This window comes from Strix uralensis, chromosome 23 (genome assembly GCF_047716275.1).
Source record: "Strix uralensis isolate ZFMK-TIS-50842 chromosome 23, bStrUra1, whole genome shotgun sequence".
NCBI classification, from domain to species: Eukaryota; Metazoa; Chordata; class Aves; order Strigiformes; family Strigidae; genus Strix; species Strix uralensis.
The window spans coordinates 9,296,394-9,357,341 of NC_133994.1; the positions used below are offsets into that span (position 1 = coordinate 9,296,394).

Below are 60,948 nucleotides of genomic sequence, written 5' to 3' on the forward strand. Positions count from 1 at the left end.
TGTTTGTTCATCTTCGGCTGACCCTTGAACTAAAGAAGGGCTTTTCACTGACCCCTCACACCCCACAGGGAGTTAAATCTCAGTGAAATAAAGTGGAAAGGTGGATGTTTGAAGAAATTAGGCTGCAATTGTACAAGGTTACCCAAGGAAACCAAGCTATTTATAACTTTGTATAATAGCCGGGGCTGGGTGGGTAGCTCTAGTTCTTCCTAAATAGTCCTACATCCAGCAACCCACACGAAGGAACACAGCTCCTGGGCAGGAGGCAGGCTCCAAACTGCGTACACAGAGACCTATGCTGGGTAATAAGTAGTCCCAGCTGGTGGCATGGTCCCTCATACAGCTGGACATCATCATCAGAAAGAGTAAATATTAAACTGAAACTGCAGCTGGGGATTGTGGGATGTGTAACCGAAAGTGGAAGGGAGAAGATCTTGGCTTGGGACCATCCTTTGCATTGCCAGCTCCACCTTTGCACACTGGTGGCCTGTTCCCAAATTTCCTAAGGTGATAATACTGGCAGAGCCCAGCTCTGAGAAAGGAGAGCCCAGGGAAGTGGGACCCAGGTACTGCTGGCAGGGAGCCAATATGCTGGCATGTCGTGCCCAACCAGTGCCCCTCTCTGTAAAGGGGGAACCCTGGCTGAGCTCTGAAGTGGCTGCGGGTGTTCCCATTTGTTTCACTATTGTTCCCCAATCACTCTCCCCATTTTAAATGGAGCTTTGTTTGGTTATTTTTGGAGTGTCAAAATTAATTGTGGAGACCGTCTCATTGTAAGCTTTCAAAAGGATTAGGCCTGTGTCTGCCCAGCTCTATAATTAAGTCTCTTTGAGATTTCCACTTCCAGCAGAAACAAAGCTCTTGAAATAAAGCAGGCAGTTTAGGCAGCTATCAGTGCATTTTGTAAGCAGTGCAAAGGATGCCTGAGATGGGGCTGGAGGTCTTTTCTGCCCGTTTTGTGGCTGTGCCCACAGCACTGGGGTTTGGGTCCAAGCAGAGATCTTTTTCTTGGGATGGAAGAGGCTGGGGATGCTGGAGGATGCTAAGATTTGCTGTAATGTGCTTCCAAGGGAGGCTGCAGGACCTGGAGGTGACTGGTATGGGTTGTTCTTTGCTTTCCATCTCATTGACAGTGTCAAGAGACAGGTGTGACTTTTGCTCCGGGAACCCCAAGAAGAAACACCCATGGAAGTACCTTCTTTGATCCTATGGAGGATTTGTATCCCATAGCACAACTAAAGCGGTTTTTGGGTGCCTTGGATAGCACTCGGCTCATTGCTACTAGAGAAGCCTGGTAGTGCAGGCAGGGTAAAGACAAAGCTGGTATCAGGGAGAAAAGTGGTAACCGGGCTGTGCAAACAGAGGAGGCGGAGGTGGGTGGCAGGCGATGGGGACTGAGGTGGCACTGCCATCTGGCAGACACAGAGCAGTTCATCTGTCCATGTGGGATAAAGCCCCAGCAACAGGAGAGAACAAGCCATTCACAAGAGGAGGAAAGATCAAGGACAGAGGGGAGTGAAGAAAAAGGTGTGGAATAAATTGGGAGGAAAGAAGCACAATCTGGGTCCAAGAAATGCAAGGGATGCCTCAGAGCAGGATGGTGCCGGGGTCCTGTGTGGTGGAGGGGTAGTGAACTGGGTTGCAGGCTCAGCTGCCCTGCAGGGACCCTGTGTTTTCCTGAAGTCTAAAGCATTTCAAACCACCTGCTTAGCCCACAAAGCCATTCCCTCTGGCAATATCAGAGCTGCTGTGCTCTGGAGACTGGGATTAAATACACGCAGCGTTGCCTGGTCTAGTGGCAGCCCCTGTTTTATTAGCTCCAGCTAATTTCTGTCTGTTTGTACCAGCCTTTCCCGGGAGAGCACCAGGGCTGTCCCTATGTCCCTTTCTTTTCCAAATGCATGTACACTGGATGGGGAGAGGGGACTTCAGCTGGCCAGCTGACTGCCTTCCTCCACTGTTGCTGACTCTTATAATACCACGGGCAGCCTTGTGTTGTTTCCAGATGCTTTCAAGCCCCAGCTCCTGGAGGCGTTTGGCCTCTGTGACCATGCAGACTGGAGCCACATGCATGCCAAGGTTAGAAACTGGAAGGCAAAGGAGAGATATTAAGAGCAGCGAGGTATATTTGTGGCTCTCATGATATTTTAGCACCTGATTTATGGGTTTTGTTTACTGATGTGTCTTTGAAGTGCTTGGACTTGACTGTGTTACATCTCTGCTTCTTCAACTAGCAAAGCATCATTGCTTGGGCTGTCTACAGAGGAATCTAGAGTCTGTCACAGTCTTGTCTGAGTGTCAGAGTTGTGAGTGTAGGCTGGAACTCCTGCAAGCATTCAGCTGGCCACACCAGGCTTGAGACCCTCTGCAGAGCACCCCAAAGCTTCTGCTGTGGACTCTGTGGCCCCAGCTCTGCTGTGTGCTCATGCTGTGGCACTACGTGCTACGATGGCTTTCCTCCAACGCTCCCCATAGCTATGTCCCCATTTGGGAAGCTGAGGTATGGTCCCTGAGGTCATTACAGCACTGGATGCAGAGCGGGGCAGAGACGTTCCCCACACCTCCCTTCAGACAGGACACAGAAGCATTCTTCTCCATGACTGGAGAAGCCTGGGGATCGCCAGGACTTACTGCCATATCCATTTCAAAGGGGCAGCCCAGCCCTCCCCATCCCTTGGGATAAGGGCTGCGCTGTTGCCAGATTTGCAGGTGATGTTTCCAGCCTGGGCCTGGGGATATTGTGGTGATTTCACTTGGGCTAAACTTCTTCTAACTGCTCATCCCCTCTTCTCAGGACCAGACTGCCCAATCAAGGCATGAGCTTATATCTCTTTTTGGGCAGCATGGACATGGTGGGGTTTAGAGATGCTGGTACCAAAAAAATTGTCCCTGGGAGTCTATTGCTTTGCATCTCTATACAACCCTGGTCCCTAACAGCTTCACAGCAACTGTGCGCCCACCTTAGGGAGCAGAGACTTAGTTCCACTTCAGCAAGACAGAAAATAGGCAAGAAGGCAAGCACAACCCCGGCGCTCTTGGATAAAAGAACATTAATGCTGTTAATATCCAGCAATCAGAAATTCTTAGAGAGAGAACAGTGCTGCATCCCCTTCCCTCCTGCTCATCCCCTGCTTGTTTAATGAAAATCAGAGACAGCCATTAAAGAGCTGCTTAGCATTTCAATACGTTTAATATCCTCACTGATAAGGGAACGATGGATATTACCAAAAGGCCTTTCTTAAACTCTCCCCTTCTGCAGCCAGTGCTCCTGGCTTGTGTTTGTCTCAATTCCAATTCCAAACCATCTTCTTCAATGAGGAAAATTATGATAAGATTATTTTTTTAATATAAAGGATATTAATACACAGCATTTCTGATAATGACAAGGAAGAAAAGCATGCCAGGCCTCCCCAGCCTTGACCTGAATTAATTGGATGCTGATTGCTCAGCTGGCCAAGGGCCTCCCACAGTCATACCTCATCACAACTGATGCCAAGGGCTGACCCTCTCCGCTGATGTTAATAGAAGGAACCAGGCACCTGCCTGTGGTAACGAGGAGGGAAGCAGCATCCTCCACCTGGCCATGGTGAAGGGCTAGGCAAGATGTTTGGCCATGGCATCTCGTGAAAGATGCTGGCTCAAAGGCTGCTCTGTGGGGGAAGAGGTCAGGTGATGATGGCGATACTGATGAACCCCTTGGGGTAAGCAAGGAAGGCACCAATCCACCTGCTTCTCAGGTCAGGCACCTTGCTGAAAAGGGGGCCCAACACATTAGGAAAAGAAAAACCCCAGTGCAGTGGAGAGGGAAAAGAACCCTGTGCAGGCTGACCAGAAGGCAAGGAGGAGGGAGATGTGGTCCCTGTGGTGCCTGGTCTTGCTGCTGAGCAATCTGTCCCAGCCCCAATACAGCACAAGGAATTACAGTGATACTGATGTAGCATGGGTATTGCTCCAGATGAATTGTTATATCAATGTAGATAACTTGTTGGCATGTTTATATATTAGATGCCAGTTTAAAGGGCTGTCCACATGCATCATTACATGGGTTACACTGAAGTGCACTCGGAATTACTGCTAACAGCTTAGCTTGGGCACCAAATGCAAGTTTTTTTTCTGGTGGATGCCACAGCCATGTGAAAGTGCAGAGGGGGATGTACCATCTGCATGGGTCCAGCACACCCCTCTTATCCTGCAACCCCTGGGGCTTTGCTGGGGAGGCCAAGTTGGAGGGCTCAGGGCTGGAGTGGGGAAGGCAGTAGGAACCTGACTTGTTTAATCCCAGTTTTAAAAGGTCCTTGGATTCAGGGCTGTTGCCTGTGCAAGAGATGGAGGGGGCATTGTGCACAGCCATTTGTGTGGGGAAAGCCCCCCTCAGTGCTCCTGTCCCCCCACCCGCAGGGGAACACTGCATTGCCAGGAGGATCTTGAACCTCTGTGCCGTGTAACCTGTGCTTGGGGACCCACTCAGTTCATCCTCCTCCTCCTCACAGATACCTTGTGAGTGGGACAGGGATGCACATTGGGCTTGGGAGAGGGCACCCACGCCCCATCATCTCTCGGCACTTCTCCTCCTGGGAAAGGGATGTACAGCAGGGGAGAGATGGATGGATAGGCACCGGGGTTATGGAGACTTGCAACATGGCTCTGCTCCCTGCCCTGACCATCCCCTTCTCTGCAGGGGTTGGAGCGGGGGTCCTGGGTCTGCTGATGGCCTGACACGGAGTGGCATGGGTCCTGGAGATGGTGCCATTCCCTTAATGTCTGCCACCCACGCTGCCTGCACCAGTCCTGGCCCAGGGGTGCCTGGCCCTGCAAATGCTACAGGAGAACAGAAGTGCCTGGATGTTGCTTTCCTGACCCAGGAGGAGCAGGGACACTGGAGGCAGGCAGGGCTGACCTCCCCACTAGCCCAGGCATGGGTTCACTCTTGCAGGGCTGCAGTGGGCAATCCCTTGGTGCAAAGCGGAGTGAAAAGGGCAACAGCCACTCAGGTCTGAGCTGCTGAATTAGCGAGGAGGCTGTGGCCTCCCTGGTAAATGCACAATGGCTTGGGTAGTGCTGAAAGGATGGATAGCCAGGCTTGGCTCCCCTCCTTTGCTGATCCTCCCTGTCTGAGCTGCACTTTACTCTCTCCGCAGCATCTATAAATATCCTTCCCATCTCTGTGACAGTCAGGTGTGGGACCATGTCTGAGGGACGTGGTGACGGCAAGAGACTTGCCGGGGAGTGGAAGCAGCAGCAGCATGCAGTGAGATGGGGGGGGGGCAGCTGGTGGTTGCGTGTCATGCCCCATCCAGCTCAGGCTGGGGAGTGGTGACTGGGAGCCCGGGGAGGGATGCTGGTGGGGAGGATCCTGGAATGATGCCTTCCATGTGTCTGGTTCCTGCGCTGTTTGGGGTTCTTGGGATGCCTTGTGACCGTGTCTGTGGCTGCAGGTGGATCCTGGTATGTAAAGGGTCTGCAGTTCCAGACAGGAGCATCCCAGGCTCTTTCTCAAGTGTTTGCATCCTGTACCAGCTCACGAACTCCTGACAGTGCCCAGCCTCCTCCAGGCACATGCACTAATTATGCACACGAGGCACATCCTGACCGCAAAAATCAAGTGTCCAGTGAAACCGAGATGCCTGCCCCTACCCCCACACCCCTTTGGTGCTCTGCCTGCATGCACTGCATTATGGTATGCAGTTCACACTGAGCCAGCATAGTCCTCCAATAAAGCTCAGCACCCTGATACACCCACCACTGCATGCAGGCACCCCAATACACATGATCCTCTCTTCCCAAAGCTGACAGTGTATCTGAGAGGCCTCCCATTCCCTGGGAGGGATTTGGGGGACACTCTTCTGGAGCCACTGTGTCCTGGTTCCTGCAAAGCCACTTTACACTCTGTAACAGTGCCCATGTAACTGCAGCTTCTCTGGCATCCTGGGTTGTGACAAAGCCCAAAGCTGTGGGGAGGTGCAATATCTGGTAGCTCTGGGCACCTCTGTGAGACTTGGAGGCCTCACGTTCCTGGGACACATGGGGCTGGGTTGGCACCAGGGGAAAGGAGAGCCTGCATGGGTGCCTGGGTTGTGTTGGAGGTCTGCAGGGTTAACCCCCTGCAGTAGAGCATCACACTGGAAGTGGGCATCACGCAGTACTGCAAGGCCAAAGCTGGCTTCTGCTTCCCCACAGGTTCAGTTCCAGAGCTTGTGACTGAGATGGTGGCAGTGTGGATGGTGTCCCTCTGGCATATCTGGCTCTGCTTGGGCACTGGGTGACAAAGAGTTGGATCCAGTACGGAGCCGTGACAAGCCCTTTCAGCACAAGGAGATTGCTGGGTTGGATTAGCAATGTGATAGCAGCTCTCCCACCAGCTGCAGGGGTGCAACCATCATGGCCTGCTGCCCTGGGGCTTCACTGTGGCTTGGTGCTATCCAGGAAACCATCAATCCTGACCCCTTTGCCCCAAGGCCTGCTGCAAAGACCACCACTTAGCTGCACCCTTGGCTTGACAGCACTGCTCAGCCTCTGCCAGCTGCCTTGGGAACTGCTGGAGTCCTCCCTGAGCCGCAGCTGTGTCTCTGCCTGAGCTGCTCTTCGAGCCCATCCCGTGATACCGCTGATGACAGGATCTCTCCAGTGCTGTCTCCAGGTGGATGGCTTCCCAGGCAGGCAGAGCAAAAAACTTGGAGTGACCTGACTCTCTGGGCTGTTCCCAGGTCCTGGTGATGAGTGGTGCAGAAATGTCCCTGCAAGCACAATCCTCGACTGTTCTGAATGGGGAATTGTTGCCACCATGTGCTGTGAGATGGGCAGGGAACCCCTCTCACCCCAGCATGTAGGAAGCTGCTGGCAGTGCCATGAGGTGTGCCAGCATGGGGTCCAGCATCTCCAGGGAACATGCTGGGATCCAGGGTGGAATGGAGAGTGTGACACTCTCCGCCCTGTCCCGAGCCCACTGAGCAAGTCTGGGGTAAGTTTTATCCAACGGATGGCCTGACAGTCAAGAGAGATGCCCGTCCTCCCTCATGTGCCTTTTTCTGCAGGGAGTTGCTGGGGGTGGGGGAGGGCTGCAATCATACATCAGTCTCCTGGACATGAGCACATGGAAGAGAGAAAAACCCCACCACACGTGGCATAGGTGGGAGTCAGCATCTGTGGTTACCATGGGCAGGTATTAGTGATGGTTCAGCATTTAGATGGGGAAACAGTCATGGCCACTGCAGGGGGTCTGTTAGAAGCTGAGTGTTTAATGCTGAGCAAGGTACTCACTCAGCTTGGCAATTCTGGCATCTCCAAGCAAGAGAGATGCAGAGGCTTCCTCAACAGGGCTGTGGGGAGGATGCTCTGTGCTCCCAAGGCAGCCCAGACCCCTGTCACAAGGCACCCTTGCCCAGTGCCTGGCCTTTCCCACCCTGGGACAACTGCTGCATCCTCCCAAACTCTGCTTTTGAAGGGGTTGGCCCTCTCTCAGGTGGCTGGAAACATGGCTGTGAACAGGCTGGATGTTGTCAGCCCTGGCCACATTGTCCCCTGCTCCCGCTGTCCCAGCTCAAGGGTTAGTGGAGAGTGTCTATCCCAGGACAATGTGTCATGAAAAGCATCAAGGGACGGGGGGGTTCTCCCTGTCTTCCCCAGCCCCAGACAAGGAGCATGTGCAAGGGGTTTTCATCTCTGTACACACCAGAACTAAATGGCAAGCCCGGCTCCTTCATGCCTGACCCCAACCAAGTGCAGAACTCCCCCCTGGGCCGCGGCTCAGGCTGCAAGTTTGGCTCTCACAGCAACCGGATGAGAACAGCGAAGAGGGATGGAGAACGCGAGAAGCAGTGGGGGCTGCTTGAGCATCACGAGGGAGGGAGGATGGATGGCAGTGGGGAGCGGGAGTCCGCCGTCCGGATGCTCAGGCTGGGTACAGCGTGCGCGTGTAGCACGGAAAGGGGGGCTTGCTGCAGAGCCCACCCACCCCATTGGCTTGCGAGCGGTGACAGGCAGGCTGCTCCCTCCCTGCCGAGCCGCTCGCCTGTGTGGATGCGAGCAATGTGCGCAAAGTGCCTTTGCATTAGCCGGCGTGTGCCGTAGCTCTGGGCGCTCACTCGCAGAGGTGCTGGGACAACTGAGGTGGCCCTGTCCCACTCCTGGTGGCCCCGCTGGACCATGGCATGGGCACAAGGGGTTCTGACATCCTCGCTCTCCATCGTCATCGCTTTGGCTGCCTGCCTCTCTGCCACCACCAGCGAAGGTAGGAACTGGGGTGGCCCTGGCATGACGGGGCAGTGTTGGGGGGACCTGCAGGATCACTGCGGCTGTTTGGATGCCTCCGCATGGGCTTCCTCGCTCTGCTGTGCTTAGCTTCCTCCTCCCAGGGGAGCGCGGCTTCGGGTTCCTGCCTGCCTGAGTTTGCTGATCCTGGAGCTTTTGCACCAGAGGCTAAACTTCTGAGCTGGGCAGGAGGACTTGATTTCTGCAGCAATGCCTGCTACCTCTGCCTGGCCTCCCCTGCAAGGGCTCTGCTGCAGTGTGCAGAGGTGGCTGCAGAGGGGACAGGGACACAGGCACCAGCTCAGCCATGGCGATCCCCATCACCAGAGCTGGTGGCAGCCGTGCGTTCTGGCCAGGCGGCGTGCGCTGTGATGGAGCGAGCATGTGGACACGGGAAGGTGTGCAGAGGATGCGGGGAGCTGGAAGGGCACTAAGGTGGGAAACTTGTTGTGGGGGAAAGGGCTGGAAACTTCTGAAGTGGAAAGCAGGGATGCAGCCAGGGACCCCTCTCCTGACATCAGGCCTGCTCCCTCTGCCCAGCCACTCTACCCTGCTGCCAGCTGCACTCATTCCTGGCCCTTGTCAGCAGTGCAACCCTGCTCCAGCATCTCAGGCCCCCCTCAGCTTCGGCAGCGCTGCTCCCACTGCCTGCCACCCACCCGCTCTCCTGCCTCCGTCTGCACTGGCAGCAGTGGCACGGCTGCTTCCCAGGTCTGCTTATCTTCATCACCCGGAGATCTGCCATTCCCGCTCCCGAGCATGTCCTTGGCACCGGCAGCAGCATCCTTCCTCCCTTCTGCTATGCCTGAGAGCCGCGGCCAGCACGGCACAGCCCTCTGCAGTGAGCCCTGGTGCTGGTGCCCCTACCTGGTGGCGGCAGTGGCATTCCTCCCTTCTCCCGCCCTTGCATCCCTGCCCTCCTTCCGGCATGTGGAGGCCCACGGGCTGGCACCACAATACCTCATGCACTTTGTGGCACCCTGCTGGGCTAGGTCCTTGCTCCTACTGCCATCTTCCAACACCACCTGAATCTCCCCTCCCACCCAGCCTGTCTTCCTCACCTGTATTTCCCATTTCCAGCTATTTGCTGGTCCTAACCCAGTTTTCTGCCAGCTGTCTGCTTCCTGGCACTCCTCCTGCTCCTTTCTCCACTGTCTTTCCTTGTGGGATGATGCATTGGGCTCTCGCTACTGGGGACAGGCTGTGTGGGTGCAGGATGGGACCCCAGTACCCCAACACCCCCATGGTGCAGGATGCTGCCCGCAGTGCCCCGGACTCTCAGCGCTGCAGCCCTGCAAAGCCGCCAAACAGCCCTGCCTGAACTTCACTAACCCTGAGCATGGACAAGCGAGGCTGGGGCCTCTTTGCTTTCCTCTGTGGAGGAGATTGCTGGCTGCTGGGGTGGGTTTTATGGTGTCTGTATGAACCGCCAGGCCCTGGACTGCTGTCTGCTTGTCCCTGGCTGGGAAATACCTGGGTTTCCTGCAATACTTTTTGGAAAGGGAAGCTAGTCTCAGTAAAAGCCTTGGTCAGAGGGATGTGTGGGGCTGGGGATGAACTGGGCTCTGGGGAAGACCAAGCGGGCTGGATCTGGGTTAGACCAGGCAGAAGGTGCTAGATGGCATCAGGACAAAGTGTGGGACCCCGAAGAAAGCTGGTGGTGCTCCATCTGCTGCCCCCAAGGATTCTCATGCCTCTGCAGGTATTGGGGAACTGCTCTGTGGTGGCATGGGGCAGCTCAGTGCTGGACGGGCTCCGCGATACAGGGAGTGGAGCTGGGGATGTGGCTGCAGGCTCCTGCCAGCACGCGGCATCTCAGGGTGCTGGGATGGGCTGATGGCAGTGTCTGTGCCGGCGTGGTTGTGGTGCCGGTCATTGAGCTCCCGGGCATGGTGATGGGACTAGAAACGTTGAGATATGTTGGAAAGTGCAGCAGAGCCCTGGTGTCTCCTGCACTCCGGTTATGCTGGGCTTTGCTACCCCATTTCTAGAGTGCCTGGCACGTGCGGTTACGGTGTGAGGGTGTAGCTGTGGTGCACAAAGGTGCCCCGCTGCTGCTGACTGTGACCTCCGCCTGCTGCCGCTGCCACAGTCTGCTTCTTGCCATGTATCTCTGGCCATGCTGCCCAGCAAAAACATCGCTTCTTTGAGAGCTGCAGGGTAGAAAATTACAGCCACAAAGCAAATTTAAGGCCGGTGTGTGCTGCACTCTGCGTGCGCATATTGCAAGGCAATTGGTATATAAAGATGTGCATTAACCTGAAGAAATGGCTTCAGTCTGATTTTCTTCCTCTTCCAAGATCTCGCAGTGCCTTTCACTTTCCTGAAAGATTTGGTCCAAGAAGTTTTGAGTTTATATTTTTTTATTCCTTTCAGTCTTGCATGCAGTGGGTGCCCTGGAAATGGGAGGAAAAGGGAGTTGCCGTTCTGTGGGAAATCCCCATATTTCAGCGCGGCAGCCTTTGCAAAATACATTGAAAGTCAAAACTCAGATTTTTTTTCTAGATGGGTGAAAATTTGCAGGATGTGGAAGATTTTCATTTGGAGCACTGAAAAAATTTTGTCTGAAATTGTTAAATTGTTTTAGAGCAGGGAGGTAGAAAAGTTACTTTCAACAATATGAAGATAGTGTGATGGGCTAAAATATTTACACTATTGCACACTGAGTTGCACAGGCAAAAATATTAAAGCGGATATTTTATATGACACCACAAATTGAAGTTAAATAATAAAACATGAACTATCTTTGTTGTATCAAAAGAAAATCAGACAAGCAGAAATTATCACATTTGGATCTTGGGCAGGGGGTGACAAAATTGTATTTTTCTACCAGAAAATGGAACTTCAAATGCTGCTGCTGGGGTCTTCTCCCTCCCAGATGATGCCTCCAGCTCAGCTCTGTCTGCCATCCATGAAGCGGGTGACCTTCCTCCCCATCACAGCATGGACCCCATGGCCCACAAGCGACGTGGTACCTCAGTGGGGAACATGGTGCAGCAGGGAAGGGGGACCTGGGGGCATCTCCCCCAGCATTTCAGGGCACGTAGGGATGGCCGAGGCAAACGGCGGGTGACAGGGGTAGGGTGATGTACAGGGAGCGTACTGGGGAGGATGCAGAGCTGATGACACAGGCATGCCCACCTTTTTCCCACACCATGGGGTCGATGATAGAGATGTTTTGTTCCTCCCCGCAACAAGGATGGGGTGCAGGAGAGCACCAGAGTCCTTGGGAAAATCCAGCAGCTTGCTGCGCTGCCGAAATGGGGGCCAGAAGAAGGGTTTGTAGCAATCTCCCCTGCTAATCTCTCGATTGTAATCTCATTAATTGCCCCTCTGCTCAAACAGAAAAAGAGGTAAAAACTAATCTGTGCGTTTATTCAACGCTACTTTTCTACCCCTTCTACAGCAATGCCGAAGTCGGGGCTGCGGGAGAAGCAAAGCGCTGAAAGGGAGAGGAAATAGCTTTTTCAGTTGTAAAAAGCTTGTGAGGATGTTGTGTTCCTCCGTAAGAATAGAAAACAAGAGGTTTTAGGTATACAGACTTTTGGCTATGGGGGGATGGAGAAACATTAGTTTAAAACAGGGAGTTGATTTGGGCTGTATTTGCCAGAAAAAAAAAAAAAAAATTTTTGGGGTGTGTAATTTTTTGATTGTTCCCAAAATGCTGATATAAAGCTAATACTTTCATGATTTTAGGTAGGCTCATGGGGATATGTTTCTGGTCTCATCTTCATTTCCATCCTTCTTGTATTAATAGCTTATAAAACTTCTGGAAAATCAACCCCCAAATTTGCAGAAAAATAACATAACGGTGCACAAAATGCACCTAGTCTATGAGCTTTTTTTTCATTTTCCTTGAATTCTTGTTTCCTGAAATCATGAGGGGTTTATTTACTGTGAAAATAAATTGGCACCCATTTTGATGACAGTGGAAATATATCTGATGAATCCAAATTTAAGTACAACTGAAAATCTGATAAATTACTACAGGGATGAAGGAATTCCCTATGTTTTCGACTGCTGAGAAATTATTAGAAAAATATTGTACCTAAAAGAAAAAAAAGGAAAAAAACAACGAACCCCAGCCCCAAAAGATGCTCAGCCAGGGAGGGAGGGAGAGCGGCTCATCCCATGCATCCGGCTGGGATCAGCGCGCGGGTCCCGTCAGGCAAGACTCCAGGGTGCGCCGGTTTCATCAAGACATCCTGACACCTCCGCTCTTTGTTTCGGTCGGGTCCTGTGTTTCGCATGTCCCTGCTCGCCTTGCTGGCAGCCCTCGGTGCTGTCTTTATCTCCAGGGGCAAATCCATTCATATGATAACTCTATTCATACCCTGACAGTTTTTGATAGTTCATTCTCCTAACCCCAGCGTGTTTGCATGACCAACACTCAAAATTATTCCTCTGCCACAGAGAAACGATTAACCCCTTCTGCCCTGGTAGTTCAAAAGTGACCGGTGGGATCGTGCAGTTACGTTTCCTTCAAAAAGAAACAAAAACCCCCGATGTCCTGCCTGTGTAGATATGCGGTGGTTAGGGTCATAAATAACCACATAAAGGATGTAACTCCTTTATGGATCAAGTCCAGACACACCAAATTAGTCTACTGAACTGCGTTTGGCCCAGGGATACCATCCAGAAAGGTATTCGACGTTTATCTGAAGACATCGGCAAAGGAGACTCATCGCTGCCTTTAATAATTTGTTCCAATGGCTCATCAGCCTCAGCGTTAAAAAATTGGACCTCTCCTTTCCTTAATACAAATTTGCCTGGCTTCACCTACCAGCCATTTGTTCCTGTTAGGCTTTCCTTGCTAGATTAAAGAGCCCATATTTTTCTGTTGTGAAAGTACGCCGATTGCAACCGGGTGCCTTGCACCGGTCATGGGCTCAAGCAGATTTGGCTCTGTAAGTTCCCCTCTCTCATATTTTTTTTCCTCCAACCCTGGTATCATGGTTTTGCCTGTGGTATCTTCTGCTCTATCTCCAGTTTCTCATATTTAAAAAGCCTTAACCATGTGAGGGGCAACAGCACTGGCTGCAGCTGGATAGACCAGCTCCATCCCAGCATCAAGGGCGTGCACGAGTCACCAGATCCTTCCTTGGATGAAATACCTTTTGTGTTATGTACCTCCCATAGAATTTTTAGGGACTCTTGTGGTATTTCATTACCAGCGGCATGAGATATTCTGCCTGTCCCCTGAAACATTTTTAGTATTGGTATTTTTGTCCATGAAAATGTTCCATTTTAGAAATCTATTTTTAAAAGAGCAAAGTAATTGCCTTTAAAATAAATTAACTTGCTTTAAAAATGTCACTGGGGTACAAACAGCTAAGCATGGTTTAGGGTGGCCAACTGGTGTGAGAGCAAAAAGACATCCTCAGAGAAATTAGGGAAAAAGCATCCAGCAGCCTGAAAAACTGCCATCCAAAGCCCCTTCAGATAATCCAGATAAGCAAGCACATTTGCAAAAATCCACATTTCCCTAGTGAATCCTCCAGGGAGGATAAAACTCAGGACTGCTGGGATGCAGGAGTCAGTGGGAAGGGCAGGGTGTCTTTTTTGGGGTGCTGCAGGGTTTGTCCTGCTGACAGACTCATGGGCTCTGCTACAGACACAGATTTCCAGCACCAGGTCCCTCTCAGTGCTGTGAAAATGCTGTGCATGGGAAACGTCTGGAAGTGACACAGGCGAGTCACGATTTTGGTTAAGAAATCTGCAAAATCCTGAGCAGGCAGGACATAACCGAGTGGGCGTGTGGCTTACAGGTGGAAACGTTGAGGTGCTCTGGGATAAAGACCTGGGATGACAGTAGGGTCTTGCCTGGCATGAGCTTTGATTCCCAAAAAAACGCAGCAGAAATCACAAACCTCAGCAGCTAAAGCTGAAAACGCATTTGTGTCTATTTTGCTATACTGAAAAAATGTGAGAAAATGGAAGAGGGAAGCAGGGCTGGTGTGAGGACACCGGCACAAACCCCTCCAAGGAGGGCTCCCATTTTTTCGAGTCTGTACCACACAGGTTTTGCTTGCCGCAAGCAGAGCAGGTGTATTTTGTGTTAGAAAACTCTACTGCATAATTTTTAAAGACTGTCACGATATTGCATTACTGGTGGCACGAGATATTCAGCCTGTCCCTGAACCTGGGACTGCAGCTTGGTGGAAAGTGGGAAGTCCTTATTCGAGCACAGGTCCATACCTGTTCTTTGAGCTTCTGGGTTTGGGGACGCTGGTCAGGGATGCAAGAAGCCGTCCTTTGACAGTGTGTGGGTTGAATGGATTAGGTCTTGCAGGGCTTTAGCCAAACAAGATGCCAAGGGGTGGCTGTGCAAGGCGTGGCCTCCTCTCTGCTGATGTCATCTTGCCGTCCCTTAGGCTGCGGACATTGTGATGGAAAGGACTTGCATGACTCCCAGATGGCCAAATCCAGACCTGGGGACACCAGGGCTGCAGAGCCATCCTCCAGGGCTGCACGGACCCTTCAGCTGCCCTTGGCGCTCCCCAGTGCCTGCCCCCTCCGCAGCCTTGCCTTAGTCCTGTCCCTTGCCCTGTTTGCATTGGATGTTTCCATGGAATTTCTTGTCTCCCTGACCTTTCTCACTCCCCCCATCCGCAGAGCCTTCCCACCTCCTCCTCTGGCTTCTGCCCTGAATTACAACAAGCCCAACCGCCCCTTGAGTCTGAAATAGCTCCTTTCCCACTGGCATGAGCTCCTGGACTGGGAACAGGGATATGTGCTCACCTCTCACTCGGAGCCTCCGTTCTTGCCCCATATAGCCCATCCTCAAGCCCTGGGACAGCCCGTAGTTTTTTAATATTTCCAGTCAGTTATTTATGTTCAGCTCTGGCCACGCACAGTTTGCACTGAAGCCTGTGTGTGACACAATGTGGGGATGCACACTGGTGCTATAACACCCTGTCTGGGTAGCGTGTGTGCTTTAATTTGGGTAGCCTAAGCCAGTGTGCCCAATTTGCTCTGGCTGGCCCCACCACACACGAGCATCAAGAGTCTCAAACCAAATAGGAAACACAAGCATTTTACATCTATATTTTCTCACCTATATTTCTGAGAGGGAACATTTTTTTGTTGTTTGGCTTCTGATGTGGTTTTTTTTTTTTTTTTCTGGGGGAAAAAAAAATGCTGCCCTGTAATTTCAAGGTTTTTAGCCTTGGAAATACTTTATTCAGGGTGTTTTGTTTTGTTTTGTTTCATTTTTTACATTATTTCATGACACCTCAGTCCTACCACAGGTTATGCTCTTGTGTTGCACATTATCTTACATGATATCATGCAGGGTCTGGAAGGATCAGGTTGATCATTTTATTTTTAAAACCTGAACTGCAGCTTTTTGTTAGCACTGATTGAACAAACAAGCTTTCTTCCTACATCAAAGTATCTTCTGCTCCTGGTATACTGAAAAGGGGTGACCCTCTGGGCAGTCCTTATGGGCATTACCACTCCTGATGCATTACAAAACGATATAAAATTAAATACAGAAAGTTCACAGCAACAATCCAGAGGTCTGAGAAGAAATCCTGAAATGGGAATTAGGGCACATCCAAAAAGCAGCACTGCTTTTTCACGGCAATTGTTTGAAAATGTTTCTTTTTAATTTTCTTTTTTTTCAGCTTCATTCTGGCATTTCCAGAAATGTGGAAATCCCACGTTCCTGCCGGATTTGGTGACATCTTTTATATCTGCTTGCAATGCTTTCCTAAATTTCCTCTGTGGGCAGCCAAGGCCAGCGGGTGCCGATGCGAGCACCATCCCCGCTGTGTCCTTAGTACTTGCAGCCTCGTGGAGAAGCAGCTGCTTGACAAAGCCTGCCTGGATCCGGCTGCTCGTGAGGCAGAGCACTGGTGTGCAGCACCCCACGGCCGTGGAACGGACCTGGAGCCGTGGGCACATCCCCTGCGCACAGCTCCCGAATAGGAAGAGCTGATCTACCCTCCAGGCTTGCTGCTTTTACCTCGAAGCCCCAGTAGCTGGCCTTGCATGTTGGTGAATAAATTACTATTTTTCTTTCTTTAAAGATAAACATTGTCCTGGGGAGGGGGAAGATGAAAGCAAAGCTTTCTGTCCTGTCCACCCACGATGCTCCGAGACCAGTAAGACACAGCTTTGTTGCTCAGATTTGCCTCCTGAGTTGGAAAGGTCATGCCTGGCTATTCAGCAGGCCCCTCGATTAAATGGTGGGACACAAATAGCTGACCCGCCCTGGCCCCACCTGTCCCTTCAAAGTCCTGCCTGAGCTTATGGGAAATGAATGTCGCCAGCCCTTGTTCCCTCCTCTCAGAGACCTTCTCCCTGCCTCTTTCCCATACCCCAACTCTCTCTTCCCGCTGTGAACAACCCTCCCCGTGTTGTTCCCCCACCAAGTGGGGCTGTGGAGCTGGTGTAGGGTGTGCAGACCCACATGTGGCTGTGGGGGATGAGCCTGCCAGTCTTTGGGTAGCAGGGAGCAGGAGCACCTAACTGTACTGATAAGAGTTTCATTATCAATGCAAAAGGCGTTGTTGCATGGGGGGGGGGGGGGGGGGCGGGGAGCCTTGCTGTGAATCGTGGAAGGCTTTTGAAGTTGTGGTGGAGAGGAACTGAAGCCCAAGGGAACAGGGCTGCTCCCACTGACCCTTCCTCCCCACGCCTGCGCTACAAAGCCCCTGCCTGGGAAGGAGACAGTGGAGTAGTTAGAGTGAAGGCTGCAGTGGGTTAAAAATTAATGACGGAGCTCAGAGCCCTCTTTGGTCCCCCACTGCTCTTCTAGTGTCTCAGTGCATCCCCCAGCGTGTCAACCCCAGGCTTGTCCTACCACCCCACCATGCACCCCTGCGCAGGCTGAGGGTCCACAGGATCCCTTGGGCTTGGCAGCCATGGCTCCCATGGCACCGTTCCTGAGTCCGGGATGCTTGGATGTGGGACCCCAAGGTGCCACACATGTAATACACCCTTGCAGGAGCCATGGCCACCACTGTCGGTGTTGGGAAAGGTTTCTGAGCGTTCACTCTTTATAGATATAGATATGTGGCAAGAGATATACGGATGCAGGCAAAACACACATCTTCTGGATGCTAGTCCCTGCCTTGGCTTCCTCACTCATCCCAAGTGGTTTACAATTTAGTAGATACAGGTACGGATACAAATATGGATATACATATAGGTATAGATATAGATACAGCTATAGCTATATAGATGTAGATGATATATAGATACAGATATAGATGATATAGATACATAAAAATAAAGACATAGGTATAAATATATATCATATGCATATACATACACCTAGTCTTCGACTCCTGCATAATCTGAATCTATGAGATTGCAATGTACGCTGCTCATGCAACATGATATGATGTGACTTTATAAAGGAGCAAGTAGGTCTGTCTTGCATCAGACTCTGTCTCAAGACCCCAGTTGAGCTGGGGAAGCAACCTGCTTGCTCCTAGGTGCTTCCATCTGAACAGGCAATCAGGCTTGACAGCTTTTCCACCAGTGCGAGAATTTCCCCTGACACCTCCTGGTGTTTTGGCTCAATACGCCGAGTCAAGGCCAAGGCACAGAATAGGGAAAATACAAAATGGTGCTCAGGAAAACAAAATGGAGCTCACGGTTTGAGATTGATATGTGCAGACAGTCCATAACATCAAACAGAATTGCCCAGCTGTAGGACAGAGGTCTCCCAAACTGGCACGTTTTCTGAGAAACATTTCAGCTGAAAGGGATCCTTTGTGGCGGTCTTGATCGCACTGCGGCATCGAGGGAGGGCTCTTTCTGAGCATCACCCCTGGAGAAGTGACGCAGCTGGGAGATCACCTTCAAGGGGCTGGACAGGGCACTTGTCGCAGGCAATGGGCGGGTTCCCTTCAGCGCTGTGTGCAGCCTTTCCCTGAAATGGACAGTTGGGTTTCAGGAGACTATTGGCCTCCCCATATCCAAGCACAACATGTAGTAGTGCTGCTAGATGGATGCTCATAGCCACGGACGTGTGTGCTATACCATGAGTTAATGCAAGAACTCTTGGACACGCAATGTCTTTGTATTTGTGCAATGCCCACTGCAGTGGGATTAATGCGTAGGACTTCTATGCACTTGGTTGAAATGCTTGCTAAGGAATAAAAGAAATAACTTCACTCTCTTTTGCAAAGAGGCATGAGCAATCTGATCCACGGGTGTGTGCAGGGAGTGCAAGCTTGTGTAGTTATTTCTGCACGAGCACATTCGCAAGGAGACGGCTTCTTCATCTGTATGAGGTTGGGTGACGGCCATATTGTCCACTTGTTGGGATGGGGTGCAGCACACTGCTCCAGGTCCCACACACCACTGTGCAGACAAGCCTGGTGTATGTCCCACCACACCTGCTCCGATTTCAGCATCGTTCCCCATGGCGCGATGCTCTAGGTGGACCCCAGTCTGTGCAGGCTCCTCGTGCTGCCTGGAAAGCAGTGAGAGGCAGCCGTGTCCATCACTGAGCATCTCGGCGTGGGAAAGAGGATGCAGAGACCACGGCAGGGGGGAGAGAGGGTCTGCGAAAGCGGTCCCCTCCCCGCAGCCTGCCTGCTGAGGGTCACCGGGACTGTGCTCCTGCACTGTGAGCAGGGAAACTCCCAAGCCCAGGCTCCTGCTGGGCGAATTACCCAGGGAAAATAGGCAGAAAATCTTCAGATTAACAATAACAAATAAAAATGGATTTGAGATCTCCGAGGTAATTACTCCGTGCTGAGGGCAAGGGGCCTCTTTAGCAGTGGGAGCAGCACCGTGCCGGGAGTAGAGGGGCTCGGCCTGCTGTTGGGCCAATGGAGTCACACAAGAAACCCTGGAAATTCTTTCAAATTGTTCTGCTAACATTAATAAATGCCTCAAAAGCTCCTAATCTGCTCTGTCAGGAGCATGACGTCCGGGTGTTTCACAGCCAGCTCACGTCTCTGCTCCTCTCTACCCTCCGTCTCCTTCCCTGCCTGGTAATAGTAAATGAAAGTGGCACCCGTTCCTCCGGCTGCTGGGACCAGCATCACGCTGAGCCCAGCCTCATGCTGGGGCTGCAGCCACTGTCCCGATGTGCCCCATCCCCACCGTGACAAGCCAGTGCCTTGCACCAAGACCACCATCCCTCCAGAGCCCAGGGACCAGCCATGACCTGGTGCTGCAGCAGGGATGCTGCACCAAGTTGCCTTGAGGTCCAGTTGGATGCTGCTCGAGGGTGAGGAAAAGCAGCCAGCATGGGCGCAGCGTCCAGTGTGGGCTTGACCTTACTGGGTGGCTGCAGGGCAAAGAGCGCTGGGGAAAGCTGAAGGCACTGGGGGTCCCTGAGGGAGTCTGGTGCTGATGAGGGGTGACAAGACATGGGCTTGCTGATGTAGGTCTCCACTGCATTCACTCCCAAGGGTCAGGGCACCTTGCTGGCACTCCCTCCCTTTGGATCTGTGCTCTGGAGCTGGGGCTTGGGCTCCTTCCCCAGATGCTGAGCAGGTCAGGTGGTTATCAGACAGCGACAAGGCTTTCCTCTGCCTGATGCTGCGGGATCTGGGTGTGGGGCTCCCGGGCGGCAGATGACACTCAGGGGAAGGTCACCCTGAGCACGCAGCAATGCCATGGCATCCCACTTTCCCCTCTCCTGTTGACACTGCACAGGTTTCCATGGGAAGCTCCTGTACACGTTAAAAGGCATCCTCGCCTCTCCCCCTGCAGAAGCTGCTCCCCTCTCCTTGCAGATTTGCCTGTGTCTCCTCGTTAAGCCAGGCTCCTGGTGGTGGCAGAGCTTTTGAAGTGTTGTCTTTGATGGGCCTCCTCACGCAACCGGTTCCCCACGGTTTGGCCTCTCCAGTGGGGTGTCGGCCAGGACCACGGGAGGTCACTTTGTGCTGGAGCTGGGCACTGCAGTGCATAATTACAGTGGCTGCTGGAGTGCAGACTTCAAACCAGTGATGCTGGGAGGGCTGTGAGCCTAAAAGGGTCCAGCAGAGCCTCCAGAGGAGAAGTGTTCAAACAAGGAACGATGCTCCAGTTGCATCAGTGTTCACTCAGGGACTGGTGGACAACCAGATGCTTGGAGTTTGCTTCCCCAGCTCCTCTTTGTTTTGCATGCCCTCTGACCTGCTGTTTGCAGCCCCTTGTCCTCCAAAAGGTCACATTGCTCTCAGTCCTATGGCCAGGACTGATACAGCCCCACCCCAACTCTACCCTGAACCAACAGCTCTGGGGAGCATCATTTGCTGCCATCCCCTTGCTCCATAGCCGGGCAGGTCCCTGGCAGCAGCCCCATCGATTGATGGGTGCAGGAGACAAGTGGGGTGTGAGGAGGGGTCATTTGTGGTGACTTGGTTCCTTGCCCTTTGGGGATGGGGAAAAAGCTTTCTAACGCAGTGTTTTGCTCCTGTGTTTTCCAGTGAACTTGCTAGACACGTCAACAATCCCGGGGGACTGGGGCTGGATGACTTATCCCTCACATGGGGTAAGTATGAAGCGGCTGCTGGCACATGGGGGACCCCAGTGGGATGGGTCACCAGGTGTCCCTGTGGGCAGGGTGGATGGACATCTCAGCCCCAGGCTGGCGTCTAGGTCAGTGCCGATGAGGCAAAGAGACCAGGTCTGTTGAGAAAAGGAGAGACTGAAAGACTAGCAGTGGGATGTGGCTGGTTTGAAAATGCCGTTTAAATCTCCGTGTTCCTTGGTACGGACCAGGTTGTCACCAGGTCCTGAGCTTTGAGGGAACTCAAAAGCTGGGTCGCCCCATGAGCACTCACGCCGAGAAGCATCTCATTCCTTGCTGCACTGGGGGAGCACCAGGAGGAACATCCCAAAATGACAGGGAAGCTCTTAACCACCTGTAATCAGAGGAGTTTGCTGCAGGAACTGGGCAAGAGGGGCAGGGGAGCATCCCCTGCAGATGGTTTCTTATGGGGAATGGGGATGTAAATGCACAGCCCTGCAGCGTGGCTGGGAGGGATGTAGGGGTGGTGACCCTCATGTGAGTCTGCCATCTCTACTGGCTGGATGCTCTCCCCACACTCCCTTCACTTACATTTCCATGTCCAGGTTTTCCTGCAGCTTTCTGGAAATTGTGAGTTTCAGACGGCAGCGGTGACCTGGCCGTAAGGATTTTGCTCATTCATTTAGTGAACAGAAACAATATCATAAATACACACAGGACCAACTGCAAGGCACAGTGGGGCTTGCTGCATGCACAAAACGTGCAAAATTGGGGTGCTTACCTGGCTTTTGCTGCTGTGTTGATTTTTCATGTCCACTCTTTTTCATCCCCTCTCTGAACTAAATGGTCCTAATCTTTTCAATTCTGCCTCCTACAGAAATCTTCCCAGGCCTCTAATCCTTTTCATTGATCTGTTGCTTGAGACTTTCAGTCCCCGTGCTGTTTGAACAGGAGTGATCAGAACTGTGAATTCATAATAATAACAATGATCAGATTTATATCAGACATTATCATATATGTAAATATATTAAATCATTAACTCAGCTCTAATTTTAGCAGTGAGCTGTTGCAATGATGACTATCCTGGAAATGTAATAGATTCAGAGGTACAAGGTCAGAGGGGACCACAGAGCTAATGTGATGTGATCTCCTGCATAAATACAGGCCTTCAGACCTGTCAGTTCACTTGCATCTCAGAAAAGCCCAGCTTTTAGAAAAAAACATCCTTGACTACAAAATTGCCAGTGGTGGTAAATGCTCCTATAGCGATGTTGTTAACAGGTCCCTGTTAAAACACCATCGCTACATGGGTTTGCCAGGCTTCAGTTTCCAGCCTCCAGACCTTCTTCTGCCTCCCCTGGGTGAGGGAGATGTCGTCCTCTTCACGGTCATGCACAGGCTGCCCTCAGTTGTGTGGATCCCTGTCCTGTCACCCTGCTGCTGCCACCTTATCCCAGCCTTGCTGCCAAATCCTGGCATCCTGGAGGGGCTCGATGCACATTCAGGGGATCGGGGACCAGGGCTTCCTCTGCTCCCCTGGCAGGATGTTTCTGGGATGTTTCTGGGAGTGAAGGCTGTTTTCCTTTGTCCACTTCCACTGCTCTGCCCTTCACCACATGCTAAGCATTTTCTCCCCATAGCCAGACCCTTCACTGCTCACAGACTGCCCAAGACCCTCCTTCTTCTTCTGGAACCTCCACCATGAGTCCAGCTCTCCAGACACCTGTGTGACCACATCCCCAGGCCCTTTGCTAGCTGTCAGACACACAGATGGGATCCATCACGTCACTTAGATGACTTGGATGAAGGTGAATCCACCTGAGCTGACTGTCCTGGGGACACACGGGCATGACTGGTCTGGGCCTTGCACTCCCAAAGCAGACAAGGGATTGAGCCTACAGGTGCCTCTTTCTCACCATATCAGGGACCTCCCTGTCGGGTTAAGGTGCAGCATCCTGTATCGTACATCTGCAAATCCAGGGAATGAATCCTGGATCCTGACCCATTAGGGCTGTCAGGTGCAATGCATTATGTGACCGTAGGGTGCTGAGGCTGGCTCGCAGGGCAGCCACCGCTGTGCTGCTCTCTTGCACTACTGCAGATGCCCAGCAGCCCTTCACCAGCAGCCCAGCAACTCTTGAACCCTAATACATGTCTCCACTTTATTAGTGATGTTTATTAAGGATAGTTAATACTGGATGCCAAATAAGAAAAAGGAAAACAAAAAGACTTGTATAACACCTAACACCAAAGCCACCTCTTGGACATGCTGTTGTGTCCTCCTACAAGACCCAGGTAAGTCATTTACCCTGTGCTTTTGCCCAACTTGTGGCCTTGTTATCAAGAGGATGACCATGAGCTGTGTGAAAACTGTCTTGGACACCTCCAAGGAGGGTGTCGGGGTTTCGATGTGATGTTCTCACACAACTTTGCATATCTTTTTCCAGCTGGATGTTTTAATGGGTCTTCTGAACATTTGTTGGGACTGTGGCTATTTCTCCATGGGCCATTGCATCACATCATCCTGAAAGAGCGTATCATTCCTTTACCCTCCTTCTGGTCCTTCAGCTCCAGGTGCTTTTTGAATAGTAAAGTTGCAGAAATAGAAAGGGGGTGAGATAGGGTGCTGGTGTCTCAGAGAAGCTGCTGTAGGATACTTGCTCTCAGTGCTGATGATTTGGCCCTGAGCAGATGCCTCCTGAGCAGGACTACAACTGGGTTCAGATTCAGCTGAGAGAGATGCCAGGTGACTCACAGGCTTGGTAGCTTGGGTACACATGGTTCCAAGCCTGGTGTGATCTCTGTTCTGGGAAAGGGACTGAGTTTGCTGGTCACCATTTCAGGAGTACTGCTGGTGTCTCTGGGACTGTCCCTGCCCACTGCTGTGTGACATGACCTCGGCAACCCTGGCCTGGGTAGAGCCCAGTTGCAGGTGCAGTATTGAAGTGGTGTACTGGAAAGCGAGATTTTATTTTAGGTCCCTTGTTTTTGCTGCCATTTCCTTAATTCAGATACTCCTGCTGGAAAAACAGTGGCAGTGCCTCCCGGCCCAGCACTATCCTCCCTTGCTGTCTGCTGGCTGTCCTGCCTGAGCCAGGGCTGGAGCATGTGCTGGGTGCTGAAGGGTGCAGCATTTCCCCGCAGTGTCTCTGCTCTGTCCATGGACAGACAAATCTGTCACATCATCCTCCTGCCAAGGGACAACGCTGCTGACCCTGCCTCCTGATTTGAAGTCACACTTGTTTTTGATTTACCCACATTTCCATTCCCCTTCCCTGTGTGAGCCGAGGGCCACCGCATGGGTGGCAGTGGGGAGGTGGGTAGCTCTGGCTGGGTCTTTGCATGACACTAAACAGCACAGAGCCCCAGTCCCCAGCCTGAGGGGACTTGTGTCCACTAACTCAGTCCCTAGTGCCCTACAGCTTGCTTTTCTAGCACCTGCAGTCCTCTCCCACCTCTCTGGGGCTCCTGGGGGTGCTAGCGGAAAGGCAGCAGTCTCAGATGTTTCCTCTTCTGGACTGGGAGATCCAAGAGCTGCCCACACAGTCCAAAGCATCGGCAGTCCAAAACTGGAAGGGTACCACTTGCAAAGTCCTGACGTTTTATCACACCTGTGGACAAGGTGAACTTGCCTCACAGGAAGGTTTTTTTTCCTCTCTGGGTTTGCTGTGGCCAGCAAGAGCAGAGGAGCAGGGGGCTGGGAGAAATGGGCACAGCGGGGGTCAGCAGCACTGTCGGCCCTGGGGAGTGTCAAGCCATCAGGGAAGCATTCATGGCCTGTTTTGACATTTCCTCTTGCCAGACAATTAACTGAGGGGTAATTGGCTGTAATTGCGGCTCAGGGGTTTAATTGCATCCCCCCCTCACCTCCACCCTGGAGACACGTGCAGGAAGCGGAAGGGTCACTGGGAGCATCCCTGTCCCGCAGGCTGCGGCTCCTCTCAATTATAACTTCAAAGGGCTCCCAGGAGCTTTGCAGCTCTCTCTAGCCCCAGAACAACTCCCTTTGCATCGAAAATTAAACTCTTATCAGTGCTGTCAAAGAAGCTGCCCCTTCCCCTTCCATGCCTCTGGTTTCCCAGTGCTCCCCAGCAAAATGCCCCACTGCCCCAGTGCCCTGCTCTCCTCTCTCCTTGCAGGGCACGTGACCTGCTGGATCAGAGGGAGCCTGATTGGCCCCTTTGCAAATTGCTTTTCTACTGACTAATTAAAATGCTGATGAGATAAGTCAACATATTATTAATAATTATTGTATCGTCTACTTTGATTTACAAAGTCAAACAGGAAATTATTTTGTTCAGACACAGGGTATCTAAGGAGCTTTGAATGATGCCTTGTAAAGGTAATTATAATGGGAGCACCTTGAGTGCCAGAGAAAGGCCCCCCATGCTACCCACAACCCTCCTGCCTGCCCCCCACAAGCACCTCCATGGTCTGGCCCCACAGCATCCCCCTCCCTGCATGGGCTGCAATCAGCCCAGAGACCTGGTGGGCATCTGCCCAATGCCTGGCATGCTTCATGTTTGCTTTGCTGGTGGGAGCACTAGGAAAGACCTTCAGAAGTGGTTTGCACCTCTGAATCTCTGCCCCTCTGCTCCTGGTACAGGAACATATCCTGAGGCCCCTGGGCACAATTAGCCGAGTGCTCTTCCCTCAGTCTGCAGTAGCTCAGAGAGAAAACTGGCAGAAAGGCATCAGATTTGCTTAAACAACCATCTGAGAGCACAGATGACACATTTCTGCCCATAGGATGGTCCTTCAGCAGTGTTTGGACATCAAGGATGGAGATTTCATGCTGGGGTACAGTGCTGCTGTAAACACCCTGGGACTGAACTGTTTGCAGAGCAAAGCCTACGCAGCAGGGGACTTTTTTTGCCTGGCTCTGGCCCTGCAGCCAACATGGCTTGGATGAACCCTGTCTGACACACCAGCGAGCCCATCCTGCAAAAACCCTGTCCCCAGTCCGAGCTGTGCTGTGTGCTTGCCATTTCAACCCCCTTCAGGGTCATGCCTTTCTCTTTGGAGCACCTCCCATCTGCCCAGGCCATGTCTTCTGCCCTCCATCACTTTGATGTCCTTGTGCAATTTCTTGTGTTTCTCTTCCAATCCTGAGCCTCTGCCTGGATCCAGGAACACCTGCAAGTTACAGGGCAAGCTGCGGTGAAACTCATTTTGTTTGGAAAAAAAAAAGATGGTTAGGAATGGAACATTGAAACATAAAGATTTAGACTAGTAATTGAGATAAAAACTCATCTCCCAGTGCTTGTTCAGTAAATGCTGGGTTATTGCTAATTCCTCAGATGATGGTCACTACCAGGAGTTAATCACCTGCAGTGAAGCTCAGGGTAGTTAACTGCCTGACAAATCCCTCCTTAGCCACAGCAGTGACTGATTTCATGGGGATTATCTCCATTAATGCCTCCCATCTAATGATTTATAGCTGCAATAACGTCCTTCTCTTTTCTTTTTCTCTCTCAGTGACAGTGGTGCAAGGGACCTGGCAGCTCCTGGGGAGGTGCCATAGCTCAGTGCTTGCTCTTGGGAGAAGGAAAGTTCTGGATGCCTCAGTGGCAGAAAAGGCTTTGCTATGCCAGGCAGACCTGGCATCCCTCCTGGAAGCTGTCCCAGGGCTGGGGGGACCTTGTCACTCGGCTCCCTCCATAGGCACCGCAAGTGTGGTAGGAGGCTGAGCTGCTGCTCCAGGGGCACAGAGTCTCTCCTTGTGTGTTCACCCCCTCTGCTCCTCCTCCTCTGCCTCCCCACTCTGCTGTGCCGCACAGGCCCTGAGAGACTTCTAAGACCTTGCTCAGCCACCCAGATATCTAGTGTTTGCATCTTTCGCCTTTCATAATCTGGCAGATTTTTTTATAACTGGTGTTGACTTTAATTTAAACTATTAGGCAAGCCCCTGAATACTGATGCAATCATGTCCCCCCCGCAACGGGTGCGCTCACCACGTTAATTATGATGTCCTCATTTCCGTCTCGCTAGGGGATCTTATCGCAATGACGGGGGCCGGATTGAGCTTTGTTTAATAAAAGCCACTTCAAACCGTCAGCTGAGAGCAGGCAATGACAGGAGGCACATGTCGTACGAGGAGCGGCTGAGGGAACTGGGGTTGTTTAGTCTGGAGAAGAGGAGGCTGAGGGGAGACCTCATCGCCCTCTACAACTACCTGAAAGGAGGTTGCAGAGAGCTGGGGATGAGTCTCTTTAACCAAGTAACAAGTGATAGGACAAGAGGGCATGGCCTCAAATTGCGCCAGGAAAGGTTTAGACTAGATGTCAGGAAGTATTTCTTTACAGAACGGGTTATTAGGCAGTGGAATGGATTGCCCAGGGAGGTGGTGGAATCCCCATCCCTGGAGGTGTTTAAGAGTAGGGTCGATATAGCGCTGGGTGATATGGTGTAGATGGGAACTGGCAGTGCTAGGTTAATGGTTGGACTAGATGATCTTCAAGGTCCTTTCCAACCTAGTTGATTCTGTGATTCTGTGATTCTGTGAGGCTGGGTGCGTGCACGGTGCCTGCGCTCTTGAACCAATGGTACTCAGCATCAGGGACTCCTCTCCCTGGCCGTATGAGCCTGTAATTAAGGTGAAACAGAAAAACCCTTGAAGTCATGGGGATTCCTGAAGCGGGTCCCTCCAACCCAAATGCCTGATGGGTCCTGGGACCTGGCAGAGCTTGTGGGACCTGTGTTGCCTTGTGGCACACTGGGGAGATGCATCTGTGACATCTGAGCCACCAGTTCAGGTGGTCTGCCTTCCCTCCATGTATTTCCATCAATGGCAAAGCACTTGTCCTGCAGGCCAGTGGTACAGGTGTGGTGGTTTTGGGCTAGTCTCAGACTGGGATCTCAAGGTGCTGCGCACGACCCTGGGAAAGAGCTGATAGTCCAGTCACTGTGCAAAAAACACCAGGTTTGAAAGAGCGATGCTGCAAATGCCAAGCCTCCAAGTTCTCCTCGGTGGTTGATGCCAACCATTGCCGGTGCTTGGAGATGGGTATTTGGCAGCGGCTCTTCGCCAGTGGTGAGGATGCTGCCAGCTCTGGCAGTGCCACAGGGGTGTGGGGACACCGTGGTCATAAGCACCATCTTCTCTGCCAGATTTAAGAGAGAAGTGAATATCTAGAGACCCAAAGCAATCACACTAGCTGGAGGCCAAGGCACTTTGGTGCACACAATAACCTCCTATTTCACTTGCCAGACACTCCTGGAGAGCCCCAAGCCCCATAGATGTTGGAGAGGAGAGCTGGTTGCGCACTGCGGGGAACATCCCTGCTCACCACCCTCAGCTCTGCCCTCACCCCGTGTGTCTCCTCCCGTGTGCAGCTCTGCCTCGCTTCCCCCCAGGGAACTCAGCAGGGAAGAGACAGGAAACAGATGTTGTGTTAATTTGTGCTCGATTAATTTTGACAACGATTTCCACACCCTCTGCAGTGCTGCAGTGCGTGCACACGTTGATGCAAGAGCGGGGAGCTGGCTGGCTCCCTCCGGCCCAGGTGCAGGGGTGTGCAGGAAGCTGAGCCGTGGCTGCTGCAGCACACACTTTAGGGCACCCCTGTACCCCTTGGCCAAGTGGCAGGAGTGTATCCTGGGTGTCAGCACTTTCTACAGGATCATCTCTGTGGTTGGGGAAGCTGAGGCATAATAAGAGGGGTGCTGCTGCTCACCCCTCCAGCAAAGCACACAGGTAGCCTGGCCCCTTTCCATGTTGTCTACCTGAGTGCTGGGGTACAGAGCAGGTCTTCAGTGACCCTAGGACCTGGGATGAACCTGCAAATTTCTGGAATTTATAAGACATTTTTTTTGAAAGAACTAGAAATATTTTTCTCTCCTGGAAGTGGGTTGACTTTCACACCCTTTGCCATATTCCCTTTTGAATGATTTTTTGTTGAGGTTTGCACCTGGAGCTACAGTCTTTTCCAGGCTGTTTTAAGCTTTTTAGGAGTGAGAAGCAAGAGTTTTCTCCTAAATGCAAGATGCTGGGGGAGTTCTGAAGATGTACGTCACTGAAATGACTGCTCTGACCACCGTAGCACTAACAGAAGTCACAGCAACACCTCCCCAGGAGCTGCAGGTTGAGGAGGTTAAATGAGGAAGGGTTTTCACATCTGTGAGGGGAGAAGGGAGTTGTCTTACAGGTACCACTGATAACCTCTTTCCAATATCTCTTACACTCTGGAGGCGTGATGCCCTCCCCTAGCCATGCCCTGTCCCAGCAGATCTGCATCCTCATCAACTCCCACAGTCACTGGGGTGAAGTTTTCAGGCTCACCACCTCTGAGCTGAGCATCAGGCTCCTTCTCTCTAGGCTGCTGTTGGTTTTGTATCTGCAATGAAACACGGGTCACCACTTGCATAAGAAAACACCGTTTTTGCCCTGTCAGAGCAAGCCCGGAGATTTATTTTAGTGTACTTGTAATGCTGCTTAAAAGATTTGCTTTCCTGCTCTGTGCACCACTGCTGGAGCTTTGCTTGGGTCCCTCAGCCTCCCAGACAGCACACAGACCACCAAGTTGGGGAGCTGCTCCCCACTGCTTGTCTTCAGCGGTGCAGGCAGAGCTGACAGCCCAAGGAAGGAGTGCTGAGGCTGTGGGGGCAATGGTTTGTCAGGCAGGACAGTGAGTGCTGCAGGAATGCCAGTACCTTTCCCTGCTTCTGTGGGGCTGCTGGAGAGGTGTCACATCTGGGGCTGCCCCTCACAGCACCTGGGCATAGTGGTGGGACTCAGTCATCTTCAAAGCCTGTTGCTGAGACCAGGGAAAAGTCAGAAGGTCTGAAGTCCTCTTCTGCTCCTCTTCCTCATCCTCATTCTCCTCTAAGAAGAATTCAGATGTCCCAGACCCCTCCATGGGGGATGTGGTGGGGGTGCCTGGCTTGGACAGGCATGTGGGCTGAAGAGGTGGTGGGAAGCCCCCAGAGAAGGGAAGGCCCCTGGTGAGGGGTTGGTGGGGTTGGAGAAGGTGGAGACAGAGGCATGTGAAGCAAAAGTGAGCCCCAGAAGTGTCCTGTAGCCCTCAACATCTAGGTTCAACTTGTCCCTCAACTACTGAGTTCATTTGTATCCAAAATCTCACTACTCACCTCGAGTCAGTCAAAACAACTTAGCATCCCTCCCTTGGATGACACTGTCCCCTCCTAACTCACCCAGTGACTACTCCCTAGACCACCCCTTCATCACAGTCCTGCTCACTGCAACCTGCTTTTGTCCAGCATCCTCTCCCCAAGCTCACCCTGCTGCTACACCGAATTTTAATCCCACAGCTGTCAAGCCATAATGCCCTGGATTCCCAGAGCCAGCCCCCAGTCCAGCCTCTCAGCTGGGCCAAGCACTGTGGGCTCACACAGAGGAACCACACTGACCTTATCTCTCCTGGGAAGAAGAGGGCTCTGAGCCCCCATGGACCCCCCTCTCTTGCTGGAAGTCCTGTGTTCACTGCATGCTTCCCCTTCACCCCGTGGTAGGCACCCCAAAACTAATTCTCCAGCTGGAAAGCGGCCTGTTTAGTTTGTGCATGGAGATTGCATGAACCAGAAGAGACCCAGGTGAGCACCATGCAGGTGCTTCTGCTGTGAATGACAGGTTGAGCACCAAGAAAAGGGACTTGCAGAGATGGTCTGGAGGTTTTGGAGCCCTCCCAAACACACTGCCATCAGTTCAGACTCAGAAGCATTCCCATCTGCAAACAGAGGTGCACTTCACCCAGCTCTGCATCAGGGTGGGCTGTGAGAATTACTGACCACATTAGAGCTGGGTAAAGTCTGCTCATCCTCATTTTCCTTTGGCCTGTGGCAGCAGTGATCTCTTGTCCAGACACAGCTGCAGGAGCTGAGGGAGTTCATCCCGGGGTGGGTGATGGCACAGACTCCTGCATGCCCCGTGCTTGCCCAGTGTTTGGGGACATCTGGAATGACCTGGTCTCTCTCTGTCCCGCAGTGGGATTCTATCAATGAAATGGATGAATTTTTCAGCCCCATCCACACCTATCAAGTCTGTAATGTCATGACCCCCAACCAGAACAACTGGCTACGGACCAACTGGGTTCAACGGGATGGCGCACGGCGTGTCTATGCAGAGATTAAATTCACTCTGCGGGACTGTAACAGCATGCCAGGAGTGCTGGGCACCTGCAAGGAGACTTTCAACCTCTACTACCTGGAGTCCGACCGGGACCTGGGCACGAGCACCAGGGAGAGCCAGTTCATGAAGATTGACACCATCGCAGCTGATGAGAGCTTCACCAATGTGGACCTGGGGGTGAGGCGCCTGAAGCTGAACACGGAGGTGCGGGGCGTGGGGCCACTGAGCAAGAGGGGTTTCTACTTGGCCTTCCAGGACATAGGCGCTTGCATTGCCATCGTTTCAGTGCGGGTGTACTACAAGAAGTGCCCAGCAATGGTGAGGAACTTGGCGTCCTTCTCTGAGGCTGTGACTGGGGCAGACTCGTCCTCCTTGGTGGAAGTGCGGGGAGAGTGTGTGGGCCATTCGGAGGAGAGGGACACCCCCAAAATGTACTGCAGTGCTGAGGGAGAATGGTTGGTGCCCATCGGGAAGTGCGTGTGCAGTGCTGGCTACGAAGAGCAGCGGGATTCCTGCATGGGTGAGTCCCTGCTTCTTGCTAGCGGTGCCTGCAAGGGGAGGGATGGATGCAAGGGGCTTTTGCCTCTTTGGGGAAGGGCTGAGAACAGAAATCTGCTCAGAAAAACTTGGACATCCAGCTTCTGTGGAGGCCAAGGGCTGCCCAAGCCTTTGCTGGTTGGCTTCATGCTTCCAAACTGTGTGGCTGGTAAGACCAGCAAACTCCTTGGGAGCCCCTGTGAGCCTGACCATGACAGGCCCTGGTGCACAGGGCATAGCTTTGGGATGGGGACTGGCTTCGCAACGGGGGATGGCACCGGGACAGGGGCTGCCCTGGATCCATCTTTCTCTACCATGGACATCATGGCCCAGAGATCCCAGCCCAGTGCCTCTAGCAGCTCTGGTTGGTGCTGAGATCTCTGATGGTGCACTCCAGGAAAGCACAGCTTGGCCTTTCCAAAATGCCCCAACTCTCGCTTCCCTTTGGCAGGGGGTTTGAAAGCAAGAAATGCAGAAAGAAAAGTACTGAGCTTTTATGAAACAAGGTTATTGTGTCCATCCATCACCTCTCCCCGGGGTTGCTGCAGAGCTCTGCCATCTGGGGGTGCAGAGAGCCTTCCCGGGGGTCCTCTGTGCCGCTGGGCAGACTTCAAGCTGCCTACTGTACAAACTGTGATAAGGAAGCAGGGTGACCAGCAGCAGCCGTGCACCAGGCATGGGGACGTGTGTGTACAGAACACGGCGCTCAGGGCTCCCCATGAGAGCACTCCACACAGATTTGTTTGCTCTCAGTTTCTTTATGGGATATGTTTAGGGGAGCAGCACAAATAAAAGTGTGGGGTCTTTGTTTGAGTTTCGTGGAAACTTCAAGTGGAGCATTTGTCTTAGGGAGACTTGACACAAGGTTAGGACGTCTGATGTCGGACTGCAATGGATCCAGGTGCCACTGGGACCTGCGCTGGCCCCGGTGGGTCCCCAGCTACGCAGAGTGGGAAGGACGGGCAGAATAAATGCTTCTATCTGAAACTCCTCCTGTCTGCGACCATTGATTTGAAAGTCATTCTGGGATAGATCTGATAATTCAGAAAGGGTTGTCTTCTCCCCCATTAAAGAGTGGGTTCAAAATGTGCGTGGGGCCAGGCACATGCTACCACGGGAGGGGGCACTGGCAGGGGCTGCCTGGATGGCTGGGTCTGAGCCCCACGACTGCAAGGAGCTGTGAATTGGAGGTTTCGTTCAGAAGTGCCAAACACCCCTTCCCTGTATTCCCCTCCTGTGGTCCCCTACAGCAGACTCTGCCCCAGGAGATCACCACCCCAAAGCCTGGAAGCAGAGAGAAGGCCGTGGATCCATGTGCTCAGCCTGCCTCTTTTTCTGGTGTTTCCTTGGACATGATTGTCTCCCTCCTGGGAGCAAAGCTGTGGGAGAGCTCCTTCTCTGCCCTTCTGCCCTTTTTTGGTGGGATTGCCCCTACCCATAGGCACGGCACAGGAGGAAGTGTGGTCCAACCTGCCTCCCCGTATGAGGTGGGCACAGGCAGAAACTGGCCCTTCTTCATGCAGATGGACTCAGACCCGTGCTGCTCAACTAGCAATGCTCAACTAGCAATGCTCCCAGGTGAAGTTCTCCAGGGCTTGTGACATCAGAAACAGGACAGAAATCTCACTGGACTTTCTCTGACCTCAGTGTTGCCTCGCCCTCCTGCCTTCCCAGTCCCATTTATCCAGCTCCTTGAGCAGCGAGTTTGATAGCCCAGCATCAAGCAAGCAGGGGCAGCACCTCCTTCCTAGCATCTCCTTTGGTGGGTGGGTGTGGAGCAGGAGTACATATATTTACACACGAAAACAAACAGATGCAAATCTCTGATCTAAGCTTCTTGTGCTTGATTGGGGCAGAGTTCATTTTTCACAGTGAAAAGTGCCTTTCTGGAATGATTTATAACCCCAGTGGATCTGTCAGAGTTGGAAATTAGCCGTTTTAATTGTCAGGCGGACAAAAGCAGGATTCCAGTGGCTGTCGCCCCAGCAATTTTTCATTCTCTGTCACAGAGATGAGATGATATAAATCACTCCTTGTGGCCCTAATAATCTTTCTATAAATATCAGGGAAATTCATTTTTTGCTTGGGGGGAAAAAAATTAGAGAGAAGATACTTTGCCTCTATGACAGTGTTTAAAATGTGATTCCAAATTAATTTCCTTCCGCCTTTCACAGCCAGACGCCTTATTTGTCAAAGCTAAAGATGTTTGAACAGTGGAGGTTTCTCCCCCTCCTCTTTACCATTCATTTTTCTAAGGACCTGCCAGAGTGATGGAAGACAGCTCAGGAAACCAGATCATGGTCAGAGCTGTTCCCAGACCTTCAGAGGAGAAGGAAGGCTGTGCCACAGGGATAGGAAGGATGGTGTGAGGTGGGACGTGGTGGAGGATGTGTAGGAACCTAGGGACCTTCTCCACTCTTGTCCCCTTTACTGTCAGTCATCACCTTGGATGCCCCTTTGTTTGATCATTGCACTTACCCTGGCAGAATCCACATGTTCCATCTTCTGGTGATGTCCTGGTGTTGCTGTAAAGATGTGAGGGACAGTTTCTATGGGATCAGGGAGGGGCATCGGGGGTCAGGACCACACTAAGGATGCCAGCTAGCCTGGCATCAGATGTGTCCCAGCCCTGCATCACAGAAGACATTTGTCCCCCATAGCTGTGCCTCATGCATCTGCCTGATTTATCTTCAGAGGCACAGGGCCCCCTCTTCCAGCTGTGCTGGGCACGGGTGCTGCCATGCCTTATTGGGCAGAAACCGGGTCTGAGCATGAATTGCCACAGCTGCTAATGGGGTCTTGGGGTCTGCCAGCTTCTAAAATTCCTAGTTTCTAGTCCCACAGCACCTTCTACCACCAGAGATGAAACCCCTTGGGTTCTCTCTCCTCGGGCAGCACAGCCCTGCTGCCCCACTCACTTTTCCCCTCTGTTTTCAAAGTTCTGAAGGACTTCACTTCCCTTACCCCTGTCATCCACAGCCAGCCTCAGATGTGCTGCTCTTTTCTCCTTGAAATGCATCAGTCCACAGCAAGACATGCTGTGGACATCTCTTACACACAGCAAATAGCAACCACTCTGCCTAAATAGCAAAATAAGCAATAGCATAAGTGAAAAGGATCTGTCCCAGCAATTTATCAGATAAGAAGATAATCAAGCATAATTCATCTTACTTATATGCAGCTGCTGTACAGGACAAATAAAGACCCATTTCAATATGGTCAGTGCAATTAGAGAAATGAGAAAAGGGAGCACTTTAACCCTGGTTCTGCTTCTGGGGGAAGGGAAGAAACCCATAAGCCACCTCCTCAAACAGCCGTGAGGCTGGGAGCCAGGACATGTGTACCACGTCCCGTGGATGGATGGAGTGGGGGACAGGGAGGCTCAGGCAGGCGAGGACAGTGACTCTCCACCCACACCTCTCCTACCAGCCCCAGCCAGACCTTCTCTAGGGAGGGCTGCCAGGCTCCTGAGTCACCAAGGTTTTGAGTTTGTGGTGCTGGCATCAGGGTCAGCCTTTTGGGGTAGATCTGAATTATTCCTTGGACTGCATCCGTGAGCAAACTGGAAAGTTGGGCTAAAAGCTGTTTAGCTGATTGCGAGTTGTACATGCACAGACAGTCAGTTTGGAGCATCAGTAGCAGTGGCACGGCTATGGATCATGGTGCTGCTCTCTGGGAGCTGACACAAACCCAGCCAGCCAGCCAGCCACCAACCATGGAGACCTCCAGGAATGCAGAATCTCCCAGGAAGCATTTTCTTTAACAAACAAATGAAAAAGGGTAAAACAGAAGGGACAGGCTGTCTTCCCTGTTGTCAGAGCGGGTGGATGAGCTTTTGGCAGAAATGCCATTCCCAAAGAACATCTTTGAAGTATATCCTTGGGTTACAGGAGTGGTTCAGACATTTTTGTCTAATGTTTGGGACCAGGCATCTTAGCCTCTGGGTGTTCTGATTGCTCTGGCTGCTTTCCCTCTGCTGTGCTCCGGGGCTTCAGCTTGGCTGTTGCCTTTGGCTGGCAAACAGTGATGAGGGAGCAACAGTTAAGCTATTGCTGCTCCATCAGCCCATTTGCACATGAGGATGGGTGTTTGTAGCCTGACAGAGCTGAGTGGGAACAGCAGACAAACAGGGGTCTGATGTGTGTGGCTGAACAAGGATCTGACCCTGTGGTAGACTTCACCCAGCTCCGCTTAAGCTGAAAAAACGGCCTGTGTCCTCTGGACAAGGAGAAGAGGGGGAGGCTGTCACTGCTGGGACCCTTTCCCCTCCAGCTCCCAAACTGAAGGAGAGATGGGAATAGGATTGCTGGCCCCTCATGGACAAAACCCTCTGCTGCTGGGCTCTCTCATGCCTCCTGTGGCACATGGCTGGTGGAAATGGATCTGGAGAGTCTGGTTAGCAATCTGGAAGCCAGTTAATTTTTTCCAGTTGGTGGGATTCATGCTGATGAACCAATCAGCAAATTTAATGTACCTTAAACCTTCCTCATGGGCAACTTTAATCGAGCAATTAAAGCACCACAGCATTGCTAATTAAGAGGAGAAAATACCCAGCTTGGTAATTATGTGCTTGTGAATACAGTTTTGCATCCATGGGTCTTTATGAAGAAAGTCAGTGGAGACTGCCTTTCCACCTGGTGGGGCAAGGGGGAAGCAGAGCTATATGGTGTGAAAGGAGGGGAAACCCCATCCAGCTGCACTCCATCACCCATGTACTGTGCTGGTGGGCACAATCCTGGCCACACAGGGTCAGGGTAAGCCCTAGAAGCACCAGGGGACAAAATGACACAGGTGAAGCCATTGGCAGGGGAAGCCAGGTCAGAGACATGGACTCCAGCTGTGCTGGGCTGAGCAATGACCTGCAGCCACAGCAGCAAAGCTTTGCAGCTGTGTGAACAGATGTGGTCCAGATGCTGATGTTGAGAGTGGAGGAAAGGCGGAGACATGCGACCTGCTCTCCTTGGGCTTGGGTGTGAGGGGACAGGCCCCTTTGTCCAGTGCACTGCAGTTGAGGACCTCTGGATACCTGCCCAGGGAGACCACAGCCTGTGCAGAAAGGGTGGAGAAGCACACAGAGAGGTGTGCTAGTGGGTTAAGAGAGCCCACCAGAGCCTTGATCCATTCGCTTCTCCTCTGAAACTCCTTATCCCTTTCTCACTCAGAGATGTTCTGAGAAGCCTCAGGTTTCTCTCTCCTTTTTCTAACAGTGATTTTTTTCCCATCTGTATAAGAATATCACACAGTAACTATGAGCTCCTTGTGTTGTGTCTTCATGTGAAACAGCCGATACAGGCTGCTCTGTTGGAAATGGGACACTGGTTTTGCTGGGCTGACTCCAAGCAAAACCCCTTTTTCCTGGCTTTGAGCTACACGGAGCCCCCCGAAATGTGCGTGGGGGTCACATGTGTCTCTGTCAACCTCTGGGATTTCAGGGCACCCATTACCAGACTGGGCTCCAGCTCCCTTAGGTCCTGTCTGGCAACATATGTACGATATATAAAGGCTACAGATAAATGTGCATCAAAATACCCTGTCACTACAACTCCAGACAAACACATTGGAATATGTTTCATGTTTCTTTGCAAACCAGTGTGGATTTCAAGGAGACTTCCCATGAAAGTCCCAGCGCACACATGCCATCTCCAAGCCACAGGCTTGGTGTCTGTGTTGCACCTCAGTGACGCCTGCTCAGAGTCTCCTACGTGTGCTGGCAGAGTACCAGGCTGTCGTACCCAGAGCTAGACTGCACCAATGCCCTGGGTGCCCACCGCAGAGGGTTTCTGCTGTGAGTGTACCAAAATAAACCTTTCAAGGACATGAGCAGTGATAGTTTCAAAGATGCGCTATGAAAGCTATGCAAACATCCTTTCCGTGATGCCAGGCAAGAAAATAAAAGAACCTTAGTGACTTACAAGATTTTCATTGTTGGTTTGCAAGCCAGTCAGCTGCTTTGTAAAATACAGGCAAAACCAGCTGGTAAGATTATATTGCCTTCTGTTTATCCCATGCAAAGCCCCACATCCTCAAAAAAAAAAAAAAAAAAAAGGTAGAACATAAGATAGGACTTTTCAGGATCCAGGTATCACACCTCAGATGGGTACAGACTGCAAAGATGATGTGTCAGAAACAAAAATTACTTGCAAAGTTTGGGCTGGACATTAGGAAAAACTGCTTCTGCTGGAGGATTATCCAGCCCTGGGATGGGATCCTTGAATTCACATTTGCCTTGTACCAGGACTTCCAGCTTATAGTCCCAGACCTGGCTGCTAATTAGCCTGTTTGTGTGTGCATGGCTAATTTAGCTCAGCGAGCATGCTGGAGAAGGCAGGGTGCAAGGCAAGGTGATCTCAGTATCTCCAGCACCTTCATTCCCTCCTCTAAAACTCAAGCAAGCAGCCAATTGCAATTTACTAGGAAAACAAAACAGAGCAGGCCCCCCAACACCTAAAACTATTTTTTTTTTCTTTTTTCTTTTTTTTTTTTTATGGTTAGGAACAAACAAAAAGGACAGAGATGACTGCAGAGCTGCCCTTTCCCCACCAAAATAAGAATGTTTTTTTTGTCCCTGGCTGAATATTTTATTGTTTACCACTCTTCCTCTAAGTTTGTCGTATTTAGCTGCTGACATAGATGAAGGGTGAGAATGATGCTAGGTTGGAGTTTCAAGGTATTGATGGGGATAAAACAAATTTCATTTGTGCTTGGTAGGTCTCTGTAGTCCATGTAAGAAGTGCTGAAGAGCAGCTGGACTGTGATGGACAGATCTGGCAGCGCTCAAAGACCTTCACCAGTTTTGGAATGTGGTTTTTTTGGTTTGAAATCTTCCACAGAATTTGTCCAGGTTCAGGTCATGAACACAGGTTGTTGCTCTGGATTACCAATGTGCAGGTGCCTGAAAAGCCATTGCTGGGGAGTTTAGAAACAGGCAGACTGCAGGAAAGACCTGGTGTCTTGCACCAGTACTTACACTGGAAATGCAATCGAGGCTGGGGAGTTTAAATTCACTACCAGCATATTTGGAGGTCTGGTGTGCTCGCCTTGCATGGGGAAGACGCTCCTCATCCCACAGAGCAGTAAGATCATGCCAAAAATTTGTTCTGTACTTGGCATGCGACCTAGATCCCACCCATGTCACTGCTTCTTGTGTGACGACTTCTTCCCCTTCCTGAAAATAACATGCTGCTGCTGACACTTCCCCATGGAGGAGAAAGGGATCCAAAAGCTGTTGGTGCTCAGCTGTGCGGGGGTGAGGGCTGTGCTGGCCCCTGTGATGCTCTGCTCTTGCTTCTGCTGGAGTGATGGGCACCCTTATTTTAAAGCTCAGCCCCTGTATATATCCATAGACAGATGCACGCAGTGAGAGGACTCACATACCCTCCAAAGCTGCATATTGGTTCCTGCATTAAATCCTTGGTGTTTTCTATGTCCTTTTTCATTTATGTATTTTTGCTCCCTGAAGCCTTGCAGCAGGGATCCAGGGTTACCTCCAGCACTGTCATCTGCAGGGGTGGCTCCCATTCAGGCTGCTCCTTCCTGAACACGGTGTTTTCTGGGTTTGTTTTTGGTCTGGTGAAAACTGTTTATTTTCAGAGCCTTGGATAGTTCTGTCTAAAACCCTCCGATAAGACTGAGTTTAGGAAACAGCTTTTTTTGAATTCTAGCATTAGGTCACCTGTTTCCATCAAACTCCTGCAAGCTGTAGTGTTTCCCCAAATAAGCTTTATACAAAAGCCTTTACTCTGAGAGTGTGCCAGGCTGTCTCACCTACATAAGTCTGCACAGCATCACCTCAGCTCTGCTCCCATAGAAGGATGTCTGTACCAGGCAGCAGGGCAGCACTCACAGCAAACTGGTATTTGGATGTTTCCTGCTTTTTTTTTTTGTTTTTAAAGATGTAGGGAAGAAGAGCAGGACAGAGTCAGGGGTGCTTTCAACAGTACTGAATTCAAGGCAAGAGGTAAGGTCTTCTGATTTTTCTGTAGCAGCATCATGGAGATGTCCAATTTGGGATGCAGCCAGTCTGGACCACCATGGTTCCAGTTTCCCCAGCAATACGAGTGGAATTACTCCACTTGGAAGAGCAGGGGCCTCCTTACACAACATGTCCTGGTGGCTATGAAATAACGGTGTTGAGCAAGAAGCCATGCAGGGTGCCTTTTGCTGCATGTGCCATTTGCTTGCAGCCTGATGAGTAGGGTTTTGCTAGCTTTGCAAAATCTTCATGGGTGAAAACTTCCCCTGTTCCACTCTCTGCAAGATTCAGGGTCTGAAGGAGTGTGAGATGGGTTGAATTGTGGGAAGAAGGGCCAAGCAGTGGGGAGGTGATGTGAGGTGGAGTCTGGGGTGATATGAGACAAGTTCAGGTGTGTAGAGTGGTGTGACAGGTTGTAAGGTAATACTGGGGGTGGGAAGGGTTGTGAGCTGTGCAAAGGGGCTGGAGGTGGGAACTGGGCTGTGTGAAGGGCTATAAGGTGGTGCTCAGGGCCTAGAGGTAAAACAGTGATCAGGGGTGTGAAACAGTGTGGAGACAAGCAAAGGATGCACAGAGCATCAGCAGGGCTGTGGGATGATGCATGATCTAGGGACCAAAAGTTTGCCTGAGAGCACCAGCCCAGCCAGCCCCCAAAACCCTCTCCAGACCACTGACCAATTTGGGGACAGAGCCAGGGCTGACCTGGGACTGCAGGGAAAGGGGAGCACAGCCTTGTAAACACACAAGGTTTGGGGCAATGAAGCAGATGCCTCTTTTTAAGACACGACTGTAAATAACATGCTTCTGTTTCCATGTCTGTGCCATGTGGGAGCTGAGATTGGAGGCATCATACTGAAACTGGATTGATAGGAGCTGGGATTTTCTGTGCTAGCTTCTCCTGCAGCTTGGAGGGCTCTGGGACTGGTGCCTGCCTCTGGCTGTCACAGTGGCTATGACACCCTTATTTCCATCTCTCTCTTCCCAGCACTGCCAAATGGAGGTACATGGCTGCTCTTCTGATGCTTGCTGATGCCCAGCTTTGTTCCAGGGTCAGGGAAGGGGGCAATTGGCATTAGTACTGTGGAGCTGCCCCATGGCATCCTCTCAGCTGTGCCCTGGCCCTGCCCAAACCTCCTGGGCTGAGGATGGAGCCAAGAGGGAGTGACACAGGGTTGATGCTCGCATTTGCAGTCCCTTGGTGGTCCCACCAGGGCCACCCGCAGAGCACTAGTCCCAGATGGCAACTTCAGACTAAGAAAAGTGGCTCGTTCCTGGCTAGTGTATCCTCGACAGGTTCATCTATCATCTCCTGAGCTCTGCCAGCTTATTAGCAGATGTTGTCCTGTCCCCAGAGGACGGAGAGGGAGGGAAACAAATGGACCAAACTACAGATGGCTGGCAGAGCCCTCCCCACGCTCACTGTTTCTGAGACAAGCCTGCTGCTCTGAGGCCCCTTGAGCAGGCGATGCATGAGAGAGTGGGGCTGGTGGGCTGGGAAAAACAGGCAATATGTGCTATGAGGGACAGAGAATCTGTGGAATCCCCATGGTATTGACCCCAAGAGGCTGGGGTGATAACTGGGGACCCACCAGGGGGCTGGAGATGTGCTCTGCCAAGCACAGGTTTACCGTTGGTTCTCATAGGCTCTGCTTGTGACACTGGGACCAGTCAGGTGTCTGGGCTGCAAGCCCAGCCCAGATGTGCAAATCTTGAGCTGGGCTGCAGGCAAAGTTCTACTGTTGTCCCATGTGCACTGCAAAACCACATTGTGAGATGTAACTGCAAGGACAGGCAGCCTTGGCTGGGTTTTGCAGGGGGAAAAGCACTGGGGACAGAAGGAGGACAGCTGTAGCAGAACTTTTGGTGGTCCACAAAGAAGCAGGACCTGAGATCCTCAGACACATGGTAAGGGTATCAACTGCATAAAATAATAAAAAAACCCCATCCCCACCTCTACAGGGCTCCTGAGAGGGCACTTCTGGCAGGTGGCAGTAGCTGGTTTCAGTGAAGACAGCAGGACAACGGTTCTGCACCTTCCTGCTGGGTGGATTCAGATTTTGGTGGCTTCAGTGTGTGCTACAACCATGGCTGTGGAGATCTGTAGATTTTAGACCTGATGTGTTTGAATTTTTCCTGCTGGACACTTCTCTGATGGTTTGGTCTTACCAGAGATAACCCAGGAGGTCCTGGTCTTCCACGTCACTGGCTTGGCATGAAAGAGCTCAAAACAGAGCAGGATTTGCCTGTCATCCTGTACTGTAGGGATTCCATATCTTGTGTAGGTTCCAAGCTCGTGTCCTGTCTCCCATGCCTGTGAAAGGCTTTGCATGCATGTCCTCCTTCCATCTCAAGCAAACATGGAGACACACGGAGATGCATGACCCCATCCAGAGCAGTGCCTGCCCCAGCCCCAGTTGCTCTCCAGGCCTCCTCATGTGCTTGTGCTGTCCAGGTGCTGGGAGGTGGCTCTCAATGGCTCTGCCCTGGAGCATAAATTCTCCCGTAATTTGTCATTTAGGATAATTTTCCCCCTGAGTGCATCTAAAACAATTGTGAATCATTGCTATAGGTAATTAACAGGTTTTTTTACAGTATTAAATACTGAGTGATTACAATTGCTTAGTGCAGTTTGTGTTCCCATCCTTCCTGCTGGCATCTGTCCATACCTGATACAGCAGTGATTTCTCTGAACTTAATTAAATATTGGTGAGGGGAACCACTGCACTGGTTCTTGATCAAGAGTCCCTAGTTGCTGGTTCCTGCATGGGTACAGATGATGGTGATTTTCAGGTACAAGGTGGGGTTCACACAACAAGTTGAAGGCATCAAATCCTGGCATGCGTACTGGCTAGCATGGACTGTGGGGCTGTCTGGTTGCTTGGTTCCCATCTGGTAGGCTGTGCTCATGCTGTGTCTTCATCCTTTTCCACACAGAGGAACTGGGAACTTTTCTTTCTTAGAGATTTGGTTTGGTTTTTTTCCCTAGCTGACTACCCCCCAGATTTGTCCCCACCTGAGAACAGGGTGTAACAGCACTTGCCTCAGTCTTACACCCAGAACCAAGATGTTGCAGACTGGAGGGTGTTGCAGCATCAGGCAAAGAGCACTCAGTAAAGGCAGAGAGTCCCTGGCTCTCTTGGTGTGTGGCATAACAGGGAGAAGTCAGCACCAGAGCTTGGCAAACGTCCCAGACTCTCCTTGGTGTGGTTGGCTGGGGACAGCAAACCTCCTTTCCCAGCTCCCCTGTTTTCTCTCCTCTTCTGATGCCCTTGAGGAGGTGAAAGGTGTCGCGAGAGATGCGGAGCAAAGCCAGCCCTGAGCTACTGCAATTTCCTTGTGAGTCGCATCTGCCTTCCCTTGCATCCCCACATTTGGGCATTTCTGCTCCTTGTGCTGATGCTGTTCTGGGGCTGGAGGAGCAGGGATTTGGGAACAAAACCTGGAACTTCTGGCCTTTGCTTTTTCGAGCCTGCTATACCAAGCTGTGATACCAACATCTCTGGCATGTGCAGCACGTGTACATCCTGCTGGTGGTATTTCTCCCTTGTCTCTAAAGTAGCATTCAGTGCAAAACTGCCACAGATGCTAGTGACAGAGTCTGAAGAGGGAGAAGAAAGCCAGTAGGGAAGTGTGTGGCTGGAGCATAGACTTCAGCTGCCATTACTGGAAGCAGCTCAGTTATAAAGAGGCCATTGTATTACTGTGCAGCGTGCGATATGTGAAATACGTTGGTAGCAATCAGTCCAGGGAGATCTGTGGTGAGAAAGGAGTGTTATTAATAAAAAAGAAAATAATCACCTAGAAGGAGAACAAATAGCCAGCATGGAGGGACCCAGACCACCAGGGATGCTGAATGGCAAACAACTCTTCTAAATGCTTGGAAGCAAAAATTGAGGCTGTGTGTAGAGGTGGCCACTGGACATAAAGACGGGAAAATGAAGGTATTACTACCTTAGTAGGGAAAACCAGAAATGAGTCAGAGCCAGGTTTATTGCTTGAATCGCTGGAACTGATCCTAGAAGTACTTGATGATACGGGGACCAAGACAGAGACTTTTTTCTTACTCGGAGTTGAAATCTACAAGAGAGGAGAAATCCTTCTATTCCCAGACAGATACCTGACACGCCACACGTCACTCTTGAGCTAATCGATTTTTCTAACAAGAGACAAGTTGTTTGTTTGTGTGACAAATGATTCACCCAAGGGGCTGCTGGGAGAGGTGGGGGTAGGACAGAGCAGACTGATGCCAGCCCTGACATGGGATGATCATGTGCTCCTGCTGCACAACCTCCAGCACCAGGAGGAGGCAAAGCAACTGGAGGTGGGTTGTGTTGTCAGAAAAAACTCAGGCTGGCTCATTTGGCCCTGCTGTCCCTCTGCAGAGAGCAGACTGCATGTGTGCACTGTCAGTCTGCTGCAACGTGAATCAAGAGAGGGTGTTTGCCCTTTGTTTTGTGAAAGGAAACTTGTTGATTTGTATAGCAGCACACCAGGGGCTTGCAGAGGAACATGAACCATGTCCCAGGTGTGGAGCTTTTAATTCTTGAAAGCACCCACACGGGTGTTCTTGGGCACCTGAGCACACCCAGCATGATTAGTGTGGCAACTAATGACAGTGCTGTAAATTTGCCCCATAAATGGTGGTTCTTAGAACAGTTAACAAGGTGATTTCCAGTGCTGCCTGGTTTGATCTTTGCAGTGCTCCCTGCCCTGAGGTCAAGCGGTGGCCCAGAGGAGTGGCTGCAGTGGGGAGAGCTCTGGGTAGCAGTCATGGGTGCAAGGAGAGTACCTCGAGCTTTGCAGGCAGCTCACAAAAAGCAGAGGGACCCAAGTCTGCTTATGAAACAGTGGGGAACAGGTACAGTACAGCCTTGGGGGAGAGACAAAAGGAGTTTTCACAGAGGCTGGTTCCAACTGGCCAACTGGAGGGAGACTCACTCAGGCATTGGGGAAAAGGATTGGTTTCCCATGCACTGGGATGGGAATAAGAGGGATAAGAGTGGGGTCCAGCTTTGCACTGGTGGGATTTGCCAAGCTGTGGGCTGCTGCTCCTCCAGGCACATCCCTCTGACCTCTGCCCTCCTCTGCAGCCTGCCAGCTGGGATTTTACAAGTCAGCCCCCGGGGACCAGCTATGTGCAAAGTGCCCCTTGCACAGCCATTCGGAGAGCCGGGCAGCCCGCATGTGCCGCTGCGACAGCAGCTTCTACAGGGCGGTGCAAGACCCCCCCTCGGCCGCCTGCACGCGTGAGTACCCTGACTGTCCAGGTGCCCATCCACGCTGCAGCGGGGCAGGCGGCACATCCTCAGACACAGCAGATGCTCCCTGCCTGAGCCCAGCATACACCCTTGCCTCTGTGCATGCTGCCCAAGGCACTGGAGCAGCCTTTCAACCTCGGGTCTCCCTTTGGCTCATGAGCTGAGATCCCCTCAGCTACAGTCCCTCACTGTCCTCTGCCTCATCCTCATCCTGCTGCTCTCCAAACATGCCTGGCCAGAGTCTGCTCCCTTCCTGGGGCTCTCTCCTGTGATGGAGCAGGGTGAGACCACGGCTCTGCTGGCAAACTCACCTGCTCATGCACCAGCCAGCGTGCCAGTCACTTGCTGGCTGCTTTCCTTTGCAGAAGTGCCCAGGGTAGTCAGACCCGTGGGAGGCCATGGGGCAGTGCAAGTGTTGCTGTGTTCTCCTTCGCTGTGGGGGGACAGTGGCACTAGCGTTTGTCATGTGGTTTCAGCTCAGTTCTCTGCAATAGGTTGCTTTGAGGGGCACAGTGCTATCGAAAGGGAAGAAGAACATCCCAGGAGGACAACTCCTCTCTGTAGTTGGTCCGGGAGGGCAGAAAGGTGTGAGGCTGCCAGCTGAAGCCAGGGTGAAAGACAGGTCAGCAACATCTGACTTGTGTTTCCCTAGGGGATATCCACCCAAGATTGTTAATCTCCCCAGGAAATGTGAATTTACCCTTCCCTTCAGATGAGTGGGTCCTGTTCTCCACTGTCCAGCTCATCAACACCTTGGCTTATCCCCCAAAAGCTTCATGTATCCCCATTGCTTCCTGCTTCTCCCAGAAGAAACATCAGCTCTTGCCTGCCTGGCATTTGACATCCTGATCCAGAGCATCTTATCTCCATGGCATTTCACCCTGACACCTGTCTGTGTCTTTGCTCTTTTCTGTTTGGAGCATTTCCCTCTCAGGGCAGCTCTGTATTCCCTGTAGCATCATTTGTACTCACAGGTACATGCTGCCCAAGGTGCATCTCTCTGTTGGTCCCATGTCCCAACACACTTCAGTCCCAACACACTTCAGCTGCCCCTGCACTGCTTGAACCTCTGCTTCTTTTCCAGGCCCCCCCTCTGCTCCTGTGAACCTGATCTCCAGTGTAAATGGCACCTCAGTGACACTGGAGTGGGGCCCACCCTTGGACAAGGGGGGACGCGCTGACATCGTGTACAACGTGGTCTGCAGGCGCTGTGCAGGGGACGCTGGACAGTGTGAAGCATGCGGCAGTGGGATCCGCTTTGTGCCCCAGCAGATGAGCCTGGTGCAGGGAGCACTGACGGTGACCAACCTCCTGGCCCACACCAACTATTCCTTTTGGGTGGAGGCCGTCAACGGTGTCTCCGACCTCAGCCTGGAGTCCAGAAGAGCTGCAGTTGCCAACATCACGACAAACCAGGCAGGTAGGAGGAGCAGACACCCCCCCGCCAGGCTTTGCCTGTGTGGGTGATGCTGATGTTGCTCCAACATTGCCCCAGCCAGTATCTGCAGGAGCCAGAACCTGCCCTAGCAGCCAAAGGCTGGTTTGGTGATGGGCATGGGACCCCCTGGAGATGTGACCTCTATCCTCTCTGCTGCTGGAGGTGGGTTCAGGGAGCCAGGGTGGGCTGGACACAAGCTTCTGCCCAAGGCAACCCTTACCCTTCTCTAGTTCATAGTATCCTTTTTCATCCTCCTCTCCCTCCACTTCAGCCTGCAGCCGCTGGTGGAGGCTTCTTTTCTGCAGGAGACAAGGGGCACAGAGAACACTTGTTTATTGACAGGAACACTAAGTAGGGCATGAATCTTTCAGGCTGTTCCTCCAGCCTTCTGTCCCTTCCCAAAGGGCCAAGCAACAGTTTATGCTCTGATCTTAGCTCACGCCAATGCCAGGCCCTGGCAGGTGACAGCAATGTTTGCTGGGAAAAGTCTCTCTCATACATGTCTCATCCCTTGCTGTGAAATGCTCTTTCCCCAGGAAATACTTTGAGCAATGTTGTAGTCCAGATGGGCCACGACCTTTCTGCAGGGTCACCTGGGCATCCCCCCAGAGCAGAGCCTGGCTAAGCCCCCTTCCATGGAGCACGCTGTAGGCAGAGAGGACAGGGCAGGAACTGGCCCTTCTTGTTAATCCTCCCAGTTGGAAAGAAGCCCGAAGGAACTTCCTGTGAGGCTGAGCCCCTTCTGCTCTCATGGCGGCAGTGCCAGCAGGAGAAACCCGGGGAGCCTTGCTGGGTTAGCTCAAGGCTGACATGAGAATAAGGCCCTTTTGTTACTAGTGCCTGCCCATAGCCCTTCTTCAGCACTCTGTTGAACCCACGTGAAAATGGCTCAGTTTTGCTGGCTCGCTCCTGCATGATCCCTCCAAGTGCTGATGAGCAGCATCAGCCTGATGCCTTGGAGGGGGGTGCTCTCAGGAAGTGCTGAATATTCCCATTTCACACTCTCTGATGGAAAGTGGATGCTGAGTAGGTGCTGTGAAACCAGCGGGGCTGGGAATTTGGTAGTGATTGAAGTTCAGCTGCCGTGCCTGTGCAGTGCTCCAGCTACTGCACACCACAGAGCATCCTTGCCTGCCAGAAGGGGCTGAGGGGCACCTGCTGCACTGCTTGGGTTGGCTTGCCCATGCTGGGTACTGGTCTCTCTTGTCCTCCCAGCCCCGGGCGGCTGAGCAGGGCAGGAGTGGGTGCAGCAGAGATGCCCTGGGGCTGTTTGGAGAGATAGCATTGCACATGCCCAAGGGGTTTAGCTGGTTCCCACCATCCCACCCTGTCCCATCTCCCTGGGATCCTGTGTCCCAACAGTGACTTCTGCTTCTCAGAGGAGCCAGCTCGAAAATGAACTGAGCTATAACTGCTGCCTCTCAGTCCCTGGTGCCCTACTGCTGCTGCAGCCCCTATGTCCTCTTTTGGTCTCTGTGCTGCTCCAGCAACCCCTCTGCACTGCAACCATGGCAGACAGCAGCTCCATCTTCCCTCCACATCCCATTTTTCATTCAGCAGTTAGGGTTGTAAGGGGTGCCTGACCCCTTCCCATGAGTCGGACCCAATGGCTGCACCACCCCACTCTCTGGGGTCCTTTGAAGGGATGATTTTCCCAGAGGGAAAAGAGGCCAGTGAGTTGGCTCCTCTGGCTGTGGCAGCTCCAATTCAGACACAGCAGGTAAAAGGACTGATTCACAGGCTTCCAGTCCAGGCCCAGGCAGATGACAAGTATCTCAGGGCAGGAGAGCACCCCCAGGGTACGTTTAGACTGCTGCTTAGTCCCTGATCACCCCTCTGGGCATTTATCATCTCCCCTTTCCCTCTTCCCCTTTCCCTTTCCCCTTCCCCAAGTGGGGCTGGAGGGTTCAGGGTCCTGCTAGAGATCTCCACAACCTCCAGCCCAGCAGTCTCTTCTCCTTTCTGACTCTGGATCACAGCAAAGAACCAGTGTTCCCTTCTGCCTGTGCTGGGACAGTGCCCTCATCTTTCATCTCCTCAGTGCATGCGCACTCCATGGGAAAGAGATTGAGGCAACTGAAGCGAACAAAAGCCTGTTTGTGAGGCCCTTTGCTGCACTCATCTCCACATGGCTTTAATTAAAACAGAAACATGGTTTAAACCAGGGGTCCTGCACGGGGCTCCAGTTCCACCCTTCCCTGTGGCTGTGTCCTGCTGTCCCCACCCACGCAGGACTCCCACAGCAGGCACCTAACACCCTGCTGTCTGCACCCCCAGCACCATCCCAGGTGGTTGTGGTCCGCCAGGAGAGCACAGGCCAGAACAGCGTCACCTTGCTGTGGCAAGAGCCAGACCAGCCCAATGGCATCATCCTGGAGTACGAGATCAAGTACTACGAGAAGGTAACACTGAGCTCGCTGCTGCAAACCGGTCCCAGCGCGGCAGATTTAGACAGGGGTGTGGCTTGGTTTAAATCCTGCTGGTGCAATTGCTGCTATCAGCCAGCCTTGCACAAAAGATTATTTTGGAAGACTTTGTGGCTGTTGTGCTGATACAGCAAGGTTTTTGGTGGTGTTTTTCCCCAGGACAAGGAAATGCAGAGCTATTCAACTCTGAAATCCAAGGGCACCACTGCCACCATCTCTGGGCTCAAGCCTGCAACCCGCTACATTTTCCAGGTTCGGGCTCGTACCTCTGCTGGCTGTGGGAGGTTCAGTCAGACGGTGGAGGTGGAAACGGGGAAGCCGGGTGAGTGTGTGCAGTTGTGGGATGTGGGAAGTGAGGGAGAGGGAGCATACGGGATGATGATGATGCCCTCCCTGGCCATTGTTCCTCTTGCATGCAAGGAGGGAGGCTGGAGGCACATCTCCTGGGCTTTCAGCCTGCAGGGTTTGCTTGAGGTTGCCCTCATGAGATGTGCTTATACATTAGAAAGAAAAAGGAGGAAGGACATAGCAGTTAGGGCAGGGAAGACCTGGTGATGTCTTGAGGCTCCAGACTCCTCTCTGTACTGGTTTGCATGGCTTTCCCAGGTCCATGCTTGGCTTCCCCATGTGTAAATGGTCCCTATACACTGGGAGAGCCACAAAGCTGGGGCTGGGTGTTGTGTGGTGCTTTATCTTTGAAGATCATGACCCCAGTGGGGTAGGTAATTTTCTGAGCTCAGCAGAGCACTCCTCACTGCAGCTCGCCTCCTTCCTACCCTGCTTCTTCCAGTCTCTCTCCGGTATGACACGATGACGATTGTCTGGATCTGTTTGACACTCATCACTGGCCTCGTTGCATTGCTGGTGGTCCTAATCTGCAAGAAGAGGTAAGTGTTTTCTGGATGTCAGTTTGGCTTGTCACCAAGCGGGGCAAGAGGGATGGGAGAACTTGGATGCAACTTTTCTCCTCTCAGTTTGTCCAGAGCATCCATAGGTCCTGGGTTAATAAGCAACAAAGAGACTTCAGGGGTCACCCTGCCTTCACTTTCCCTGAGGCAGAGCCAGTCTTCAGACCTTCCAATCAACAGCAGTCTGAACAGTAGTAGCAGTAGCAATAGAAATAGCAATAGCAATAAGTAATAGCCATAGCAATACCAGTACCTCTACCACTGCCAGTACAAGGGCTGACTGGATGGGATAGAGGGTAGGTCAGGAGTGGAGAGGGCTGTTCTCCATCAGAAAGGTCCAAGGGGGACTGTCTGCTATATCTCAGCATGGCTGAGCCAGGCATGTGAAGCACACATGCCACTGCCCAGAGGAGACAAAAGGGCTGCAGCTTTTAGCACTGCCAAGTCTTGGAGAGCACCTGGAAAGTACCTTGCTCCAGGCCAAAGTGTCAGTCTAGCAAGATGCAGGGATGCAGCTGGTGGAGGGCCAAGTGTTAGCTCTGGCTCCTTCTGGGCTGCCTACAGCCCTGGCATGCACTGCCTTCCACCCTGCCTTTGAGCTGCTTGTGGGAAAAAGGGACAGGAGCACCTCTTCTGACCCTTGTGTCCCTGTGGCAGGCACTGCGGATACAGCAAGGCTTTCCAGGACTCCGACGAGGAGAAGATGCATTACCAGAATGGGCAAGGTAGGACCCTCCCTGCTGCTGCCCCTGGGGTGTGAAGGACCTCAGCCCTGAGGATGGGCAGTGACCTGGTCCATTACCCCCTGGCACTCTTGTGGTTTTCAAGGGGAAGGGTTTTGACCACTTCCTGCTTCTGGGAATGTGTCTAAGAGAGCTGAGTGGGGATTCTGATCCCAGGGACATCCTGATAATGGGGTTGAAGGGTTGCACAGCATGAGATAGGACTGTGACAGGTTCATTCCAGACAGCAGCAGGCCAAAAGAGTGCAAAATTCATCACAGGCTGGGGATAGTGGGTGGGGAGGTGATGGAAGGGGGACAATCATGTGGAGGATAACTGGGCAGCCAGGTCCTGGACTGCTCTGGGGACACTGCTATGACAAAGAGTGCATTAGATTTCCTTGGGGCTGCAACCTCTGTGACTCCTTAGTGTGTTAACCCAAGAAGTTCCACCCCTGCCCATACTCTGCCTGGCTGCTGGGTGCTCCTACTTCTCAGCAGGGCTCCCTGAAAGAGCTAATCTCCTCTCTCTCTTTTGAAACCTGGCAGTGAAATTCCCAGAGTCCAAGTTCTATGTGGACCCCCACACGTATGAGGACCCCTGCCAAGCTGTGCATGAGTTCACCCGTGAAATTGAGGCCTCACGGATCAAGATCGAGAAGGTCATTGGGTCTGGTAAGTCCCCAGGCCAGGCTGCCTCTTTGCATCACATCTGCTCAGGGAAAATCAGTCTGAGGCTGTGCCGTCCCAGTGGCCTGCTGGGACCACAGCAGGCTGTGCAGCACTGGCATAGTTCTCAGCCAGGGCTTCAGCTGCTCCTTATCCTTTTAAGATCAAAATCATGGATAAAATGGGGTTTTTTTGGTGCGTGAAATAAACTCTTTGGAGGCAGCCTGGTGCAGAGGGTTGCTGTTCAGCTGGTGTGGCACCGGTGGCTCAGGCTGATGCAGCAGATGGCTCAGCCTGTCCCGCGTGAGTGCTCCAATGCGGCCACCCTGCTTTCAAACCTCAGAGCAAGCGTCTGGGGTGACAAGATGCAAATGAAATCTCAAGCAAGATGGTAAATTTTCAGAACAAAAGGGATTTTTGCATAGGAACAGGGGTTTGCAGGGAAGCATGGGGCAGAGACAGAGCTGGAACTTCACCACTACCCCCAGAGTAGCATTAGGAAGCCTGTCTGAGAGACATCCCTGCTGCCCCAAGAGACTCCCAAATTTGTTCATTAAAAGCAGTAAGGCAAGTGCCACTGTTAATCACTACTCTTGGCCCATCGCCTTCAGTAAAAAGCATCAAAGAGAGGTGGTTTCTGATATTTCTGCCCAGTTCCCAGAGGTGGCATTGGAAGGAAGAAATGGGAAATCCTTTCTGTACTCAGAGGCAGCAATGCACAAAGAGCCCAGGAGTCCTGAGGGACTGGGGCATGCTGTGAGCATACTGGCAGACTGGGTGATCCATGGTGCTGGTGGGTCGGTGCAAGAAGCTGAGGAGCTCCCCGTGCCCTCACCTTCCCTTGCCTTGCAGGGGAGTCTGGAGAGGTGTGCTATGGCCGCCTGAAGCTGCCAGGGAAGAGGGAGATTCCTGTGGCCATCAAGGCACTGAAAGCAGGCTACACGGAGAAGCAGAGACGGGACTTCCTGAGTGAAGCCAGCATCATGGCGCAGTTTGACCACCCCAACGTCATCCATTTGGAGGGGGTGGTGACCAGGAGTATGTAGCTGGTGGGGACGGGACCCTATGGTGGGGCAAAGCTGCGATGTACCTCCCTGTGGGCACCCTGGGAGATGGGAGTCAGGGATCACTTTGGGTGCTTTCCATCCTTCGGCTGCCCCAGTTGCTCACTTGTCAGATGCCCATTTACCCAGGGTCCCCCCCATCCCAACCCTTGCCTTCTCTTAAAGGACAAACTTTCCATGTGGCAGTTCCCCACCTTGCTCTGCAGTGCACCCCAGGTCAGGGTTATTGGTTTAGGAGATGTCCTATCCATTAGCATTTATTTTAAAGGCTGACTGTATTGAATAATAATTTGAAGACTTCCTTCAAAAAGGCACATTCTGATGCAAAGCGTTATGCTAATGACATGCAAATTTCAGCAGGATAACAAAGCTGACCTAGCCACATCAATAGCACCTGGAGGGAGGGGTAAGTGTCAGGGTTATTGCCACATCCCCACCGCAGTGCCTGTCCTGTGTGGTGCAGAGATGAGACCACTCCACGGGGCTGCAGGAGATCCACAGGCCTGGATTCATGTTTCTTCCAGTAGAAACCTGGCACTGGGCTTCCTGGAGGATGGTGACTTTTCTGCTAACTCGACCTCCCTTGTTTTCTGCAGGCAAATTGGTAATGATTGTTACTGAATACATGGAAAATGGCTCGCTAGACACCTTTCTCAGGGTAAGGAGCTTTTTTGTATTTTTATTCATTGCACATCCCTCTGGGCTGAGTGACTGGAGAAGAGGTTGGTTCCTGCTCCTCAGTCTCATGGCCACTGCCACTGCAGGCCCTGTGGAAGAGCAGTGTGCTCTGCACTCTCACCTCTCCAGCAGGCACGGGCTCCAGGGCATCACAGCTGGCTCCTGGAACAGCACTGCAAAGGCAGGGACACCTGTCTGACCAGTGTGTCAGAGGCGCTGGGAGGACAGGAGGTTAGCTGGCAGGACAAGAGAGAAGCACTGGGGTTAGAGGAGGTACTAAGACAAAGATGAGAGGTACTAGGGGGTTAATTTAATGACAGCAGCATCAGTAGGATGCTGGTGAAACCCATGAATGAACTCTGGGTTATTTCCTTTCCAGAAACATGATGGGCAGTTCACCATCATCCAGCTGGTGGGCATGTTGCGCGGCATCGGAGCTGGCATGAGGTACCTGTCTGACCTGGGCTATGTGCACCGGGACCTGGCTGCCCGCAACATCCTGGTGAACAGCAACCTGGTCTGCAAAGTGTCTGATTTTGGTCTCTCACGCATCCTGGAGGATGACCCAGATGCTGCATATACCACCACGGTGCGTGGCTCCTAGCATTGCAGTCTTGTTGATCCTTTCCTGATGGTGATTGCCCCAGGCCACTGACAGGTGGAAAAGTTAGACACTCTCAAGTCAAGATTGGCAGGGTGATATGAAGATAATGGAGATAGCCACCTCACTGCTGAGATCTGGACCAAGAGCATGAACCCAAAGAGCTTCTGAGCCTTAATGCATTGTCCTTCATATAGGGACATCCCAGAACTGAATTGTGCAGCAAATGAAGAGAAGCAGGGTGGGAGAACAGGAAGCTGATCAAACTTCCCCAGCCAAGAGCTCCTGTGGGCATGCATGGCCCACTGCACAGGGACACTCCCATGTCCCCGCTGGAGTCCTTCCCTAGACTGTGTAGCTCCATCCACTCCTTCAGTTGTCCTGGAGCCATCGGTGGGTGTTATGGTACACTCTTCAGTAGTGTGGCTACACACTAGTTTTTCCATGTGACTCTGCCTCAGTCAGGAGTGTGGAAAGAGTGGGAATTGGTTTTACAACCCAGGTGGTTTTGTTTTAATGTGGGACACTTTTGTCTGTAAAGCCATTTTAAGACTTTTCTGGATAACCTGACAGCTCTGGAGCTTGATGTATCCCTCCACTGGAGGTTATTAGAGGCAAAATGATCCACATTGAGGGAATGTGCTCTTTTTGCTCTTCTCTGGTCATGAAAGGAATTAGTGTGCTCCCCAGGCACACCTCTGGCTGGGAAAATGTGGTAGATAGACAGTTCCTGATGGAGACCAGTTTGGAGCTGCAGCTGAGGAGCCTGAGCATCATTTTTCAGAAGGACCAAGACTAGAGAAGCGGAAAAAGCTTCAGGTTACTTTGGGGTAGCTGATTGCAATGCAGATCATGGCACAAAGGGGTTGCAGCTCTGAGGTATGAGCGCACAGCAGCCCAGCCTGGAGAACATGGCCTTCATGCTCTTGGCAAGTGGAGGAGTGAACCAGAATGTGTCCTCTCTGTGTCTTTGCATTCAGCTGCTCCCTTTGATATCTCAAGAAATAACTTGATATTCCAGATCCTTTAATTTTGGGGAAGGTTCCTGCTGCTTGGTTCAAATACAGCATCTTCTGCATCTTGGCTTTGGGGCTCTCAGAGGAAGGGTAAGAAGAGGCCAAGATCAGCTAGGGCTTCCTGACAACAGAGCAGCTCATCTCCTTGTCTTACATCTCCGCGGCTTACAAGCACACACATAGCCTGGCTTTCCTCCCACCAAGACAGTCTCTGAGCTTTCCCCCAGTGCTTTTAATCTTTGTGAACAAGTTTCCAGAGACAGTATGTCAGTGACCACACTGGGTCAGGAAGGTAACCTGAGTGACCAGAGCTCATATTGACCTACCTGCTGACCCTTTCTAATCCTGCCCAGTTTCTAGAGACACTGTCTCATGTCCCCAGTATGAATGCAAGCAGGGAGGTCCCTAGAGGATGGAGCAGCCACCAGGAATGTCACAAGCAGAGGATTTGAGGCCTTTTGGCACAATGAAACCCACCAGAGCTGGTTGCTCTGCAGGAAGACTAGGTGGCTAGTCTGGGTAAAGCTGAACGACAAGGATGCAGTGCCAGGCCCAGGAGAGAGGATCTCAGGATCTCTAGTGAGGTTTCAGTCAGGGTATCCTGAAAAGGAGGATGCTTTCTTGTTCAGAAACTTGTGATAAGATGGTATCCTGAGTTCCTCCTCTGTTGTCCTTGACCAGCTGTTGCTTTTACAGCTTTCTCCTTGCTCTACTGGAAATACCTTGAAGTCATCCTTCAGGATGACTCTAGACTTATCTTGTGCAGATTGCCTCTTCAGTCCTTTCCAGAAGATGCCATCCCAGCGTATTGCTTGTCTAATCTGCTGTCCCAGCTATAGAGAGGTAGGGATGCCTGAGCCCTGCATGCTCTGAGCCTCCACTGTTGTTCACTTTTTCAGGGGGGGAAGATCCCCATTCGCTGGACGGCTCCAGAGGCCATCGCATACCGCAAGTTCTCCTCAGCCAGCGATGTGTGGAGCTATGGCATTGTCATGTGGGAGGTGCTGGCCTATGGCGAGCGACCATACTGGAACATGACCAACCGGGACGTGAGTGGACACAGAGCAACGTGGTGGCAAGCCTGCCTCTCCTCCTGCCCTCATTGAAGCCAGCCTAGCAGGGGGGGCTGGGGAAAAAGGACCCAAAGAGCAGCCCTTGCCTCTCCTCACATCCTCCCAGGGCTGTGCACAATGTGCTTGTCCCATCAGTGGGGACATCAGTGTGTTGCTCATCATCACACTGAGCAGCCTTTCCCTGTGCGGCACCACAGCTCCTGGCTGTGCCTGGCTGTGTGCTCTGTGGGTCTCCCCATCCCTGCCTGCTGCTCTGTACAAGCCTTTCTGCATGCTGCAGAGCTTCAGCATGTGTTGTGCCACCTTTCCATTCCCTGGAAGAGTTCAGGGCTTTTCTAGCATCACTGCAGCCCCCCTGCATTAGCCTGACAGTCCCTCCTGCACCCAGGCTTGCACCACCCAGCAGTAGGCTTTGGGCTTGTCGGAGTTATGTGAATCCCCTCTTACTTCCAGAGTAGCATTAAAACTGTAGAAAAATGTAGGTTATATTCCTGTCTACAGCCTGGGAGCAAAATTTCCAAAAGGAGGCAATAAAATGAATATTTTGACTCTGCAGAACCACAGGACTCCTTTTTTTTTCCCTACGGAGACAATAAGCCTATCTGCTTTCTCCCTGCTGTGGGAGTCCTGAGAACCCCCTCTCTCATTAGTGTTTTTATTATTTTAGAAAGTGGCTTTGTTGACAACAGGGCATGGATGCAGTGGCTTATACTACCTTCTCTGCCCAGTTCCTTTGAGCAGGTTTTCCTCCAGTGTTGCTGAGTGGTGGCAAGCCCTAGATGTAGAACAACTGAGTGTGAGTGCAGCTCTCGTGGCTTGTCTGCTGGAGGGAAGTTGCAATATTTTAGGCCTGTTGGACCACTTAATAAATCTGCTGTCATATCAGTAATTTCTTGTATGTGTGTGGTATCCAACCTGCTTCCAGCTCTCCACAGAGACTGCACACAGCTTGCTGGCAATTTACTTGTTTAGCATGAATCTTGTGTACACTCCCCCTGCTTCCCCATCTGATGGTCCCAGCAGCTCATGTACCAGGGATCTTCCCCTGGGGTGCTGGGAGTTGGGTGGGAGTGCAGCTCCACTTCGGCGTGTGGCTTCCTTCCAGGTCATTAACTCAGTGGAGGAAGGCTACCGCCTGCCTGCCCCCATGGGCTGCCCCACAGCCCTGCACCAGCTCATGCTGGATTGCTGGCAGAAGGACCGCAGCGAGAGGCCACGCTTCTCCCAGATCGTAGGCATCCTGGACAAGCTGATCCGCAACCCTGACAACTTGAAGTGCACAGCCACCGTGAACCGGTAAGGGCTCCCTGAGACGCCATGGTGAGCAGGGGTTGACAGCTGATGCTGGGCAGAGCATGTGGGTTGTAGCACATAAGGAATACTTCTGTCCAGCTTGAGCAGCACCCTGTGACCATGGACATGCATGGGGCCCATGGGCACAGGCTGTGGTGGGCAGTGCAAAGTATCCTGGACTTCACTGCCTTGCTCCCACTGGGGCATCCCCACACCAGGGTCTGGTCAAGTATGTGCAGCAGTGCCCACGCAGCAGCGTGTCGACCTCCTGCCCTCTCCATCCTGCCCTCGCCTGCAGGGTCACAGGCTCTTTGAGGTGGACCTCACAGCCTGGACACCTAGGACCATCACCTCCTGGTCTAACCCCTTCTTTCCTGCTCCCAGGTTCACCCAAACACCCTTCAACAGGGGTCTCCTCGACCTGGCCAGCTGTCTGACAGTGGAGGACTGGCTGGACTCCATCCGGCTCGGGCACTACCGGGACAACTTTGCCATGGCAGGGTACTCCTCCCTGGGCATGGTGATGCGCATGAACATCGAGTGAGTACCAGAGAACAAACAGCACTGGTTGGGTTGCCCTGCACCATCCCATTAGCCCCAAACAATGATCATCCTGCCTTGGCTTGATCAACTTAGTTGGTCCCTGATGCCACAGACATACCCCTAAGGAAACAGTGTGAGACCTGGTACAGTGTCCAAGGCTGTGCTGACCTTTGAGAGAAGATGTGGGAATTGTACTGACAGGTTGTGAGTACCAAGTCACCTCTGGTGCTCTGTGGTGTCTCTCCAACGTCATCATAGGTTCACAGGTAATTGGGGTTGTAAGGTGCTTCAGGAGGTCATATAATCCAACCTGCTGATCAAAGCAGGGTCAGATATAAAGTTGCCTTCTCCTTGCACTTCTTACCTTTGTTTCCCCTGCAAAAGGCATGTCTGGACCAGAGTGTGTCTGTGCTCTTCCACTGGGAAGCAAACTGAGCTGGGGGGCACCTCAGAGCTTCTTCAGACCCCAGTGCACTGGACTGGCTCCCTGATCAGTGCAGCTAGGCAGGGAGGCACCAGCCAGGGCCTTGGTGTGAGTGGAAGGTGACCAAGTGACCAAGGCTGGGTTAAGTAAGGAGAGCTGGGAAAGATGTGTCCCATCACCAACCATGCTGTAAGGAGCTAGTTCTTGCCACCTGTCTAGGGGGTCTCTGAGGTGGCTGATGGTCCAAGGGGTACCAGAAAAAAATGGCAACTATTCCTGCTCCTACCCTGGGCTTATATTCCATATCCCTTGGTGTTAGCATTAGTGCCAGGTCTGGCAACAACCTCTCCTGTCTCTGAGGAGACTTGTTCCTTGTCAAAAGTCATGGAGCTGCCAGACAGTAGTTTCTGTGACTCAGGAAGGATGTGACAGTGTGTGCCTTGGTCGAGGTGCGGCAGGTAGAGAAGGAGACAGTGAAAGGGAGGATGGAGAGACGCAGGCAGAGGACTGTCATGTGCATTGATCGGGGGCTCTAGTTGGGGCCTTTGCTGTGGGATTGAGCTGATACTGATACTTGTTTCTCATGCACATCAGGGAAGCTTTTGAGTGGGGAAGGCTCATCATCCATCTGTCTTTCTGACTGGGTTATCTGAGGGCATCTTGCTAAAACTGAATCCAATTTCAGAGCATTGATCTTGTCACCTACTAGCCTGTCAGGAGTGATCCCTCTCCTGTTGCTGCTTCCCCTAGGGCTGTCACAGGGCCCTGTCAGAAGGATGTGTCCAGGAGAGTGGCAGCCTCTCTGTCCCTGGGAGCAGCAGCCTTGTGCTGATGGGCAAGCAGAGAGGAGCCAGGTGTGGGATCCTGGGCTGTTCCATGGGGTGCACACACAGGGAGGAGCAGTGTCTCTCTCTGGTACGACACAGGTCCAGCCCATGGGGTGTCTGAGACTGTCTTTGTTCTCCAGGGATGTTCGGAGTCTGGGCATCACCATGATGGGCCACCAGAAGAAGATCTTGAGCAGCATCCAGGCCATGAGATCCCAGCTGCTGAATACCAATGGCCCCAGAAGGCATCTCTGATCACCAGCTTTGCAGACCCTCATCGGGCATTCCTTAACACTTACCCTGGCAAAGGGGCAGCAGGGTGGTGAGCAGGAAAAGGGGCACCAGACCAGGACCTGGAGCCCCACCAGCATCTCTTTGATTTCAGTGTCTGTGGAAATGTGGCTTTCCAGATACCTTGATGGTCCTGCTGCCTCCTTCCCCCGTCTGAAGGGGGGAGCAGCCTTTCAAGCAGGCTAGGGACACGTCATGCCTCTTTCCATCCTCTACTGTGGGACTGGGGGTCCACACACAACTATGCAGGACAGGTGGTAACCCCTTCACACAGCAGGATGGTCCCAGCTGCACCTGCAGATGGAGGGGTATCAGTTGCAATAGCAATACCATGAGCAGTGGGACCGGGCTTGCCATGGCACACAGCTCTTTTGGATCTGACAGCTGGGGAGTTTGTTTGGTCTCTGAACTGAGGAGGGCTCCACAGGCAGCAGAGACAACCCTGCTCCCAGTAACTCCCAGTTCCAGTGTACTCCAGCCTGGACTTCCTGAACTGCACCAGCCTGCAGATGACTTCATGGTCCACCTCTACAAAGCCCAGGAGGGCAGAGAACAAAGTACAAAGTGGCAGTGCTGGGAACAGCCAACTCTGCATGCAGAGGAGAATTCCCCAGCATGGAGGAGAGTTGGTCAGGGTCTGCTATCTGGAGCCTCAAGAAGCCTCAGGGTGCTGCAAGAGGCTCTCCACCTCTTGAACTCACTAGCCCTGCTCCTCTTTGGATCCAGCACAGGCATGCAGGGCAGCCCAGGCACATTTTCTAGGGCCACAAGCTCAGGTTTTTCCCCCAGCAGAACAACCATCCCGGCCTCCCCCAAAGCCCTATCAGAGCACAGAGGAGTGGGAGAATTTGTTCCCATCTCACATGATGGAGGGACAGAGATACTTCTGCCAAACTCTTCTTTGTTCTTATAGTGCCCTAGAGGAACCCAAGAGCTGCCCCATTACCATGCCATCTGCCTATGCCCAGGGCTGCCATGTCATCTGCAGAGGAGGGGACCTGAGCAACATTTCCAGATGCAATCACAGTCCTATGGCTGGGGACAGGGGCTCTGGGTAAAAGAGGATCTTCAGCACTATCCAGCTGGTGAGTCCGGTGACTGGGAGGTTGGCCTTTCCTGCACAGCTCTCTTCTCCTCCTCAGGAGCATCTCTTGGCAAGCTTGCCTGGTGCGGAGCAGTGGCATCCAAAGACTTGTGGACCTGGTCTGAGAGGCTCAGCTGGCTGCAGAGATGCAGATGTGCCGGGGAGGTGGGGGGGCAGACTGTGGGCTGGGAAGCTTTCTCTTGGGTGTAAATAGAATTTTCTATGGGTTTAGGAACTGTTTTACTGAAATACTATGTTAAGTACACAAAAAAGGTCTCAAAGCACAGAAGCCTCAGTTGTGGGGCTGAACTCACTGCAAAAAAATCTGCTGGGAATGTGGCTGGGGAGGGGGGCTCCTGGAGAAGGAGAAGTGCTGGAGGGGAGCCACGCTGACTGCCAGGGACAAGCCTGGCCCACAGCATCCTGTCCTTAGCACTGTCACAGTAAATCCAGCGTCACTTAAGTGCAGGTACTGGTAGGATCTGGCCTGGCGTCTGTTCCTCCCAGTGCTGTTTGGGCACAAGGTGGGGTGGGGGGAGGGTTAAAGCCATTTCTCAGCTGCAATAATCCTGGCTAAACTGGCCTTTCTGGGGCTGGCTTAGCTTTCCATCCAGGGTGCTCATGGCCTGATGGATTCTCTGACTGTGGTGGGCACTTTACTTCTTCCTATGGAAGTTCTATGTAATGGGGAACAGATGCAATGTGTTGTTTAATTTGTATTGCACCCTGCGTCCTGCACTCAAACCTGTCACACACCCACCTGGCAGTCAGCAGCATGAGGTCAGTCCAAGCCCTGCAGGACAGGATGGTGGGTGCTGGCCATGTCCTCTCTTCCCAAAATTTGGGACTCCCCAGAGGGTGAGTCTGTCGTGGACAAACTGGGGAAAGCAGAGATCAGGCCAGTGCCACAGACCTGTGTCCTTGGGGTTTGCTGGGCAACCCTGGTAACATTGGCTGCAGGATCTGAGGTTGGGAGCTGCCAGATGGCCCCTTTCCAGGTGGTTCATGGGTCAGATCCTGCAGCATGGGGACTTTGGACTGCTTCTGGCTGCGCGGATGGTGGGACAGGGTTTTCCTTTTATGTTCAGAGTGTGCACCTCCTCCTGGACAATAAAACTCCTTCTTCCCATGGGCCATCTCCTTGCCTGTTATTGTTGCTGTGCTGCACAGAGCTGCTTCACCACTTGCAGAGAGCATGGGAGCCTCCACGGCTGCTTCGGAGGCACAGAGGGGCCAACACTGGGATGCCCGGCTAGCCACTACCTTCCTCCACTCCAGAAACCCTCCCACATGTGAAGAATGCTTCCCTGGGGAACATGAGCATCTGTGGGATGGGCCCACAGGTGCAGGAAAGGGCCAAGACG

At 52.2% G+C, this 60,948-nt stretch overlaps 1 protein-coding gene across 2 annotated transcripts; it reads left to right on the forward strand.

The window, feature by feature from the left end:
* Positions 1-8,106: 8,106 nt before the first annotated feature.
* On the forward strand, positions 8,107-58,534 carry EPHA8 (EPH receptor A8). 2 transcript variants are annotated; one of them, XM_074892556.1, is made up of 17 exons: positions 8,107-8,227; positions 20,631-20,695; positions 30,618-31,281; positions 44,361-44,516; positions 45,613-45,948; positions 48,244-48,368; positions 48,552-48,714; positions 49,183-49,279; positions 49,958-50,025; positions 50,571-50,696; positions 51,543-51,728; positions 52,351-52,412; positions 52,812-53,021; positions 54,949-55,098; positions 56,228-56,418; positions 56,800-56,955; positions 58,350-58,534. In XM_074892556.1, exons 1-17 carry the CDS (start codon positions 8,143-8,145, stop codon positions 58,462-58,464), a joined length of 2,955 nt encoding a protein of 984 aa, XP_074748657.1. In that variant the 5' UTR covers positions 8,107-8,142; the 3' UTR covers positions 58,465-58,534. The 2 variants fall into 2 exon arrangements, with proteins under 2 accessions (XP_074748657.1, XP_074748658.1); XM_074892557.1 differs by lacking the exon at positions 8,107-8,227 and adding an exon at positions 50,469-50,489 and having other exon boundaries at positions 20,636-20,695.
* The last annotated feature ends 2,414 nt before the right edge of the window (positions 58,535-60,948 follow it).

Excerpts from the sequence above, each read along its gene's own strand:
- EPHA8 (XM_074892556.1), top strand. The coding sequence starts at position 8,143 with ATGGCATGGGCACAAGGGGTTCTGACATCCTCGCTCTCCATCGTCATC. Across the intron at positions 49,280-49,957 it reads GTCCTAATCTGCAAGAAGAG|GCACTGCGGATACAGCAAGG; the intron begins GTAAGTGTTTTC and ends TCCCTGTGGCAG. Across the intron at positions 50,026-50,570 it reads GCATTACCAGAATGGGCAAG|TGAAATTCCCAGAGTCCAAG; the intron begins GTAGGACCCTCC and ends GAAACCTGGCAG.